At 37.8% G+C, this 72,089-nt stretch overlaps 2 long non-coding RNA genes across 2 annotated transcripts in view; one reads left to right on the forward strand and one right to left on the reverse strand.

Moving 5' to 3' along the window:
• The window catches only part of LOC139128363 (uncharacterized), a 7,337-nt gene extending 4,371 nt beyond the window's left edge, over positions 1-2,966 (reverse strand). Inside the window, exons 1-2 of the long non-coding RNA XR_011551271.1 lie at positions 2,090-2,966; positions 1,132-1,217 (exon numbers count right to left, since the gene is read on the reverse strand). This is a non-coding gene — a long non-coding RNA (uncharacterized lncRNA). The remainder of the gene's footprint in view (positions 1-1,131; positions 1,218-2,089) is intronic.
• Positions 2,967-13,410: 10,444 nt separating this feature from the next.
• Positions 13,411-43,490, forward strand: LOC139128339 (uncharacterized). Its single transcript, XR_011551260.1, has 3 exons — positions 13,411-13,724; positions 31,739-31,870; positions 43,375-43,490. It is a non-coding gene; the product is annotated as an uncharacterized lncRNA (long non-coding RNA).
• Positions 43,491-72,089: the final 28,599 nt, after the last annotated feature.

The following is a 72,089-nucleotide window of genomic DNA, read 5'->3' on the forward strand; positions in this document are numbered from 1 at the left end:
CATACTGGTATGACAGTGTGAATGTGTTTTGGCGGACACATGACAGGTACTTTCAGTGGTTACGACTTGTAAACTGAACAAAAAAGTCTTTAACTGGAATTCGAGTACCATTTTTGGATCCTAATCATTTAAAATATGTCCAAGGAAATTGTTTGAAAAAATGGCAGATGAACTAAGATTTAGTTGACTTTTTATGTTTTTCATTCATGATGTTGCAATGGTTTAATCATGGAGGTAGCTACCTCCATGGTTTGATAAATTTGTGCATTCTACGCGTAACCTAATTCATATGTGTTTAACGACCGAGAGTATTTAAAAATTTTTTGAATAAAAGAGAATTAATTTGTCATTTTGTACAATGAACACAGGGTACGTAGTTCGATCATTGTTTCAATTCTGTGACAAAACAGTGCCACGTGGGACAGCTAAAAAAATCTGAAGTTCGTACCAAACTTGATATGTATTTCACATATATCTACAAGCTTGGTACAAACTTCACAACTACCATGGTGAAAATCCCATAGTGTGTACCAAACTAGTACAAACTTGGTGCATATTTCACATGTTCAATTAAAGTGTGTATCAAATTTGTAACATATATGTACTAATATGTAGCAAGTTTTGATCTTTCGTACGGGACGGCCTCAACCCCAGTGAAATGACTTGGGAACCCCAGTAACATTTACCGGGCTTCCAGCCTTAACAAAAACACTGTGCTTGTATAATATAATAGCACACATTTACTGCTGATATTGCAGTATCCTTCGTGTAAGTGATCATTGTCTCTGTTAGTACATTAAATATAATTATGATTGCTGACTGTTTTTACTCTCTGTCACACACACACACACACACACACACACACACACACACACACACATTCATATGTACTACCAGTAGTGTCTACCGTACCTATACACATACATACTGTATAATGACACATGCATACATTCAGGATATAAACGGTGTGTGCAGGTATGCAAGCATATATACTGTGTATATATACTTACCATAGAGTATATATACTATAGGCAGTATATATACTGTGTGTGTAAGTATGCAAGTGTAAATGGATGTTTGAAATATCAATGTGTCTGTATGTATAAATTTTCAGCATGCAACATTACTTACAGGGTGCTGTGAATATACCGGTATATGGGACTTTTCCTGGAAATGTTAACAGAAGTTTAATTACCACTTTCTTTTTATCTTATGTCCTGATGAAAGAATACACATGATTAGTTTTTAATTCAACTGCCTCTGCATGTGGTCTTGCACATATGCATATTGGAAAATTTGATGGATTGCGCAAACAAAAACCCAAATTCACACATTGTGACCGTGTGACATTATGCCTTCTTTTGCATGATTCATACACTATAATACATGTGAAATATTTTCATACACCAGTGCACTGGATACATACGTGTAACGAATTATATTTGAGGCTATCATACCACCTATTTCAATACCATTGCACATTAATCGTTAATATGGACATGAATATGTCTTTCAGCATGCACACTTTCAGAATTCACATTCTCTCCGCTATGTCTGTACATACATGTAGTTATGTAGTTAAAGGCTGGTTACTTTCACTTTCACTTCAGTCAATACCTTGCAACACCTAATGTGTACAATTGAAGGTTTTCAGAAGTAAAAAGCCTATCCTCTTCAAATTATGATCTGACAAAGGGGGTTTCTCTGGTTCGTGTTGATTGTGCATTTTGGCACTGAATTTCAAACTTCATATTGAATTAGAAACTCATTTTAATATTTCCTTAGAATGTTTCACCTTGCTTTGTTGAATACATGTACAGCTTTGTACCAAGGTACATTGTAATTACACAAGTATAACTTGTTGAGGTACAATTTTTGTATAATGGTCATATCTGACAAAATAATCCATTCACAAATTGTTTCTCGATCTGTGCAAGTACCTGAGTGACAATTATCAGCAGGTCAGTATTAGCTAAACAAGTCAGAGACGAAGTGAAAGACAGAACTTAATGTAGAAATTTGTCCAGAACTCATAGCTACATTATATAAATAGAAATCTTGGCAAATGTCCAAATCTTTTACTACAAACCTTATAGTAAGTTTTTCATCCATTTCTTTGTTTGTCCTTTGCCTTGCCGTGATCCTTTAATAAATCAAAGAATAAGATTTAGATAACTCCAGCCCTATTATTGCAATATTTATTTGGGTTTACCATTAGTGAACCGTTTATCCTTGTACATGCAGAAATTACAACTAGAATGACAATTATATAAGACTACAAAATGCAAGTGAAAGGCTTTAACCCCATATAAACGATCTTCATATCAATTCATGTTCAATTTAGTATGTCTGCTGAACAGGAAAGGTTTTCCTGTAAAGCAGAATCATAGCATTTTTCAAATGTAAATGGTTTAAGTTAAGGGGCAGGACTTCAACAATGACCAACAGAAACAACCATCTCTCTAATGTGATTATTGGCACATGTAATATTACTCCACTTTGGGACAAAACCTGTGTATAATGGTATGCATATCTGACTCTGAATGACCTTGTCAACAAATTATTAGACAGAAAGCAAGAACTGATTGATTTTGATTAATTTTTAGATGCATCACAACTGTTTTTAGAAATTCAATTAATGTGTCATGATTCTCAGAGATTTTGATGTTGAATTTTATCATTGATGTTATCATTTCCTAAATTCACGACAAGGTATGCAACATACATGTACATCGAAAGTAGTACCTCACCACCCCCTATAGAAAGGCCACCTCCATATAGTGATCACTTGTGTGACCACTATACATAGATTTGAGTAGATTTTTGTTTTCTGTAAGTCGATGGCAAACTTTCATCCACTCCCTCCAACATGCAGCTAATTGACACAATATACAATAAGTAAGTGCATTGTTATTGTTGACATATGAATTGTAATCCAGACTACAATTCACTTGTCAACAATATCAGTACAGTGTATAAGGTTGAGGCTATAGTGACAAACTAAAAGACTCTGTATTTCACATGTGATTCAACGCTTTGGGCGCAAAACTATTTTTTGTTCCTTCTATGAAAATAGCGTCAATGACACTGTAGCTCCCATCCTGGACTATTTAGTGTTTGTTCTCTGGTCAGATATTTGAACATGTGTGAAAGGGATAAAGTGCATGAAGTGAAAATACTTAAATGAAATGTACTGGAGACAGTGAAATATGTTTAATGTAATTATTCAGAATATAAAATGAAAAAATACCGAATTAGATATATCGAATACTGTGATACAACCATTAACTCAACAAGTCATTTACAATGACATAGTCCCCACTTGTAATAGGAGTATTAGTCTTGATGGGGCAGGAAAATGTGGTCATTAGAAGTATCACTGGAGTGTATATGTTGAGATCTATGGGCAACATAGGTCTATGTCGTTGTTCCCAATTTGAAACACATGAGGCATGTCTAAGTTATGGTTCTAAATCTGGAAAAAAGATCAGACCTCTAGCAGTATTGGCCAGCCAAGAAATACATATGCGCATTATAAATGAGGTACAAGATGTGACATCTTAAGGTCTAATATCCTATCAAATTGGAGGGTATAGAACTTGTGGTTACTGAAATATGCATGTATATGTATAATCAAGGTCAAAGGTCATCGAGGTCACATGACATTTTGAAAAAAAAAATTATATTGCTAATTAATCCCTATATGCCAAAAATCAGATCTCTAGCTCTATTCGCTTGCCCAGAATTAGATGTGTACATAATTAATGAGGTAAAGCGTGTGTTGTCATAAGGTCTCTCCCATCCTACTAAATACAAAGGACATAGCACTTGTGGTTACTTTTTATTGACATAAACATATATTTTAGGTAAAAGGTCATCGAGGTCACATGACATTTGGTCAAAAATTTCTCTCCTATAGTTATCCCTATATACCAAAAATCAGACATCCAGCTCTATTGGCTCGCTCAGAATGAGATATGCGCATAATTATTGAGGTACAGTATGTGGCGTCATAAGGTGTCCAATCATACCAAACATGAAGGGTGTAGCACTTGTGGTTACCGAGTTATGGAAAATATGTATATTTGAGGTCAAAGGTCACCGAGGTCACGTGACATTTTGTCAAAAAAATTGTTTTGCTAAGTTATCCCTATATACCAAAAATCAGACCTCTAGCTCTATTGGCTCGCTCAAAATTAGATATGTGCATAATTAATGAGGTACAATATGTGGCGTCATAAGCTGTCCAATCATACCATACATGAAGGCTGTAGCACTTGTGGTTACTGAGTTATGGACAAATATGTATATTTGAGGTCAAAGGTCACCGAGGTCACGTGACATTTTGTCAAAAAAATTGTATTGCTAAGTTATCCCTATATACCAAAAATCAGACCTCTAGCTCTATTGGCTCGCTCAAATTAAATATGCGCATAATTAATGAGGTACAATATGTGGCGTCATAAGGTGTCCCATCATACCATACATGAAGGCTGTAGCACTTGTGGTTACTGAGTTATGGACAAATATGTATATTTGAGGTCAAAGGTCACCGAGGTCACGTGACATTTTGTCAAAAAAATTGTATTGCTAAGTTATCCCTATATACCAAAAATCAGACCTCTAGCTCTATTGGCTCGCTCAAAATTAGATATGCACATAAGTAATGAGGTACAATATGTGGCGTCATAAGGTGTCCCAGCAAACCATACATGAAGGCTGTAGCACTTGTGGTTACTGAGTTATGGACAAATATGTATATTTGAGGTCAAAGGTCACCGAGGTCAAAGGTCACCGTTGATCACGTGACATTTTGTCAAAAAAATTGTTTTGCTAAGTTATCCCTATATACCAAAAATCAGACCTCTAGCTCTATTGGCTCGCTCAAAATTAGATATGCGCATAATTAATGAGGTACAATATGTGGCGTCATAAGGTGTCCCATCATACCATACATGAAGGCTGTAGCACTTGTGGTTACTGAGTTATGGACAAATATGTATATTTGAGGTCAAAGGTCACTGAGGTCACGTGACATTTTGTCAAAAAAATTGTTTTGCTAAGTTATCCCTATATACCAAAAATCAGACCTCTAGCTCTATTGGCTCGCTCAAAATTAGATATGTGCATAAGTAATGAGGTACAATATGTGGCGTCATAAGGTGTCCCATCATACCATACATGAAGGCTGTAGCACTTGTGGTTACTGAGTTATGGACAAATATGTATATTTGAGGTCAAAGGTCACCGAGGTCACGTGACATTTTGTCAAAAAAATTGTTTTGCTAAGTTATCTCTATATACCAAAAATCAGACCTCTAGCCCTATTGGCTCGCTCAAAATTAGATATGCACATAATTAATGAGGTACAATATGTGGCGTCATAAGCTGTCCCATCATACCATATATGAAGGGTGGTAGCACTTGTGGTTACTGAGTTATGGACAAATATGTATATTTGAGATCAAAGGTCATCAAGGTCACATGACATTTTGTCAAAATATCCGAGATATCTGTGTGAACGGATGGACTCACGGATGGACGAACAGACGGACATGACCCAATCTATAAGCTCACTGGACTTCATCCGTGGGGACTAAAAATTGTGTCACTGCATCCTTTTTGCAATATGAATACGATGAGAAACTAAATTTTTATTTTTTCGTGGCCTTATACATGGGAGTCTATGGAGATCTGCCTTATACATGGGAGTCTATGGACGTGTAAACTAAAAATATGCAAATTTCACCACGATTTGCCCAAATTTGGGAAAGGTCACTCCTATGCACTTCCATACCAAGTTTCAAATCAATCGGACTTGTGGTTTCAGAGCAGGAGATTTTTTGACCAAAAATGGGAGAAAATTACAAAAAATTCATGAAAAATAGCAAGTCCAAGATACTGACCCAAGATGTGCACAATCATTTCATGTCAGCCCAAAGTACTTACATGCTAATTTTTCATGTAATCTGCTCAGTGGTTATTGAGTTTTTTCAATTTTGACTGTTTTTACATTTTTTCACTTAATTTGCATATTTTTGGCAATGACAACTTCATTTGAACAAAATCTCATCTACAGCCATCATCCATGTACACACCAAATATCAAGATGAAATGTACAGCGGTTTTGGAGTTTTTTGATGTTGACGGACAGACATACAGACATACAGACATACAGACATTTTCCTAGCCTATAAGAATAGCTTCCATTGCCATATATACATATGGCTATGGGAGCTAAATATACCCAGTCAACCTTTTCAGATTTTTGCCAAAATTTTGAGAAAAAAAAATGTAACCCACGAAATATGTCCTTTTGGTCAAAAATTATCCAAAAATGACATAAAATTCACAAAAATTGATAAAATGTAGCAAAGAATTTTGATGGGGAAAATTACAGCACTCAAATGGTTATTGTTGGTGTGGAATCAGAAGCTGTTGTTGAGATACAAAACAAAAATGCTTCAGTGTGTAAATGGGCAGTTTTACAATTCATATCATGGGGAAAGGAATGAGTCAATATCAAGGGATAATCCTGCATACAGAGTAACAGCAATTATTATCTATATTCCTTGCCATTCCGACGGCCTTTGTGGAGGGACTCTGGCATTCTAAGATGCGAAAGCAACGGAGTGTTCAACACAACAGTACAGTGTAGCTGTACAAAACACTTTTGTCAAACATGAAGTTCACATGCTTTTATCTGTTTTTGTGTGATTGGGTTTATTAATCAGAGATCAAACCACTGTGAATTATAGGAAATTGCTTCTTTGCCTCGTTGAACTTTTTAACAGATATGAAGAAGATAGACTAATAAAAGGGAATATCATGCATATCATGCTTCAAGCTTCCAACTCTGGAGGAAGCCATTGACAAAGTCCATACAGTAAAGAAGGAATTTCAATATGACAAGCAACCATGTTTATACTGGCATGCCAAATAGTGGAAGACTTATTAAGGGGACATTTCTCTGATATCATTGTTATCCTCAAGGTGTCATTTAAATAATGTCCACAGTTGACTTTCACTGATACAGAACAAAAATTAAACCCATGTGTGAAAAGTTTTTTCTCGTACTCTCAGTTTAAATATCCATGCCATCAGTTTGTAGTTTTATTTTACTTGAAATGTCAAAACAGAAAATCATTCTGTTTGAGGCATTTTAAACTTTTAGATGAATACAAACACTGTGGAAACTGAAATTTCATCTAATTAACTCTCATGAACCTGTTATAGTAACCGTCCATGCCTGCAAATAATGAGATGAACCTAAAATCACAGGCTGAAAGAGATGAGCTGACAGTTGTCTTATGAGGGCGCTCTTTGACACTGAGTGACATCAGTGTGATGAAAACACAACTTTGACAATAATATCAATATCAAAAGACTAGCAATTGCAGGAATCGAAAATGGTAATAATGCAACATCTGATATTATTTACTGTATTACTTCCTTTGTAAAATATACAGTTTGGAATATTCGAAATTCGGTTACTCTTGATGGGATTAAAGTTTCCCTTCAATCCTATGTCATGCAATTGAAATGTTATCTCTCCTCATGGATGAATACATTGTATTTCACTTATAAGATGATGAACAAAACTGAGGATTTTTTCACAAAATTTTCAAGCCTTGTAAGACTTGAAGGAGAAGAATGCATCCTGAATGCATTCATATGATGATCTTTGTAATTAAACAGCTAATTATTTGGGTTTTTTTTTCAGACAACACGCATTGTAATTTTAATGCATTCACAGTTATGTAGATTTGTTTTATTTGTGACAATGTTGAAATAAATTTATCTTTTTCAAAAAAAAGTGTGATGGGCAAGCATAAAAAGACCAACACGCCTTCTTTCAAAGGAAGATTTCTCATCAAAGATGACATGAAAATTATCAAAAGCAGAGAATCAAAAGTTCTTATGACAGCAATAGTTTACTCGAAGGGTAAAGTGGTTACATACATGTAGATGTACTTAAAGGTAAAAAAACAAAACTTGGTATCAATGAGAGCTAAAAATAAATTTAAGTCATGAACTTAAAATGCTTTAGAAAATATATCCTAGTTCTTAAATGGCAGGGGTTGAAAGAGTGTATCAAAAAAGAGATTCAAATCATGATTAGCAAAATCAAAATGATTTTTACTCAAAATGTGCGACCTTTATTGCCAAATGGAATTGTCATTTTTGTTTAATAGTATTTAACCCTTTCACCCCCAGTTCCCTGTATACAGGTCCAACTTTACCATAGAAAACAATGGATTTGGGACAAACCCATGGTGGTGAAAGGGTTTAAAGAACAAAATTTGAAAATTTCACAATATTTGACCCACCCAGAGTGAAGTTAAATGTTTTTGAAATGTTGAAAAAGGGAAATTGAATGAATTTTTGCACAAAATATGATTTTCAGCAAGGTACGCTGTGTTTTAGTATGCGTTATGCCCTAGTAATATGCGAATGGCATACTGTGTATTCCGTGACAAAGATAACATCAGACAATTTTAACAGATGTAATTCTGAGACAGTGATATAAAGATGGTACTTACCCATGCACCACATGATGAGTTGACCCAAGGAAACATTCTGTCATTCAATTTCATTTTCTCCTTCCCGTTCTCTGGCACCCTGATTCTGCATCACCACCTTCAGTATTGCAAAGAAGGATGGTGAGTATTGACATGCCCAGGACAACATAACAATAAAGCAAGTTTTACACTTAGCCTATCTGGAATATTAAAAGTTTTTGCAAAATACAAAAAAAGTGAGTTAAATGGGATACAGTTGTCAGAACTGCGCTCAAAAGTCGCATCCGGACCCATATGACCAATGTAAACACTGTATCAAAGGTATGATGGTGATTGATGAAAGTTAAAAGCATGTGTGTCATAATCAACATCGTATAATTTAAATGTTGCAGCTATGATGAGCTGCATCTAATATTGAGCACGAAATACATTTTTTTTTGTAAACAAGTAACTCACACAGGCGCAGTTTCGACCACTGTTTCCATTTAACATAATATATCTAATGTTTTATGTATATGTAGATGTTTTCTTAGCATTTTCAACTTTATTTGTCCAGTTTGCCCATAAAGTCAACACTATATAACCGTATACACATTAAAAAGAACTGACGTCGTTAATTAATGTCTACAGGTCCTCACTCAGAGCTGCAATGAATACCAGAGGCAACAACCAGGACTTGCTGGAACTGATGTAGCTGTGGAAACGCAGCTGTCTGTGGCGGGGTCGGCTGCGGGTCATCAAAAGGTCAGCCATGCAGCCACGGAGCAGATGGCAGGGCTCAAGGTCAGCCATGCAGCCACGGAGCAGATGGCAGGGCTGACCTTTTTGATGACCCACAGCCGACCCCGCCACAGACAGCTGCGTTTCCGCAGCTATGAATCCTGACACCTCTGGTTCTCCATGTCTGTGAAAAAATGGCCATGGAAATAAAAAACTTAAAAAGAGTAAAATTTATATTTGTTTACTTGTAAACTACACAAGACTCTTGAAACATTTGCCTTTATTATTATAGCCCTAGGCCCTGCGTACGATGCTGTGTGTTTCTGGCGTTATAGTACGGCCTCCCAGGCCATATAACGCCGGGAACACACAACGTCGTACGCTGGGCTAATACCTATATTACAGGTGCTTGGAAGGAGGTAGCTACCTCCATGGTAGCTGCGGGTCCATAGCTGTGGTGTTTTCAGATGGGATTCCTGCCTTTTACAGGCTAGTTTTGACTTTTACGATTTAAACGCCGCCACCACAGCTATGGGAAAATGCGTAGAATAGCGTCCACGTTACGCCCGACAGCACCCTTGTCGCAACTTTGTTCGGCGAGATTTCGAAAAGTTTCCATCCAAACTACAAATTGCCAACACTCATCGACAACTTGGTTATTAGGGACTCACCACGACCAGAATTCAGCTTAAAATTCACTGAAATATCGCCTTTTCTCTAGCTTCAACCGACATGACTACCCGGAGACCGGGCGTAATGTGGACGCTATTCTCCGCATTTTTCCGTACCTGTGGTGGCGGCGTTAAAATCGTAAAAGTCAAAACCAGCCCGTAAAAGGCAGGAATCCCGTCTTAAAACACCACAGCTATGGACCCACAACTACCTCCATGGTCGATCTAATCTGAGGCCCGGGCTCGAAGTGCGAGGCCGAAGGCCTGGTGTAACGTGGCATAAAAATGGAAAAGAATAGAGCTCATCGCAAAGCGACGTAATTTTGCTTTCATTAATATGTAAGATAATATTTGTTCGCATTTTCTGCAAGAGCGACGAAAATGAAGCCTGCTAATGTCACAATGAGTATTCAAAGTCACACAAATTTATGGCTCAGACTACAACGTACAAGCTGCAGCTGCGACAACAGCCACAATATTGCAACAATAACATTTGTCCGAATGAATGCTCACCATCAAATTTTAACCGACAGTTTCGGGCTCAAAAATCCACGCTACAGTCAAAGAAACAGGGTCGATCGATGATTTAGAAAACATACATTTTCTTTAATCACACCAGTGCCCAAGATCTCACCTTAAGACCATGAAAAAGCGAATTTTTCGAAGAGCTTCCCGCGTCCTTCCTTTCGCCAGAAAACGACCTATCACCCAAGGGTCAATGGTCATGACCGCTCGAACCGAAGTTTTTGATTGGACGACAATTTCACGTAGAGTAAATTCAAAGAGTCAGTTGCCATATCTTTTCTCAGCCCCAATCCACGGGGGATAAGGCGCTATCAGTCACAGCAATGGGATTGGCCGGCACAAACTATGTATCTAGGATAATCCCCTGAACGCGGAAAATTTCCACGTTACCGAATTAGTGGCTTATGACTCCCCAGCGTCCAGCAATTAAAAAACAAACCTCGACAGCCAAAGATAGTTGCCAATAATTAAACTTTTATATGGCTTCATTTTATCATAACTCGAATATAACGGTCACCCGAAACTGTTACATTTACGAGAGAGAGAGAGATTTACGAAGAGAGAGAGAGAGAGAGAGAGAGAGAGAGAGAGAGAGAGAGAGAGAGAGTAAACACAAAAGATTGGAAGAAAAAAACTGGTGAGGGCGTCTGTCAAGACCGGACACTAAGTGCATGACAAGGAAAGCCATTTTTCTTCACTCCTATATATAGGTATTCATTTATGCAAATTGTATAAATTAACATTGTTTGGTTATGCAAATGAGCCCATAATGAGTTCATTATCCATGGAAAATATTCATCGATCCAATATTTGAGCAATATGCATCTTCACTAACTGCAAATGCAAATAGACATAAAATAAAAAGGAATAGCAAAAAACTATCAAAATCGATTATAAAGAATACAATTCAAAGGACGAGGACGAAAAATTTTATGGATCTTCTCAAATATTGCTTGACGAGGTATAAATGGACGCTTACTACTGTACATTAGGGCAAAATATATGCAAAGACTAGAAATAAATCCAAGACTCGTCGAGAAACAGTGAGTGTTGATTGTTAGGATAGGGGTTTAAACTTATTTCGTATTCTGCGAGCCGTTTTGACACTTAAACTCAATATACATAAACAAGAACAAAATACAGTGAACTGTATTGTTGTAGCTGTTCTTTACTTCAAGTACGAATATCAACGCAGCTCATAACAACATCTGCTCAAGAACACGTGCCACTTTTTTAATCTCAATCTAGATCCAAGTTCATTTATTAATCGATTTTTTTCAGTTCTGTCTACGATATGGAGAATTTATATCCAAGACCGGGCGTCTTAACACAGCCTTTCCTATGAATGAAATATCAACGCAGCTGGTGACATCATGAGCTCAAGAAAACGTGTCCACTTTTTAAAATCTCAATCTAGATCCAAGTAAATTTATGAATATAGTTTTATTGCCCACGATATGAAGAATTTACATCCAGAAGCAGGCGTTTTCACACTACCTTTTCTGTGTAGATGTGTATTGGGGAAAAAAGCAAGGCCACTTAACCTTACCGGATGCCATGATATGAAGTCATCGAAGTATTGTGCGGAACGGAGACGCAATACTCAGTGGCTAAATCGAATGCTGTCCAAACCCAACTATGCCCAAAAATAATATTGCCCAATTTCCCATACAGGCCAAAAACATAGATGTAGTGTTCGATGTTGTAAATTATAATATACAAACCGCCATGTGGACCGAGTTCGTTGTTTCGGCCAAGTTGGTTGATTTGATCTTGACTGAGTTTGTTTGTTTGAGAAAATGGACTGCAGTTATACATATTGATAAAACCACACTCGAGATCGGATTTGATCGACTCTTCTGACGGTATAGTGTCCTTTTCAATTAGACCCAATAAGTGGTCAATAAATAAGCTTTATGCACCGTTTGAGTCTGGCTATGATCAGAGAAGGTCACGGAATACGTCTGTAAATGAAATGCAAATACGCATTCTTTATTTGTGTTAATGGGTGAATTCTAATACGCAACTACTTAGTAAGAGTGTTCGTAAAATAAATAATCAGGCCTGATGCGCTCTCACTGTCCAAATTGATCCTCCTAAGTTCTCTTCTGCTCGTATTTAGGTACATGGTTTTCACCGTCTCAGTAAGTTCTAACGCATCGAATTCAGGGGTTCAGCGTTTTACCTGGTGTTAAGATTTTACCGGCTCACAAGCGTTAGGCATACCAAATTGTGGAAGGAATTCGAATTGAAATTTATGTGCACGATGGAGGTAAACCAACTAACTAGGTGACGTTATGCGAAACGATGAGCGTGCAGTCAGAGGGCGCTATTCTGTTTGATTCTTGTACGCTGACATTGTTAGCTAAAGACCTATTCAATCTTATTAATTATTAACAATATGAAACTTATAATTTATTGGTTTTGTTTAAAATTCAAGAGTAAATTGAATGAGAAGCCGATGTTTGTAGGTGATAAAAATGATGCACTTTTCAAGGTGAAGTTATCAGCAACTGAGATGATCTCGTCATAACACCTGCCAGACATGCAAATTTCCGGCTATCTCCTCCGTGGAAAAAGGGGTTGGTCTTCTCATTATTGAAAGTGGGGAATAAGAAGGAAACAGTCATCGAAACGATGCTGTAAAAATTTGAAATCTAGACCAAGCAATTCACTTACTGCACAGGCTTACGCCAAAGAAATTTATTGTGGTATACCTTTAGTCTAATCATCTGCCCCATTTCTACCGCTGGCTGCGCTGCTCATGAAAATAGGGCAGGGGACCAGACGAGGCATACCTTGTGTGCTTTTGTGTGTCTCAGTAATCACACAATCCCACTTGTTGAATAATTACAGAAGTGGATAATCTTATTGAAGCGTTTTTTCATCCAATCACTGTTCTCGGTATTCATCGTTTTTTCATAGACCCCCTAGAGGGTCTATGCTTCTATAAACTTTTCGATCTCCTATGGTTTTGCACGGATTCAAAGTTTCAGTGACAGTTGGAGTGACCGTACAATTTGATATTGCTGCAGCTACATTTTGGAGCAAACCTACAGCTCAACATTCCGAGGATGGTCAGGCCTTTTTGGCAACTGTATCGAGCAACATTAATACAGCAAGTTTCAATGTAAACCAACCAATCATTAGGAACCCCTACAAAATAGGCACTGGGACAGAAAACGGCGATATAACCGACAGTAGTTTTTTATCAAACAATGTTTTCGAAGCGCACATATATTGTTGGGTAATGAATATGTGTCAATTAGGCCTATGGATATAAAAGGTAAGCCCTATCTTTCAAAATTTCCTGACAGCTTATTCATTGCTTCGATAATGTTTGTGTGCGATGTGTGATAGGAGTGTACGATTGTTAGTGCTTCATGAACTCTACAGCGTGTAAGGGGTCGCAGTCAGAAAAATTGTAACAGCTTCGCCCGGTTATTGGACCACTTGTTTTGTGAGTGGAGATTTTGCCGAACGGTTCTGTCTGTTGCTTCTCCGCTAGGTGACTGGATGCCGTACGTTGTGAGTCCAAACCCTATTCAAAACACGGTATTGTATTCATGTACATGTTATCGGAACTGAAAGGTTTTGAAAACTATTTGTTGGAAGGAGTTGTTTATTTCTTTCTGGCTTGAATGACACAATTAAATTCGTAATCAATTTGAATCTATCGATAATAAAGTATAAAGTTTTACATGTTTCAGTTTAATTGATGTTTTATCGATCGAACTCTTATTAAAAATATCGCCTGTGATATATGAAATGCATTACAATAAAAGTAAGACGAATGATCGAAGATGACCTTCAACAGAAAATAGGTCAAATATGTTTTCATGGCGACATTTCTAGACAAACTAAGAACGCTTCCTTGAGAGTGATGATTGATTAGTTAGCTTTTATGTTAAACAAATATGACATCATTGATTTGAATTCGAATAGTAGCTTGTCCTTGATAGGATCGACCATTTCATGGGGAATAGTGATTTTTTTAGAAGTGAGATCCATAACGTATTCCGATAATTCCATGCTTAGAAATTAAGTTTTGTTTCCGAAAGCTTGTAAAAGATATGGCCATAGCGTTAACTCTCAAAATTTCGTCGTGACAACAAACTTCATCTGTTAAACTTCTACCTTGCAAATCAAACATATCTATTGAAGTATTTGACTTTATATATATAGAGTTTGTAAGATTAAAAAATGTTGGAAGTATGACGAACTTTCCTGTGAAGATCTTAAAATAGAACTACAGGGTACCAATGAGGTATGCAAAATCTGATGAGCAAACAAGGTGAATGAAACAGTAACACCAGTCAATTGATAGTTGGTCAATGACCAGGAAAATCTGATTTGGACAGCACTGTGGGAAATACTTTTCAATTTAATCTCACCGATGCCTGCAAACTGTATGACTCAATTGTTGGGTATATGCAATCCGCATATAAACGATTATAAATGTACAATACGTCTACTGGAAGCGTCGTAAAACCCTACAGGGGGTTTATTTCCTTAAGACCAGATGACGGAGTGGCGAATAAGAGTTGACCCGTTTTCAATGACAAATTCCCGACTCTACTTCATCATTCAGGGAAAAATCTAAGCATGAACCATTTGTCGGTATCTACGTAAACAATCATTACAGACCAGATGTGCGAGAGATGACAAGGCTAACAATGAAAAAATTTGTAATCATCTATGTGCAGATTTGATACACGCAACGATTGAGTCATTTGTATGCTTCATACAGGAAAGAAATGTGACAGAGTAAATCACATGACTCTCACGAGAAATAACTTCCTGATAAACGCGTTACACTTTATACAGCCCGTCTTCAGGTATTCGTCCAAAAAGTTATGTATTCGCTGGGAAATTCCGTTTCTTCCTCTTATAATATAACAAACGGGCTTCGGAGGGAGGAATCATGTCGCCTCTGCTTGTTAATATTTATATAGATGATCTGAATAAGACTTTATCTAGCTGTGGTATTTGCTGTGAAGTGGGAGGTGTTGTAGTGAATAACTTGTCATATGTCACATGTGTTTGCTTGAATCATCAGTCAAATGTTTGAGAAAACTTGTGCAAATTTGTGAGCGGCATGTCATAGACCATAATATGTTTTACAATGTGAAGAAGACAAAATGTAAGTTCTCTAAATCTCGTGACAAACTCTATGAATTTCCTTCAGTCGTGCTTGATGGTCACACAATACAGTTTGTGAACAAATTTACTTATTTGAGTCATGTTTTAACGTATGACCAAAGAGACTATGAAGGGCATTGTGTGAAGGGCATTGTGTGATCGCTCAAATATGCTTTTCAGGAAGTTTAGCTGCTGTAGTCGCGAAGTAAAAGTTTGACTTTAAATGCATTTTGCAACAATTTCTATGATATTCAGCTGATGTACTTTTAATATTTCAATCATTCATAGTATACACGGGAAAGGCTTGTATAATGAAAAAGAGTTTACTTGAATGCATGGCATTTTTTGATCACATTCATAACTTCTAGACGAATATTGCTCGCGATACCCTATGGTGTCAATGGCGATTGTTTCTCTTTTTCATGTGTTAGCGAACGTCTTTGTACATTATTCATTCACGTGTCACCTATATTTCGATCTTGTTTTAAATCCATCGTCATGTACATCATTTACGCTAATGATTTTATAGGGAGATAATATAGAAAATATTTTGTTACAAGAAGACCTAAAAATAATTATTATCAAAAGTTATAACGTTAAACTCAATATCGCATACCAACCATATATATGTCATAGTCAAATTGTAAAGAAAATGTTGGCAGTTTCATTTATCTCTTTATAAAAGGCAAAGTCAATTTTGTCATACAGTGGTATTGCTGCACAGCTACGATTTGCAGGGGCGCAGCCATCGAAACTTGCAAAAATTACCTTAATTACAGTATGCATAGTGACTTGAATTACGCTTTTCACTCTTTCGAACAACTACACAATCATTTTAAAATTAAAAGAAATGATTCAGAGTACTTTGTCGATCTATAAAAGCATGTTTTCAAAGGGCCAATACGGGCAATAATGCAAATGGAATCTATGTGTCGAAAATAAGTGAGTAAACCTAACGAGGCATTCGAAACTTCTCAATAGCTATACATCATTAACGTATTGCTTTGAAATAGAAACAAGAGAATATACGGGCTCCAGCAGTTCTCACAATGTAACATCAGTCACGATAGCATAGTTACGAATGCGAAAGACAAAACGGTCTAATCAATTATAGCAAAGCATTAACAAATTCAGTAACCCATTTGTTACCGAGGAACGGTGACTATAAATAATAAACACTGGGAACAATTGGCCTTCGAATTTCTAATGAAATGGCAATATGAGTCAAAGAAATAAATGCTTGATCAAAATGAATGTAAAAAATGGACGCCAGCTTATAATACTTCATATTTGTAGTGGATGCATGGCCCTGTCGTAATTAATGTTTTTTTCATGCACGTAAGTTAAGGATTGGGTCACTGTAGAAACATGCCGGACTCTATTATTCCAATAGATAGTGTCAGAATTTACTGAAATTTGGTAAACTACTATACTTTGTAGAATATAAAAACTGCTGACAGAGATGGTCACGTGACTGAAAATTGACATTTTCATTAAAACATTTAAAAAAGTAAAATTTCAACTTTTTAGCTCAAAATTTTGTCTGTTTTCCTGCATATTCTGAAAGAGCAATTATCTCTGAAAGAGCAATTATCATTCAACATAGCAGACACCGTAACCTGAATGTCTGTGAAATGTAAAATATTGTGGATTTCTTTTAGGATTTTGGGTAAAAAGTTGTGAAACGTTGATAATTTTAAATTGGTCAGTGGTTATTTCATAAGTTTCCATGCTACTTTAAATCTACTAACGATTTCGTTGAATAAAATTTTGTCTTGAAGTTGAAATTTTTCATCGAAATGACTTTAAAGTTGGCAACAATATATTTCTCTGTGTGTATATAAACAAAATAAAAAAAAAATACTTGTTTCAAATCATTAGATTTTTACCAAGTCACGTGACTAACAGCCTATATTTTCCCGCCAAAATCTGATATGGGATATAATGAGAAATTCGTAAAACTTGATCCTCATTTTATACTCTAAAATATTAATGTCTCGGACGCATGCCTTAACATACGCGGGTAAACATTGATCTAATAAATAACTGATTTTCTCACGTTAACGCACCACAGCTACTATCGTGGTATGGTATAATAAGTTATTATAGTCATCATTCGAAATATCACAGTATATACTCAAATACCAAAGGCAACTTCTTTTAAATGAAGCGTAGTACTCCGCAAACCTTTCTGTAAAATGTAAACAAGGAGAAATTCTGCAAACCTCTTATAACCTCCCCCTTCATGGGGTGACACCTGGTCGCCATAGCAATATGTGCAAGTTTCATCGACATAAACATGGTGTATATTCTGAAGCACATATTCTTTGACGACTGCTGGAGGAAGTCTGCGCGAGGCTGACGACTTTCATGCGAATTCATGGTTATTTCGTTATTGGCATAAGAATATGATTCGAGAGAAAAAGAAATACATGTATAGCTGCCTTGTTAATAATTAGAATATAATATATAGACTTTCTTTTAATCATTCCAAGGCAAGCCTTTACATGTCAAAGCAATTCACTTCCCTATGGCCCAAACAAAATATAACGTACGTATTCAAATTGCCATTTTGCAAAGAATGAGGATATGACAGGGTATTAAAACTATTCAACATAAAAGAAATTTCCTGTCAACTGAAACAGACTTTGTTGTAATACCTGCTGTCAATAATTAACATGGTCGAAATATCCGCTTTGAAATATTCAATATAGTCATGGCAACAGCTGTTATTGGGAGGGGGAGAGGTGAGCAAAAACCGCACATGTGAAAAGCATTTGCAGACACCCGGCTCAAAACTAATAATAAATCTATCAGTTATGAGAGCATATAATACCTTGAGAAGTCAGAGGCAAAAGTGAATGCCTTGTTTTAACTTGGCAACATTTCTATTCAAACATCCTGGAAACAAACTCTTGACTGTTGAAGATTTGTGATGTCTTCGATTGTTTCATCTGTAAAATTTCAATTACATTTCTAAGCGTATACTTCTCTATCATTGCCTTTCTACCCTTCCAGAACGTTATTACGTCAGCATTCTACTGTAAAATGGAGATGGTGGAAGTTTGTTGAAGAGATGCTGAACGTTGTTGACTTTTGGTGATATAGTCTACAAGCAAGTTTAAGCCATCTTACGTCAAAAGTAAAATTATAATCTGACTCTTCTAGACTTTCAAGATTTTTTAGAAAAGTTCTCCGTTGGGACTTTATTAATGCGTTGCCCCTGACGTAGTTTCCAGCTCTTTTAACCTCTAGGTATGTTGGATAAATGCTTTATAAATTAATGACACGGCTTCAGAAAGGAATTTTGTTGGCTAGCTGCCTACATATTTTCCACAATTCCATTTACTCCTCAGTTCCCTGGAAAGACAATTCAGAATTGTTTTGCTTAAAGCTCGTTCGAGTGTGCTTCAAAATTATGATTATCTGACAAATTCAAAATTAAATTGAATTAAAAGCCGATATTTGGGTGCTAGAAATTACACCCTTTTCAAGATAAAGTTATCAGTAACTGATATAGTCTTATCATACACATGTCCATTTTGTAAATTTCCTTCAAGTTTGTCGTGGGCAAAAATCGATATCCTTTCTTTTGCCAACACAGGTGCTGCTTAATCCATTAGTTACCTTGAAAACATGAGTAGTCTATAAGATACATGTTGACAAAATCACAAAATTGGTATCTCCTGGTGGAAAAGGGGATAAGATCTTCTTAGTGTTCAAAGTGGGACATCAGATAGCCATGATCATCATCACAATGCTGTCCGAAGTCGGTTAATCGACAAGCTATTTTGCATAAAGAACAAATTTTCTTCAGTCATGATTCAATGACCGATTTCAGTTTGTACAAAATCAAGGAGAGTTGTTGGTAACATCCTTGCTGTAAATCATACAGGTCGAACTTTTTCATTGGCCCCGTACTCGGGACTAGTTTCGCAATTGTCAAGTCGGGCGAATCATTTCGACGTTGAGGGCAGCATTTTTGCCATGGGCTCACCATGGTCGTGAGCCTATAGCGTGGCGATTCAAGTAAGTGAGGCGCTGTAGGCAGGTTAAGACACCACAACAAAGCCTTGGAAGTTTGCAAAACAAATGGCATGAGTACATTTCTGTCTAATTTTGAGATGCTTTCACCAGATATATGTGTATAAATGCTCTTTCGCATTATTCTTCGGTTCGGATGCAATACGGTCATATTACATTATATGTAAATTATCGCACCATATCAGCCTTCCCGGTCTTTCGAAAATGTTGTGAAGTTGAGCCAAAAATGCCAGCCTTCTCGGAGCAGAGAGATTGCTTTAAGCTTGAGGAGGCCTTGATCTAACTTAGTTTATAGTGACTACTTATTCATTGGTCAATTATGTGCTTAAAATTGTACATATCGTCAATTTCGCATACAGTGAGGATCCATCTTGATTTTTTTGATCAACAAACACTGGAGACAAGTCTTTCAAATTGAGTTTCAAATGGAAATAACGGAAAAACTCTTTTAGATATCATTATTTATCACAAATATTTGTGTTAAATATTATAGTTTCGTGAGATTTTAGAGTTTCGCAGCAATATAATATCGGCACAAATCTTATGTACAATATAGGTTGCATGTCTAATCATACACAGTATCACTGTCCAGATGTAGTTATATGTATACATCACAAAGTAATGTTTTAGCCTGAAAGTCATATCCAAATGTGTCGCAAGGATACAAAACTACTCCTTAGGGACTGGTCAGTTTCTTCGGCCGGGGGGGGGGGGGGGGGCGGTGGATTATTTTTTGCCGACGTCAAAAAGTGGCTGACCCCCCCCATTCCAAATTTTGAAAACAGGGTGACCCCCCCGGCGCCGACATAGGTAAAACAAAAGGTGGACATAAATTTATATATATATATATATATATATATATATATATATATATATATATTATATATATATATATATACATTATATTATATATTATATACACATATATATATACGTATATATATAATTATATTTTACATTTTACATATATTCATATTTTAAATAGTCATTCTAATGTGTTTAATGAAATTGTTGACATGTCAGTTGTAGATAGGAATTTCAAAGTGTCAATCTTAAAGTTTGAATACAGTACATTTTGAATGAGCTGTATTTTGAATGAGCTGTGAATGTATTTCACACTTTCTATGCTTAACCAGATGTCCTGAACTGTTGTACAGAAATGGATGTCAATCATTAATATCAAAGAGGAAAAAGCAGTGAATCAAAAACTTTGATGGGTGTAAGACTTGCCAACCATCCAATTAAATCTCCTGAGGAACCATAGAGAGCTTTTTAGCCAAATCTGATGTGTACAGGTCTGAGAGGACCTTCTCTTGTAACATTGAAACCTAAAAAGCACAGCTAATAATGACAAAAACTGCCTTTTTAACTGTTATTTTGTTCATAAAAAAGCATCTTTCTACAGAAAACCTGTGTCACAAAGGAAAATAATTGCATCAATGAGAAGGAAAGATATCTTGTCATTTTTCTATCTCTAAAATAAGTCACTGTATCAAATATATATTGTGAAATATTTGTGCATGTTGCTTTCTCACACTGAATTCTCATAGAGAGAACAGAAAAGTATCAGGAATTTGTCATCCTTTTCATATGAAATGCAGATTTCATAATGGTACACTTTCACTAAGCAAACATCAAGATATCTCTGATTTATTAAAGTATTGCGCCCGAAGGGCGCGTCGAAAAATATGAAACATCCTGATATCTCTGATATATATGCCTTGTATATTAAAGTCATGCACCTGAAGGGCATGCTGAAAAATGTCTGATATATTAAAGTAATGAGCTTGAAGAGCACGCTGAAAAATATTGAACATACAGATATCTCTGATGTATGTATGCTTGATATGTTAAAGTTGGGCGTGCTGAAAAATTGACTGATTATTAAAGTTACGCGCCCGAAGGGCGCGCCGAAAAATACAACTGAATGATGAAATTTGTGGCTGACACTAGCATTTTAGGCAATGATGAGCCTGTTTCAAAATTCAAAAACACACTGACCCCCCCTATTGGGCATTTCAAAAACATGGTGACCCCCCTATCACCAAAGTCAAAAACAGGGTGACCCCCCCATGAATCCACCGCCCCCCCATGCTGAGAAACTGACCAGTCCCTTACTGAGGTTGATATGCACTATTTGAAGAAAGTCAACATGCAAACATCTATAGGCAGTCACCCTTGCAGAGGTCTCTTCCTGTATTTTGATCAAGTAGTTACACTGTATGAGCGAGTGAATGACAAGACTGCAATTTGAGAGGCCCGTTCCCGTATAGTAAATGAGCTAGCTAAAGAACATTTGCATACACATCATAGCATTGCAATGTTCAATTCAATTCAAGTATAGGAATTAAGCATGTTCGGGTTGACGTATTCCAAAGTAAATATGATGATATGTACTGAAGCATGCAGGTTGAAAAGAAGCAATTAATATCTCCAATTGTTCTTGTTGAAATGATATCATTAGAAATGAATTTAATGTGTTTGCTTTGCGCCTTGAGGTATAAGAGCTACGTATGAGAACGGGAAAGGTACATACAAACACATACACTTGGTCAATCGACAGAAGGACAACACACAGTATGGATCACTTATACATCAATTTCAAGACCACCACAGGAGCGATCATACGTGCTATGTTTACATCATATTATGATAAACATTCATCCCCAAGCTTTAGGGACACAAAGAAAGTAAGTGTAAGTTTTTAACAAATGTTTTGTGTTAGTCCAAGATGTGTCAAATCTTCATATAGTTGTTTGGGGTCCAAAACAAATACGTTCACTGTGCTTGACGCATTCAGTGCCCGGCGAAGGATTTTCGTAGTGCTGTCGTTTAGGATCACAATGAACTCACAGCAGTGTCCGAAAAACCAAGTTACCTTTGTCGTTTTGTCGTCCTCACTAAGCACTAATTACGAAACTTCATTTAATATGCAAACGAGCTGTTTATTGACTTTGCACTGCTCAATGCTTCATTTGACAATTAGATATTTTCAGATCAATATCAGCAGCATGTTTCACCAAATTTTATGCCGTAATTTGAGAGTTATATCACTAATTACAAAGTTAATTAAATATGCAAATGAACCCTTAATTCACTTCACGCTATTAAATGCCTTACAACACAGTCAATGATCTGTCTGATCAGTATCTGCAGCAGATTCAATCAAATTTGGTGCTGTTATTTCGAGTTATATGACTAATTACAAAACTTCATAAAATATGCAAATGAGCTATTATTAACTTGACACGTGAACGCTCAGTGCTTCAGGTGACAATAAGATATTTATCAGATCAATATCTTTAACAAGTTTCACCAAATTTGGTGTACTGTCTGATCAGTATCTGCAGCAGATTCAATCAAATTTGGTGCTGTTATTTCGAGTTATATGACTAATTACAAAACTTCATAAAATATGCATATGAGCTATTTATTAACTTGACACTGCTCAGTGCTTCAGCTGACAATTAGATATTTACTAGATCAATATCTGTAGCAGGTTTCACCGAATTTGGTGTCATAATTTCAGAGCTATATTACCAATTAAATATGCAAATGAATGCCCAATTAACTTCACACTACTAAGTACTTCTCAATACAGTCAGATATCTGTCGGATTAATATCTGCAGCAGATTTCATCAAATATGGTGCACTCGTTTCGGAGTTATATGACTAAATACTTCGTAAAGTATGCATATGAGCTGTTTATTAACTTTACACTGCCCAATGCTTCTCAGTACAATTATATATCTCTCGGATCAATATTTGTGGCAGGTATCATCAAATTTTGGTGTAGGAATTTGGAGTTATATCACTAATTACAGAAGTTCATAAAAGTAATGACATGACACTCACAGTATCATTATAATATTCTTAGATTATCATCTGTGAAAAGTTTCATGAAATTTTGTGCAGTATTTCTTGATATATGTCGACACTGTCATTACTGTCTCCATAGGAAACCATCAGATGAAAACAATGATGTTTCATAACTTCAATAATATGCAAGCAACACTGACCAAAATCTAATAAATAAGTCCTTGCCATTAGCACATGGTACTTATCTACCAAATCTGACTTTAACCCGGTCAGGTGTTATTTACTTATCGTGTAAACAGACAGACAGACAGACAGACAGACAAACAAACACACACACGGACAGACAGACAGGCATCGCTATGAGATTAGCTCACGTGTGTCAACACGTGAGCTAAAAACCGAAATCTGGTCATGACAACTTACATGGGAGACGGCAATTTGTTGCGCCGCTCAGAGAAATAAGTGGCCTAAACATTTAGTTTCTCCCAAGTAAACGGAGAGTACCGTATGCCAATAGGGGTAAGAAGCCTGACCATGCGTGCAGCATGCTAATCTTGTGAGAGAGTTCTTCCAACGCATATTATACAAGACAGGTAGCATCATTCGCTTACCTATTGTGACAAGACGCTTGGGCTAGTGTAAATATCGAAAGGTAAATGCTATATATAGGGCATTTAGAGTTTTTGGAACTTTGTACGACAATTCCTGACAACACGATTGGAACTAATTTGGGATAATTGGATCTTCATATTTTTCGAATTTCTCATAAGTGTTAGGTGCGATACAGCTGAATGTTGCAATGTTACAAATAACTCATAAAAACAACTGTGTAACTTAGAAAGAAAAGCAGATGAGCTTACATTTGCAGTGTGAAAACGACTTTGCTTCATTATCCAATTATCCCAAATAAGTTCCAATCTTGTTCTGACAATATTGACAATTCATTTGTCAAAGTTTTAGTGGAGCGTAGCATCGGCCTACATTCGTGATCAAATTGCAAAACAATGCCTTGATGAAATTATGAATTATTAATTAAGGAAAATAGAAAATTGACACTCACTATCAATTACTAAGAGTAATATTACAGCTATTCAATCTAAATCGAATGGCTAAATTTGACAATAATTCCACATTGCTTAAAAAAACAAAGAATTATTTTCACTATTTAACAATATATCTCTCTCGGTTCCACATTTCCTAACAAAATATTTCCTCGAAAAATTACTTTTAATCAAAACAAAGGCCAGCATGGCAAACACAATTCGTTTTCACCCTTTTGTGTGTCAATGTACAGCAGTCGTGCAGAGTTGTCGTTAGTTTTAAAAGTAGGAGGGGAAATTATAATGCTGGCGAGCGAGTGGAGCGAGCAACGAGGTTGCGCAGGGAACGAGGGAGAGAGGGAGGAGGCTCTTCCACCTCTCGCAATGCAAAATTTAAAATGTACAAGTGAAAAAGGAGTGTGTTGTGTTGTGTGGATGTGAATTTTAATCTACTCAGGTAATGAAAACGCACACGTACCTAAAGACAAACCTGATAAGGCTGCATTCACAGATAACGGATGGGGGGGGGGGTATAGAGGAATCGCAATTGAAATCCTTTTTTTTCAGATCCCCCTGAATACCGTAAAAATGTTCATGTTCGCCCTGTCTATATGCTCAGAAAATTTTCAGGTTCCCCAAATTATCATATAGCCGCATATTTATTAGGGATGCACGCGAAGAAAAAAATAAACATGGATTGGGCAGTTTTGCTCTCAGATGTTCAAACACTACCTGTTATGAACAGTGTGTAGAACTATATTCCTAAAGCAAATTCTTACATTGATTCATTTTTAATTAAACGATCAGTGAACTTTTTGATTTATCAGTCAAAGCTGACTTGAGTTAATCCAACTTGATCTGGCCAGGCCAATGGCGACCTGCTGAAGAGCACACAAAGTGATGATCATGAGAGATTATATGCAAATTGTGAATCCTTAGCTACATTAGATGCTACTTATAAATTTTACAAAGTTCACAATACTGGGAGATTAAAATATTCCATCAAATAAACGTCTTAATCTCTGAAAACTTTGGTATAACAATGGTCAATTTGGTACAACTAAAATGATTTCATTTAATCACACATTTTTATTATTTATATTGGAATCTTTACTGTACAAAGATTTTACTTTTGTGTTATTTTACGTTGAGAATGTGAAAATTTAGAAAATCAAGCATGGTGACCCCATCTTTTTTACTTTAATATTGATTATTCTCATATGCCAGAATTCAAAAATCCCTGATAACTTTTAAGTCTCCCGGTCTTCCTTGTGTTGCTTTCTGGCCTGATCTCGTGTATAGGTATGTTGCACTGTCATGGGTGTCACATGACCCGAACTCTTTTTCAGCTACTTCATAGTCAGAGCTATCTCTGTCACTGCCGGTATCAGTGACAGGCAGTAGCAGGGCAGTAGCTGTATTAACTTTGATAGTTTTGACAATAACTTTGTTCAGTTTATGTAACTGCGTTCTTGTTCTGCTTCCTACATCGCGTTGAACTGTCCAGTATTACAGTTAGCTTGCCAACACAGCCTGTGAATATATAACCCGCATTTGTATCATTGACAAATGACTTTCAGTCTGGACTCTAATTCAATTATCACCTAATTTTCATATATGCATGCTTTTGTAAAAACTGAACATTGTGTTTCAGCCATTTTGAATTTCAAATATCGCAACATGTTTGGTAATTTATTGTTGAATTGGTAAGAGAATGGTGAAAGTGTCATTCAGGAAAGTTTTGAATAAACGTTTACGTCTTTCACTTTCGAGGCGCATACTACCTTAAAACGTGACGATACAAGACACACATTCATAAAAACATGGAGCCCCGAGATCCACGATATCAGCGTTTTTGAATCAAGTACTACGGAGAAAAGCTGCCTCAATTGTCAGCTCAGTGTACTATCCTCATCATCACATATTATCATTGTACACTGACCCTTCTTTTGTTTAATCCTTAAATCAAGGTCCAATCACAGTTCATTTTCGTTTTCATCTCTACCTTTACCTGGAAGATGAACAGGAGAATGAAGGATACCCAGCACTGTGATTTGTGAACAGTTTGTGGCTGCTACAGTTACGACTTGAAGTAGATATCACATTTTCATCACAAGAGACTCTGTTACGAGTTATTAGACTTTAGCAAAGTTCGTCATTCGAAGTGAATGCTTTAACTGTTTTTCTTCAGATAACATATATGCCTTTGTATGTATCCAACGTAACTTTATCGTGTCGTGTGCAGTACTGTAACTGGGAGTAAGAGGACACAAGACCTGCGTGTACTTTCAAAGACAGGGGAAATCAGGAGGAGTGCATAGCAGAAACAAGGACAATGATTTTCACAAAAAAACAAGCATTTAAGCCATTTTGCATCCGAAGTAGGTAAACTGAACAACCGACAAATGAGTCAAGCAGAAAAAAGTGTTGTTTGCATACTTAAAACAGTAATAATAATATTTTTTTATGACAAGATGAAAGCCATTATAAACCTTCTACTATACATGCGACGTTTGCTGAAACTCTACGAGTTGAAAATGTAAATTTTAGAGGCGAAAGGACAATTTATCAGTTCAAGTCGAACTTAGCCGTCGAATCGCATTATATCTAATCCAATCAGTATGACAAATGTCATTAAAAGTCCTCACCATTGGGGACAGTCATATGGTAAGCGATACATATACTGATCATCATTCAGGATTCCAGTGCCGCAATTATAAAATTACGATTTACAAGAAATATTAAATTTTTATCAACACTCGTAATCGTAAATTTATTGAACAGGCTCTGTACTACAAGCACGTGAATTTAACACAAATAGTGATCATCATACTGATCAGAAATCACAAAGTACTTGTTAGTGTATTACGTAAAGCCAGGCAACGTCACTTTCCAAGAAGATGGAGACGTCACAGGTTTCAATATGTCATGGATAATGCGAGATGATCGTTCTACGAAGCGAAAGTCAGGATCTGTTGTACTGATAGAAAGTGAAAATGAGCCGCATATGTAACGGCCCAACGTTTACCTACGTTCTCAAATACTTGTGGATGGAAGAATTTATGGATGTTTGGAAATTTTGACAGTTTAGTGTGTCGAAAAGGTATCCTAATTAGAGGGCGCGAGACTTGCTCCAGTCGCTTCCTTTTCTTGGCAGCAGTTACTGGCTGACCAACGAGTCTGTGTGCCTTCGCGTTCACCCCGCATGCGACAGTCTACTGAAGATTATTTCTTCAATTTACTCTGTTTTGATATGTGACAACAGACATTTATACTGTTCATAATATGCCGCCCTAATTGCTTGGATTTTTCTGAGCAATATTAGTCAAGAAAATGCCAATAGTTGCGAATCAAATTTATAACATGTAGTCAATTGTCCCTGAACCAAATTTTAACCTGCGAGACGCCGAAACAAGAGGATCTAGGTTGTCACAAAATCAGTACGGGCATGTTAGAGTTCGACTAGAGACTAATAAACTACGCACAAAACGGCTCTTACCAAAGACCCCTAAAATTTCTCGAGGGTCTATGCTCTAACACAAAGGATTGGTCTTGTCTACAAAGAAGGTTATCGAACTATACGCATTGTGTTTGTTTGCTGAAATAGCTGACAGGAACAACGTATCTCTGTCTGTCAACTTAGGCGCCGTATAGGCGGGGAGTCGTGCTTGCAATTTGTAGCCTTTTGTTGATCAACAGATAAATGTTACAATCATTGAAGCACAGGTGTCCAGGAGACAGAAGTGTGTTGAAAAAATTACATATCTGTACGCGCAAATTCTGCGTCATGTTTTCACTTTGAGTAAAGGTTCACTTCTCAGATCAGTATTTAATGTCACATCATACCTTGTAGGGCTTGTGTCTTGTGTAATTTCAGCCGTGAATATGTGAAATACACACCGATGTAATGTTCATGTTCCAGATGTCAGAACAAAAGCGGCAGCGACTTCGCCTTTCGGACGTAGTTCGCTTGGTATGCATAAACTCAAGGGGCATTTTTTGTATTTGTACATGTGCACGAACTAAAGGTACGGGACAGTATAAGAAGTAAAATCAAGACCAGAGAGAGAAGATCTTCGATATCGGCCAAATACCGTTGCATGTAGAGTGGAATAAAATCAAATGGGAGGTGACGTATTAGCCCCGAACATGGTTTAAACTGTTTTAAAACAATGTCCCTTGGAGAGATATGAGCTTTTTTTTGTTTTGTCGGCTCTAAAGAGCTCACATGATATAGGTATTGAAAAAAAACGGAGAGGACAGGAATGTCGGAATGGGACGGTGTAGGTCTACCCTTCAGAGCTGCCGAGTGTGATACAACATACATTTATATTTTTGCCGTGCGTATAGCATTGACTTTTTATGTGATTTTTTTTCTTCATGAAAATACAAAATATTTCCACTGGACGAGGATAGTCTTTATCGCCACGTGATATTGAGAAACATACACGTCAAAGGTTACGTTGGGTAACAATGGGTGACGGTTTATAACAATACTAGCCAATCACGAAGAGTCACGGTTTTGCGCATTTGTTATATGTATGGGTTTTAATTTCACAATACTGCTGTTGTAGCGATATAGACGAGAATCACACATCCAGCTAGTACAGGCGGAAATATCTATTTGCGTTCTATTGCGCAATCTGGATTATTTTCCCAACTGTGGACTTTTAAGTACGGAATATTCAAAAAAAAGCCGAAGAAAAATTCTCGGACCTATACATTGAAACTTAAATTCACGATTATGGTGAGTTTTTATTTTTCAAAAAGTTTTCTCATAGAAATTGGCGAACAAACCTTCATGACAGAGGTTCGTTCTCCTAATTGTGCAAAGAACATGGCTCATTGTTTGTGTTGGTCACTAAACAGCTAATTACTTTACATCTGCCTGACAACGCGTCATTTTAATCAGTGTATGTAATACGTTTACTTTAACACGATTTCATTATTTAGTCACTTTCTTTCAGCTTTAAGCATTTTTTCCTGCAGCATTGATTTAAGGCCTTTGCGAAGTAAAATTGTATATACACTTTTTTCAGACAGAATCAATACGGTTAGGAAAAGACTGAATACGTCATTAAAAAGAGAACAGGTGAAGAAATTAATGAAACTTGTCTGAATTTAATATCTAAAAGTAGGCAATACATGAAAATTAAACAGACATTAACCAGAATAATTTTACTGATCAACTGATTCATCAAGAGAGTACAAGTGAAGTTTGACGGTGAAGTATAAAAGCAAAGCTAACAGTGGATAATATAAATATTTACAGAAAATTTCAATATAAGTGAAATGTTACACAATTACTTTTGACAGACGGCTGTATTCAACACTGTTACTATAATGCTTTAAAAGCTTCTGCATGCTAACCTTTCACTGGTGAAACTTTACTGCCATTGCTGCACCTTTGCTTGAAGGGGGCGTGGCTAGCGCGACAACATCAGAGGACGAATCACTCGGGGGCGCTGTTTGATTGGGCAATCTAAATAGTTGACCTACAACCTTATTTGACCACTGCAAATAGAAACTGCGGAGGCTGCAGCTGCACACGTACCGACCAATGCCATTAGATTATGTTCCAGTAGAGTTATATAGATATAGGGGTGTGGCATTAATAATATTAGACTGATTTGCATTTAAGCAAGAGTTTAAAAATGGCAATATTCGCTACATTTTTCAAGATAATAATGATATGGAGCTTCAGCTCTTTTTCCCGAACACCGGACTCTGTTGTGTTGAAAATTAATCATGCTGATATATCAATGATTATCACCTAATTGACGAGGCAAGATGATTTCACGACTTCGTCGTCGAAAGGTGAGAAATGTCAAAATGGTGATTTATGTCGCAAAAATCTCCAAGATAACATTTAATTCACATGCCACGAAAAACCTTTTAATATATGATACCTTGGCACTCAACTGTCATTTTGATGGACATTTGGTTGACTTTCCTGCTAGCCTTGGAAAAGGTGATTTACCAAATAGAAATTTAGACTATGGCCACTTGTAAAATTTTAGCTCTGCATTTCAATGGGATAGGGAAATATCATTGATATTTTTTATTTGATGAGTACACCCTGTACACAATCGATGGAATAATTCATAAAAATATGTAAAAGATTACTCTTAGTGACTTCCACCCATTGAATCACACACATTGTTTCTTTCAGTTCGTGTAAAAGTCTACTGGTAGTGAAGATACCCCCCTAAATAGCTCACTTCCTCCCCTTCTTCTGTTTTTGAAAATTGCGTCACTAGCAAACTGCAAGACAATTTCGGTAAAGCAGAGACATTAAGTTCTCGTACAAAAAGCACGGTACAAATGGATCTACAACGCAGGAACTCAATTTGAATACAAGGCAAACAGTTGACAATGGCAACACATACCCTCATGGGTTTCGCTGCTATGTGAGCAGTTGATTTATGGAGATTAATGCACTGCTTGGCAGCCTGAAACAGGGCGAAGTCTTAAAATGCCATTCACCAGATGAGCACTAAACTCCTGTGGCATTTTAAGAAGTGAGACGTATAACATGATAAAAAGTTTAACAACCCCGGTTAACAGACGGAACTTTGTTTGCACCGTGACTTGGCCGGCGTCCAGCTCAGCCATTTCTATATAGCGATTGAGCCTGATATCGATAACCTTTTATTTTCGAACGTTAAACTGGGGTCATTGGGGGTAAATAATGCCACCGTTGCTATAGACACCCGATTATTATTCACCTTTATACACATACTCCATAGTCACTGTGCTTCGGTACAATACTTGCCTTCAACCTTAGTGAAGCAATTCAGATAGAGGTTGTTTGGGGCTGCGCTGAATATCTTCTATAGTGTGTGACCATGAGCGTAATTTGCGCGGTATGTTCATATCATGATGTCTTAAGTTGGTCATGCTAACCATCTGCTGGTTATAGATACTAATGTGATTGACATTACTTACATTACAGTAAAAACTTTTCCTAACAAGCCTTGAAGCAATCGGGGCCAGGTGAAAATTTATCTTAAAGAAATTTATCCACTCTTGTCCATGTACTATTGATGTTCTGGCGCACATGTACAGTTGAATATTATGTCGTTGCGGGCGACATTCTAAGTAACAAGTTTACTTGTTATTAGTAAGTGAAGCGCGAATCAGTCAAACACTAATTATGTGATTTTCCGTCAAGAAAGTATCACTTCAAACGCTAATTAAAATTGTAACCAATGTTGTGTTTCTGTGAATAATCGCTATGTATTGTTATTGCAGATGATGGACAACAGACGAGACCATATCTGCACAGAAATATCGCTCAGGAGAGATGAAAATGCAGAACTTTCCAGTGATCTGCAAAGTCTTCGGTATGGTAACAACTTTATAACCAAGAAGTCGATCAAAAAGGTAAAACATGCATCTGTTGTCTATGTGTGCTTAATTTAAGTCATTATATCTTTTTAGCTTCTGCTGCTATAATTATTTATGACATCCTCAATCAAGAACACATCCAAGCTGTTTTTTTCATGACCATGTTATAACGACCATTCAACTTGTACAAGATCTCAAGATTCTAGCAGAATTGACGATTCACGATCGAATGTGCACTCAATTTCAGCGATATTGAATTTTCACACTTTACGACAAACCTTCTTAGCGAATAGCGGAAACGACGTTATTGTCAGCAAAAAATGTTCATTGCGTACGAAAACACTGATAAAATATTAAAGATTTTATTCGATATTTTGATTAATTATGCAAACTTAGAAGAAATTTCGCTACGTGTTTGACAAAAGCATCCGCGGTAGGCCAATATCCACTGTTATGGAAACACATATTTCGGCCTGTTGTGTGTGACGCAGAATATAATTTGACAGAAATTAATTTAAATAAATGTTTCAAGTCGTTTTTATTTGCGATCTTAGTGGTGCAAAAATTAACGGCTACTTAAAATTACCTATTTCAGCAATTCCGTTGCGGGTTGCGTTGACAGGTCCTTATGGTATTATGTTTTGGTTTAACGGCCAAAATAACATCAACCAATGTAGGTTGGCGGCGCTATAACCTATCCTGGATAATCACAGATGAAATTTTGGCTGACCCCTGAACAGGGAAGCGATCGCGGCCATATTGCTTTTCTTCTATTTTTTCAATGCGCCAAAGGGCGACGCGACAACGACTTATCAACTCAGCGATGTAAAATACTGGTCTTTACTGTCTGATAAGACACATTCAGTCGTAAACACCGAATTTTTGAGGAAAGAGAGCTCAATAAGCCACAGACGTCTGCGCAGTCGACATAAACACTTCATATTGGAACTAGCAATCGCTTCGATTCGTAGTCTAACCAGGTAAGGTCTACTGTGATAGCACACGAAGGGTTATGGATTGAACTGTAAATAAATGTAATCTCAGTAAAACAACAAATGCATTAAATGTTTACACATACATGTACATTTTTATTGATATCCGAATCATTAGTTGTCAAGAAAATTCAAAGATACATAACGGAACAATGGGAGGTCATATCAAAAGGGTCGGGACAACGAAATCAATAAAATTTCGGGCAAATACTTCTTATATTTGTCCTCAAAATTATCTGTGAATTATCTGCTATGTACATTTGCATGTTACCATTCAGGGGTATATTTTAAAAACTGTTTTTATGTCCACAAACTATCTTTCTATAGGTATGATGTCGTTCGGGCTAGTCGGTACTACTTTATTTGAAGAAACCCTTGAACTTCCAGTTCTGAATTACACATTACTAACTAAATGTCTTTCACTCGTGCAGCTGGTGCCATTATGGGGTGCTGTCGGTCGTGCCATCGTCCCCCCTATGAAATAATGTTAAACACAGATGATGAAAATTACAATCTTAGAACAATATAATAACGGAAGATGTGGCCACTTCGTCTTACTACAAACCGGGCAAATATTAATAAAGGTTAGTTTTTATTTCGTCGTGGAACTTTCATTTCGATGTGAGACTGGTAACATACCTGCACTTGTTTGATTTTTTCTTGAGTCTGATTATACACATGTATGTATGTATGTATGTATGTATGTATGTATGTATGTATGTATGTATGTATGCATGCATGCATGCATGCATGCATGCATGCATGTATGTATGTATGTATGTATGTATGTATGTATCAATCAATCTATCTATCTATCTATCCATCCGTCTGTCTATCTATCTATCTATCTACCTATCTATCTATCTATCTATCTATCTGTATATGCATCTGTGCATCTTTGTATGTACGTATGTGTGTACAAGTATGTGTGTGTTGTTGTTATCGTGTTTTGTGTATGTGTGTCTCTATGCATGCATGCATTTTCTCTCTTCCTTTACATTTTGGCCCATACTCATAGACGTGCATAGAATACATCTCGACACGTATGGCCAATCATCGTTCATGTTTGATCTTGACGTTCTACATGCACATTCCTTTTCGTAACATGCCTTTCGTAATCCACGCGTTACTTTTTTCTTACAGGTTCATGTTGAGGATTCACCTTTAGAATACCCGCAACCTAACGCGACAATTTTCTTCTTTTACGGCCAGGTAAGATACATTTTGTCGTCTTTCATAATCCTGTTTAAATCACATTGAACATTATCCTGATGGAAAATCAACTTAGGGTAAAATTATACGCCCTTGAATTTCTGGGGGCATGGAAGTGTAAAGGAAACAGAATAGTTATTAATTTTTTCAGAACAGGTACACCCACTTTTCAATACGTGTGGCAAAAGACTATAAATATGAAGTATCGTTTAATAAGTGTTATAAGAGAAAGCGTACGCATACTCTTGGTTTTAACTTAAAATGATCAGTTTGAAAATAAATGTTTGTATACTTTTTATTCCACATTATAATTTTATACGCATACTTCTTCTTCTCATGGAAAGGCTCAAAAATAACGTAGATGTATAGAACTGGTTTTACGTCTTTGCCTTCGTATTTTGTCTGCGGCAGGAGAGTTCATCTGCGCCAAGAAGTATGGATTTGTTGAGAGACCAGTTAAGTGCAAGAACAGAAGAAGTTGCCAGTCCTGCCTTTTAATAAATCCGGAACCAGCCACGGGACTGCAATGAATGTGGATATTTTTCGAAGATCTTTTAAAACAGTAACCATTGACTCCTTTATATTCAACCATCAGTCAATAGCATTACATTGTGTTTTTGACTAACTTATTCCATCAGCTCAGCTTGTATAATAAGAAACAAGACTTCTGATAAAATGTTGGTCACTGTGCATGCCTGGTACATATCAAACTGCAATAAAATAATTAAAATGTGCACATGCAGAGCACAGACACTTTCAAAACTTGAAAAAGTTCAACAAAAATTGTCATCGAATTTTTTGTTATCGATTGTAAATTCACCGATTTAGTCCTGTCCCTGATACTTCTGAGCCGTGTGATTATGAGCAACTCTCACTCAATGTATGTCGAAGGAAACCTGATATCTATAAATGTCGCCGAACTTGTTCTTCAGAGTACATACAACATAAAATTTGCAATTTTCCTCAAAACATCACGAAAAATCTTTTTACAGAGACCTGCTTGACAAATTTTAAGACGATGTAAAACCTGCTTGAAGAAGTTATGACAAAAGTTATAACAATGATATCAAATACCACCAAATACCAAAGTCGGTGTCTTTGAATACTGGATAAATGCAAAAAGTCATAGAAGAATTTTTGAGTATCTACGAGAAGTGTTATTATAAAGAGAGGCATGTTTCAGTATACTAAAACGTTGTCACATAAACATGGCTGGGTATGCTTGTCTCTCTCATTGTAAATCAGTTTTATTTCAATTTACTTTGAATGAAGCTGATTACTAAATTGACGAACAACTACGTTTCAAGGTAACTTGGATGCTGTAAATATAATGTTTATTGAGCAGTATTTGTCCCAAAACTTTTGTTTATCTGACATGATAAACGTTGTACTCAGCCGGCTTCCTGCAAGTGAGTTTATATCGGAATCATCTAAAAAGGTTAAAAGAACATTTCACATTCATTCGTAAAAACGTTTCTTGATCAGCAACATATGAACTTAAAAGATATTTTTCTTGGGGGCTCCAGCTAAGAAACCCTTTTCCAAATTTTGTAGTTAACGAGTCTAGGTTACAAGTAATTACCTTGAAAACAACTGTTCACCAATCTCTACTTTGACCACCAATTCAGCATAGGATAAAATATCAGAAAGTAATATTTTTGTATGTATGTTATTTTCTCTTTTGGCTTTCTTGAAAGTTTAACACTAGTTATGTGTATTTTCAGACATATTTAAGTTTTTAGTATACTTATATTGTACTGTAGACTAAGCCTAAAATGATGCATATATTCTTAATGTGCTTTTTTTATATTTGTGCAAGTTCTGTTACTTTGAGGACACAAATTATTCTTCTTTCCACATTCATCTATCAAGCTGAAGTAAAATAATGAAAACCATATTTTAGAAATCCTTGGCATTTCATGGTTGTTTATTGAATGCTAAAATGACGCAAGAATTGGTAATGACTTCAGCGTGAACTATTATATGAACAATGTATCCAACTCTTTCATGGAGGTCAAACAATTATCATATAAAGGAGAGTAAGATGCCCCTACGCCTATTTCCTTGTTTATGAGACATTTTGTTTTTTGATTGACACTGTAACAAATGAAAGTAATTAACAGCCAGCTCATGAAGGATCTTTTAAAGGACATTTTGCCATTAATGTAAAGAAGGCAAAATGACTCTCCTCAATGGAGACTGCAAGTGACTGAAATCTTACGGTAATAGTAGATGTATTCATGGAAAAAGGGATCACAAAATGTTATTGACATACATGTGGCAGTGCCATTTGTTTTAATCTAACAATACCATTGCAATATGAAGTCCAAACCAACCATTGTTTCATCAAGGATGGCATCAACGGTTGGGGGGGATTTCCCTCTTTACAAGAAAATTAGGAGTGATTTCACAAGTTCATGTAGATATGGGTTCTACTTGTATCTCTAAGGTGTGACTCGCACCATTTGGGGGGGGGGGGCTGGTTACCCTCAAATTACTAGGGGCTGCGAACATGTCAATAGATGGGGAATCCACTTATCCCCTCTCTAGATGAAACACTGCAACACCCCAGTTGATTTTACTGAGCTATCTGATTTTCTTTAGTAGCATTTCAACACCGACAAACATATTTTCCACAGTAACATTTGATGGTAACAGTGCTTTGCAGGTGCGGAACGCTACACATTTTATGTTACCCTGTGTAATATTGACGCGACTCCACAGAAACTGAATACACTAAAAAAGGATATCTTTCTTGCATCTTGGTTTTTCATTGGATTGGATTTTTCGGCTTTTAATGACTCGACACAAAATGTCATTTATTTGAGATCATACTGTTTGGTTATTTCAATCTGCCAAGCGCTGCAAAAAAGCTGAAATCGCGTCTGTCAGAGATACTTGAATCTGCAGCCAGCAGATATGTTATAGCCCCAACATATTATGTGCACATATCTGCATTTGTGAACTACCACAGCTCTGAAACCAATTTGTGACAGCTATGTGGCGATCTGCAGGCTGACATGAAGTACATGTATATATGTGAAAATGAAGATAAAACACACTGATTTGATTTTAATCATGATCTTGGTATTTATGAATGTCAGATGAGAAGGGATTAATGCAGGAATCGTTTTCTAAAGAAATCTTTGTTTATACTGTAGTTGACCTTTGAAACTAGTTTACATGTACTGGAAACTATTTGCAGGCGTCGAAATGGGGACAAGCTTTCTTGTTGTGATATACATTCACAGTATTTCCTTAAAAAGTTGTGTCAATTTCCAGCTTACAAACATATCTTTTCTTGTCAAGAACATTTGTCAATATGGCTGACAATTTAACCATGTTAGGCAATTAGCAAAGTCTGCGTGTTCTATTTCGTATTATGGGTTTGATGCTATATAAACAATTATCACTTTCTGTACTCCATACTGAATGGATGTACAAAAAATTGGAGAAGTTAGCTTCATTGTTGCATGAAAAGGTACTTTCTGGAAACAACATATTGCATTAGAAACCAAAGGCCAGAGGTCATACATAAAAAACGAATGCCACACAGTCAAGCAGAAGTTGAATAATTTAATTTCAAATCAACTTATCGTCATCATACTCACTAACATTTTTATTTCCTGATTATTGCTCAAGTACTAAAATGATAGTAGAAAATGCGTGTCTAAATACATGTAACCTTTTAGTTATTTACTCCTGAACATATTGCAAGTACTGGTAATGTTCATTCACGTCTTCACAGTAATTTAGCCGCTGTGTTGCAAATAGATTTTAAACTGACACTTCTGTATTCTTTGGCAGCCTCTGCAATAAGATATATACTGTACATGGATAACAACATGCCGCTGTCACAGTTGCCATCCAACGTAATTTGCTCCTCTGTGAGATTTTATCTGACATTTTCTTTGTTTTTATCATGTGAATGTTTGATGATCATTTTTTCTGTTTGTCGTTGTCCTGACATTTTTTTCCATTTTGATGTATGGTGTTCGACACCTGTTGTCTCTACCATTTACTGGCTTCTGTTTTAGTCTTAACGTTGTATGCATTGCTCAACTATGGTGCACAGGGGTTTCTCTTGTAGTCTAGTTGTTTTATTATTTTGGGTGTTTATTTTTAGTCTTGTAATCTTCGAATGCCAGTGAGGAAGTATAATAGACAAATAAAAATAAATATATGTTGAAAAGGAGGTTAGTGACCTATTCTGATATGGAAAGGTGAAGACTCAATACCGATGTAGCTTATGGTGCAATGTAAACGGCTTTTCTTGCTTTTATTGTATAATATATAATTTGAAGCAAGGGTTAAAATACATCATATTTGATGATTAAATTTCATGATATGGATAAGAGGGAACACATTTCGCTGCTTCAGCTTTACATGCCACTGTACTTGACTTAGATCATACCTCTGCAAAGTCAAGGTCATCATTGTGAAGTCTCAATATTGTACGAGTTTGTCTTTCCTCAATACGTTTTTGACAAACTTCAGCAAATACCTTCTATTCATTCTACCATCTTCAAGAAAACCAAACGCTTTTTTGGCGAAAGCTACCATTGTTCTTCTACATGATGTAGGATAGTAAGCTGATATTTTCTAGTTTTCTTAGTCTAACATAAGGAACAATCTTTGTTTCCAAAATGGAAAATAACAGAAAACACAAGTGGTAAGACTTGACTAATCTAAGAATTACTTTCAACTAGTATATTTTTGTAAATGCAAAAAAATTAAAATGCTTATCTGAACAATGTTTCGACTTCTGTACATTTAAACCGCTATGGTTGTATGCAGCGAATTCAATGTAGCAGTTTTTAATTTTCAAACATCACGGTAATGGCATCTCTGTGACTAATAGTAGTATGTTATTGGATCGATCTATAAAGTGAATCTTGGACTTTGAGCTCTGAGGAACATAACAGTAATCTCTATCTGTGTATTATTCACGATGTAGTGTAGAATCTGCACATAAATATTATTTGTAACTGAAAGAGTGTCATCAAGTCATACAGCTAAAACTCCGCAATGACATGCAAATATCCAACTCTGTTACTCATTTAGTAATCACTAAAAGTGACAAGGTAAACCTGATCGATTAATTCAAAGGAAAAAAAAACTAATGTGATGCTAATCAAAAAAGGAGCTTCAAATAAAAATGTCACAATTAGCAAGGGAAAGCTGATGAAAGATACCTAACAGCATTCGCTGCACACCTACATCAGATAAAGTTAGGGATAAATTTGATCCCACATTGTAATCTGTAAATGGTATCTCACAACACATTGTCAACAACATTTTCGTGTCTAGTAGTATACAATCAAATAGATGCCCACCTGAAAGAGTTAAAAAGATGGTATATTGCCAGGCCTAAAGTCATGATGCAGGGATAAAGTGTTAACAGTGGAGGAAGTTGTGACAGCAGAGTAATGATAGGTCCCTTATTGTTGCCTTTCTTACTTTGCCTTTCTGAAAGCAAAAACATTATTAATATTGGTCGCTTGTTGTACTTATATAGCATGTATGTATGCATTTATGTAATTAACAAGTACTAATGATAAAACGTTTAAAGGTATGTAATCTATGTGACCAATGCCCTTGTCTGTGTGTGGTAAAAAACAAACCTTTTGACAAAATGTGTAGGCCCTTAATTCAGTTCAGCCATCGGAAAGCATGCACGTGTAGAATTTCAAACATAGATGCAGACGACAACATGTTGAACAGCAGTATATTGTATTAAGCTGACCATGACCTGAAACAAATTTACAGTGACATCCATGCTCTTGACTGTAGTGGACTTTTCACTGTATCATGACATACTGATTACTGTACGGTGTGTATTGCTACACCGGATGCTACAGCATACTGAACATATGGTATACATTCATGTGGTGAGCAAAGGAATGTGGCCTTGTTAAATGTCTAAAACTATATGCTGTTTCCATTGTAGTGTTTATGCACGTTTACATTCATATACTCACATGACTCTATACTATGGTTAGCTCTCATGATCTTTATTTGAAGCTTTCATGTATTATAGGTATTTGATGCTCCTACCAGGCCAGCAGGTAAAGTTTCTTTCTCATTCAGGGAAGGCAGTGGAGGGTCATGGTGGCCTGAGTGGCTGATGCAATATCTGTAATTACAATGCAATCCTGTCACTCCTTATGCACAAACATGTACGGACATGCACAATGTACACGATGTTTACTTTGCTATTAGAATCAGATGCAGTGATTAAAATGCATTTTTCTAAAAAGTGTCATGGTCAAGTTCGCATTGGACTTTACAAAGTACACCTTATTTCACTTACTGTCAAGACTGAAAGGAATATTCAAATCCACGTGATCCACCTGTCAAGTGCAATGTGTAATTACCTAAATAAAGACAAATAAATTTCAAATGGAATCTGTCCTCTTCCATTGAGCAGCTTGTATGTCCAACCATAATTCATGGACGGTTGCTCAGTTTTTAAGTTTGGTCTTATGAAATTTGATCACATCATAGTTTCTTCTTTAGGCCGCAATAATTGATGACTCTAACGTAGTTCACCATTTATATGCTAATATCATATGACCAGTGAAGTGTTTTCTCTACTTACAGTAAGATTGAATACTGTATTGCGTGTACCACACGCAAGCTCTTATTCAAACAGATGAGCACATTATACGTGTATGAGGGTGCCATGGCCACGGATTTTTTGTTTAATTCCTTGAAATACAGAATCACTCGTGGAAGGGACGGTCTGTAAGAAATGTATATCTCGGTCTCTCATGTAAAGTCTACAATGATCTCTTTTGTGTTACATCTAGTGAGTTATGATTATATTATTTTTTGTAAGGGAGCGTTCAGTTATTATGGCCGGGGGTGGGCCGGCAAAATCCAGGGGGTCACCTCAAATTTGAAAACTGCAAAGGGGGGGGGGGTCATGTATTTTTCAAACAGCTCAGAGGGGGGGGTCACTTAATTTTCATAAGTATCTGTCCCGTCAAAAAGCAGTTTCAGTGTTCAGAAATATTTTGTGAGATAAAAATGATTCGTTGCATGATTCATTCTCTGAAGTTATTCACCTGTAAATCTAAACAAAAGTATAATTATCTGTCACATGAACATCTTGACTTGACAACTCTGAGGCTTGTCTTATTGTAAATCAAGCTCACTGCACTGAGGGCAATGAACAATTCCTATTACTTACATATTAGAGATATAGCAAGTTTGTCAGGGAAATTATTTAACAGTTACCTGTACTGAGACTACTAGTACCATGAAAAGTTAAATAATACTTTTAGGTGAAATTCCAATATCATAATTGTTGTCCACATCTGAGCTTTTAAATACCCTATTTGAATCAAGTACATTTGTATCAATTATCAAACACCTATAAAAGCACAAATTAATTTAGTTTAGCATTGTTAAAAAAATTATTCTTAGTTTTCTCATAGACTCCAGTGTATAGTGAATCAGCATTTCGGTGAAATTCCAAAATCTAATTTCTTGCACACATATCAACCTTTAACCATCCTAGGCTAAGTATTTTAAAATGAATTATCAAATGTCTATAAATACACAGATTTAGATAGTTTTTTATTGGAAAAAAATTATTCATATTTTCCTCATGGACTGCCATGTACAGTGAATCTACATTTTGGTATAATTCCAAAATCCAATTTCTGGCGAACACATCCATTTGTTACCACCCTAATCTAATCAAGTACATTAATATCAATAATCGAGAGTACATAAATACATGGGTTTACCTATTTTTGTATTGGAAAAAAAATTATTCATACTTTCCTCATAGACTCCCATGTATAGTGGATGAACATTTTCAGTGAAATTCCATAATCAGATTTCTTGTACACATAATATGCACCTTTAACCATCATATTCTAATTAAGTACAATTATGTTAATTATGTAACGTCTGTATATGCACAAGTATACCAAGTTTTTCATTGGAAAAAAATTATTCACAATTTTATCATTGACTCCCATTGTATAGTGGATGAACATTTTTGGTGAAATTCTAAGGTCAAACTTTTTGTCCACATGCAAGTTGTAACATTCCTATTTCATTTAAGTACATTTATGTAAAGTATCAAATATCTATAAATGCATAGATAAGTTTTGCATTGAGAAAGTATTACATAGGTTCCTCATACATGTATGAGAAAATATATGTATACCATGTATAGTGAATCAACATTATCAACAGCTGATTTTTAATTAAATCCAAATATCAAATATGTACACACACGCTTGGACAAAAATATTGTGATCCACCAGTAATTTCTGTCCAACCTCTTTGAGGGGTAATTTCAAAATTATAGCAAGTCAGAATGGGAAATCTGAGCATTAACACCTTTTGAGTTTGTAAGGAAGGTCATTTGAAAAAATCTAAGCTCTTTTTGGGGGGATTCTATCACTCCATACCCCTGAGGTGTTTGTGTGTGCAGCTAATTACTCAAGCAATGTGGGGGGGGGGGGGGTCATGAAATTTTTGTCATCTTGAAAGGGGGGGGTCAATATTTTTTGCTACAATGGGTTTGGGGTTCACTTATATTGACTTATGCGCAGGAAGAATTTGCCGGCCCACCCCCGTCATGATAACTTAACTCTCCCTAAAATGTGAAGTGCTCGGACAAAAGAGGGTCACTACAATATGATACTTTCAAACAGTAACAGCGAGGTCTTAGTTGATTGCTTGATATCCCCTTGTCTTAAAAAACCACAAACACACATTCCTGTACCAGTACAAGTATCACGGTGCGTACACTTCATGCTGGATGTACTGGTTTTTTGTATGTCAGCCGATCAAAATTAGCATACTCAAAGACACTGCCTGGGCAAACTTTACCATTGTCTGCCTGTATGTTTTCACCTTGAAGTCTAAATAGTACAGCAGATCAACATTAGGCACAGTAGTTCACAGTAGTTCAATCAGTGGATACAAAAACACTTGTAAGTTTTGTTTCTTTCTCATGTATTGTACTATGCCATTTCCGTGAGGTCATCACTATAGGTGGAAAACATACAGCTGTCCTACAATCGCGGTACAGGTGTAATAATTTGTTTAGTTTCTATACCTTTTCAACATGCCTGCAAAACTTTGCCATATATATATGGCTCAGCTGCGTTAAGCAACACGTACACGTTTCACATGTTAAACACCAACAACAGTGACATGATCACGTATAAAGAAGATTTTCCAACACCTGTAATACCCTAGTGTTCAGTAGTTACATTATAGCCATAAAATTTATAGCATGAAAGGAGATATTTTCTCAATGTATAATTGCACTGATTATACATGCAATTTATCTGCTTTCATCCACAGGTTGTACAGTCATCATAGTCATAACCAGTAAAGGTACTGTCAAGGTGGTGCAACTGTCGCTGGTTCCCTGGAGCTACCATCAGGAATACATTACTTAATTTAAGAATGTTTACCAAGTATGTGTTTCTCACCAAATATCCGTTTTACTTTGCTAAGTATCCTATCGCACTTTTAGGGGCTTTCAAACTATTGGCATGTTCGATAATGTGGCTGACTACAGATGAATGTACTTTCCAGTGGTTTTATATCTTTATTCTCATAAATGTTTGCATGTCATTATCTCGTCACTGCGTCATCATCTGATCACTGCATATCTGCATTACCACTTGTTATCATATAACCATGTAAAATTCAAATCATCATTAAAAATTTCTCACACATGGCTTTCATCAATACGGCACTACCATGTCAAAGTTTAAAATCAAAATGCTAATAGTGGGACATTATTTCATAATCAAACTGCGAAATAGTAAAATCAAATTACAGTGTCTTACCATATCAACATGTAATGATGATATTTTGTGACTGACATATGATAGTTAAGCATAAGTATGTATTTTATTTTGAATCTGCGATATACTTTGCATTTCAATACCTCATATTTTAATTTTGACAGGCAATATTTGCCATGTATCGTACCCTTTGGCAGTATTCATTTGTCAGTAAGCATAATCTTGTCTTCCGTCCACAGCTGCAGGGATATCCAGTGTTATTTCAACTCTCCCGAATGGTCCAGCCTCATCAAGGCATTAACTCAATTCGCTGAAGCAATGTAAATCAATCGAACAAGCAATCATTCGAGTCAAATAAACAAGGAAAGGCCTCTGTAAAAATGCAAACATATCAGATTCAGTAAGAAACACAAGTATCCCCATTAAACGTACATTTTGTCATATGTATTGCATTTCTTTGTTGGTCGAATTTATAATTAAAGATACGAATCGAAAACGTATATACATTCTGAAGAGAATTTGTATTAAGTCATTAGATTACATCCAATAAAGCAGGCATCCCTGTGACTGATTATTATCATAATATAAAGACACTATTAATGCAACAAGAAAGTGCTTAAATACCAAGTAGTAGAAGATGTAGATGTGTTATTGTGAGAAAGATTCTATAATGATTCTATCTTTCATATTACCGAAAGTGTCGCTACAGCCAAGAAATGCAAGGATGCATAATAACCTTTGTCTCTGGCTCTAATTCAAACATAAGCTTATAGTTCTGTACAAACTCATCTAATCCAATGAATAACACTCGGATATGGCATTTTTGTGAAATCGTGTATAAAGGCAAACACTTTGACTGAAATCTTCATCATCGATCAGAGTCATCGGATGAACTGTTATGGACCAGATGTCCTTCTCCAATGAAATAAACCATTAATCGCTTTTCTGAAAATGCAAGAATTTGTCGATGGGGGCGCTCTTTCAAACCAAACCTGACAGCAGATGTTGGAACATGCACCAAGGGCTCAATGATGCTGTGTAATAAAAACAGAAAACTTCAAAGTCATTGCAGTGACGTCGAACCAATACCCTTCTTCCACCTACTAGAGCTTAAAGGTGGTTTTCTGAGTAGGAACCATAGGTTAAGAGCTTCAACTAGCTAGAAAAATACTGAAATGAAGGCACAAAGCTGAAACAGTTGAGAACTTAGAATGTAAAACAGCGATTGGGTATGGGTATGACACTGGATATCTGACTAACTAATATCCGTTATGAATCAGAGGCTCGTGGTCTGAAAACAATGGCAACTACTTACTTGCATGAGATAATTTGCAGATTCTATTCTTCCTGCTGAACATGTGAGTGACTTGTCTTATGCTGGCAGGAGATGATTTCGAATGTCTGTAAAGGTATAACTGGAGCTTCCGTTAGATATACCAAATGCTTACACTGTAAGCCTGCATGTATCAATAGTGAAGTGTAGCTGTCTGCCGTCTGTAACAATTTCACTGTGATTTAGTATCACTGTTTAAGATTACCCCTGACGTGTTTTCTGATCAATCCAAATGATTGCCAATAATGAATGAATTTCTACGAACCAAGCAGTGACAAACTAGTTGGCCAAGAGTTTTATTGATGTAAATGCAGTTTTTGGCAAGACACACTCCGGCTACTTCTAGTAGCTGCAGAACTCTAGTAGTCTTTTTGGTTTGGTGCACGGCAGGTGGCCCCTCTGAATGAAGGATCGGGCTGTCCGCCTTAAACCTATCCTATAATCAACTTTGAACTTTAGTACTTGTAGTTGAGGTATATCCAGGGGATTGTCGGTTAGTGCGCAAAGCTAACTTTGCTCTGGCAAACGTTGAGCTGCAATTCTGCAAATAGTCTGTGTATTAAATTATATCTCAATAGGCGTTAAGTTCACATACATATATATCCTACTCGCCATAGTACTTAGAAAAGACTGTATTCAAGCTCTGCATGCTGGTATTTTTTGCTACTTGGCTACATCCATGTGAATATGATGGGTACAACTTCAACAGTGTCAAAGCATCATTTTCCACATTAACAGTAAATAACAACGAAGAAATCTTTAAAGCTGGTGACATGTACAGAAGTAAATGCATCACCGTCAAAAAGATGGTACGCTTAATTTCCAAGGATACTGTATCTTCAGCATCACATAAAGCGTGTTTGGTTGTAGGCGTAGTCATTGCGTAACAATTCACATACACACATGCACAGACCTGCATCGCTTACTCCTCCATGCCCGCATGCACGCAGAGCTACGAGTGTGATCGTAACCCTGGGGTCAGTAAAATACTGTGACCTGGTTTTGCAAAACCTCGGCCAACAGTATCCAGTATGTAGAAAATTGAAGGAAGCTACATCGGACCTACTTGACCTAGCTGCAATGCTGTAGCGCGAGATTTTGCCTGGCCCACACACCTTAGCAAAACCTCGATCTACAACAGCGTACAGCATACATCCGACACAGGGACATTCACTGCCTCAATCATTTCGCCTTGCATCAAAAATTGAGGTGCATTGATGCTAGAAGAGTTCAAATGAATAATGGGCACACCATTTCGCTCACCGTGCATCACATACTCTTACACTATCGGTTCACGATCGTGACTTACAGCATTGGTGTAAAGGGGACTGAACCTCCACCTGGAACAAGTCTTTGTGTACTTTGATTGTTCGCGGAGAACTCATCCCTTCACAGAATGCCATCTGGACAAGGCTAAAGGTAAAAGATCGACGGGAATTGGGGTACTGATCTTTTGCGCTTTACACATGTGTACTCAAAGCCCTTGTGGCTATAACTCTTGAAATTTGTCGACCTGAAATAGGCTTTCTTTTTTCTCTGGTTTTCTTTAGATTCTACAGATTTAAAAGATATAGTCTTTTACCACAGAAAAGTTGGACAAGAAAATTTAAATTATAACCGTTATTTTGATTTCCCACCTTTTTTAAAAATTGGTAATATTACAAAGAAAGCATAGCATATGGTGTCCCAGTGGAAAACATTCAGCACTATGCATTATATTGGACTACTCTGTTTTTTTTCTCTTTTATTATAAACAAAAATCAAGTGATTGCCAGAGTTACATTAATGTATTACGGTAGAAGGTCACATAAAGAATTTACAAAAGGTTGTGAATTCTCTCGTAAATTTTCATTACATCAGGTCTAGTACTCATTGTCTTTTCTATATTGTAACGTACAGTAAATTCTTTTTTAAGTAAAATTCCAATTGGAATATTTGTTTCTGATATCCAGTATTTATGTATGCACCATTTTCCTAATAAAATTAGAAGTTGCATAACCGTATTACAATGTCTGGGGATGACCATGTTTTCAATGGGGTCACCAAAAATTTTCATTGATGGTGTGATTTTCACCCTTTCTCCAATAAATCTACAAATTACATTTTCAATCTTTTCCCAACATCTTTCAGCAATGTTACAATATAAAAACTATGTTCTAAGGAGTCAACTTGATGACAAAGAGGACAATACATAGAGTCTTCACTTTCCAAAAATATAAATATTTGTTGCATGGCAATACACGTAGAAGAAGTTTCCATTGAAATTCTCTCAGTTTTGTCTCATTGGTTACACTGTAAACTTGTTTCCAGATGCTGCTATGACTGTTACTGTTTCTGGCTGTGTCATTTAAATTGTTACACCATTTTTGAAGACTCCTTGAGGTTTTACATAAGTGTTGCTGAATAAGATTCAAATAAAGTGTCTTGCCTTTCAAATTATGAAGAGTAATTTTTGACTTGCCAGTGACTACAGCATAGTCATATTCAATCGTCTGTATTGCATAAAAGCATCTATATCTCTCTGACCACCCGAGCTGTAAATAATTAACTGTCTTATTCTTACAATTAATTTTGTACCATGCATCTATAACATTAACATAAAACTCTGGTAGCAGTGACTTGATGTGATCTGGAACAGCTCTCCACAAAGTAAATTGTTGTAACAAATCTGTTGTCTGATCTAATTGAAAAAGTGACCAGGGCAGAATGGTCCAGATCTCCCCTTTGCTTTCAACAAGCCTCTTTACCCATATTGCAGAAATCGCCTGCATTTGAAGCTTGACATTTACATGTTTGAGACCACCAGAATGGTAATCTTTTTCAAGAACTCTATTTGATATTTTCTTTTTACGTTTTAAAAAATTATCGACAAGAGTCTAAACTGTACAGCAAATATCATCTGGAATACCAATTACTGCAGATAAATAAGCCATTTTTGACAGTGCTAAGGACTTAGTGATCAGAACTCTTCCATAAATGAAAGTTGTCGTCGACCCCAGGACTGAAACACTTTTTCAAGAGAAGTAATTTTATCGTTCCAATTAAGACATTTACAACGCTCAGAATCATACCCAAAGAAAACACCTAAAGTTTTCACAGGCTCTTGGGTCCAGTTAATATCACCAACATTTTTACCATTGTTCTTAAATTACCCAGCCACACTGCTTTTGTCTTATTTTTGTTGACTTTTAGCCCACTACACTTATGAAATTGTTTCCATAACAAATAGCACATTTAAAACAGATGCTTGATCTTGTACAAAAATAGTTGTGTCGTCTGCAAGAAGTGAAATCTTTGCTTCATACACTCTGCTGTTATATTTCGGTAACTTGAAACCCTTTTATGTCATTATCATGTCTTATTTTTACAGGCAAGCATCTCAATCGCTAGTACAAATAGCAAAGCTAGTAGTAAAGAAAGCGTGGACAACTGGGATGAAGTAAGAATTTTACACCCATTTTATTCATTTATCTACATGAAGCGAAGGAAAAATTAACCATCCATGTAACTAAAGTATGACCCTGACCTATATATGAACTCACGCACGCGCAACAGTGCATTGTCCTGAACTAAGCGGGGAAATTCCCTGCTGAGCATGTTTATACACGTTCCGAAGGTGTAGGTGGGAAATTCCGTGTGAGTCATCACCATCAAACTAGCCTATATAAAGGAGCTGTGTTTTCAGTCCGACCGGCCGGTCGCGGAGTCTAGCTGATGTTGAACACGAAGTTCCTATCGGTGCGAACTAAATTTCATATCCATTCAATCCATAATGTCGTAGATATCGCTCCAGAGGTGGACTAAATCCTTCTTGTTTTTGAATTTCTAGCGCCTGATGAAATATGTCCTGAATAAGTTCTGACCCCGGAGCCTCCTCGTTCCGAAGGGTTGCGCCTTTTTCTTGTATTTGTGTAAGCAGCTGTTTATATTGAACATAATAATGTTTATATTTCTCTCGTCTCTTTGCTACACCAGTTTTCCCTTGTATCACATCAATAACAACACCTGGTATAGGAGTTAAGGCTAACAGTACCGGAACTGTCGGAATTGCTGCTATGACAGCAGAGCTTACAAGAATTCCCTTAGTAATATTGAGAGCCATATCAATTCGACCCATTAATTTGTAACTTCGTCGATATGCAGCACTTGTTCTTTCTATGTAATCAGCCAATTGTTCAACGCTTTCAACAACTGAGATGTGCATTTTTTTTACTGTATATGTAAGGGTGATAAAAAATAATTGTAGTAATATAGAATACAATATGGCAGAAGGAGGAGAAGAATATACCACTCCAGGGTTTAGATGATGCAAATGTAATGACGATGATGATGCTACTGCTGAAACAACTTTTTCCTATGATGATGATACCTTTGCAGAAGCCGATTCTTCCCAGGCCGTCTCAAGCGCGCGGAGCCCGCAGGTAGATCCTACGACTAGATATAAAGTAGAACTTAGAATACAAATGGCTAAAGAATTCTTAGATGAGAATAATATTACTGATGAAGCAGCACGAAACGAATTATTTTTGAATGCAAAGATTAGGTATGGAAAGCTGTATTATAAAGAACTCAGGCTATCAAAAACTACAGGACGTGGATTTAGATCACTCGAGACAGTAAAAAGACAAGAAGGAGGATCTGAATTTGTAAGGAAAGTATATAATATAGTGAGCCCGAATTTGTGGGACGTGTATTGCATTCTAAAGATGTGGAAAATGATAAAATACCAGCTGAGAAGATGACGCCAGAAGACATGGGTGTATACAAAGATGAACTGACAGAGTTACGGCAAGATGCTTCTGGTAATGCAGATAAAATACAAGCTTTTGAAAATAAAATCGAACAATGGAACAATCTAAACCCAGAATATAGAGCTATTAATGATGAATTAAGGATTGCGAATATGCGTATTAGCGACCTTAACAACGAAAAAGTTAAAATAAGGCTATTGAAAAGAGAAGCTGAAAAACAGTTAAAGGAAATTCCTGAAGATCACACCCAAGGAAAAGAAAAAGCCAAGAAACTACTAGCTGAACTTATAACAAGAGAAGCTAAAGTTGACAATCGAATTGAATACGAAAATGGTAAGATCAGTGAGGCACGTGAAAGTCTGGCTACGACTAGGTCTCTTCGTGATGTAATTTCCGATCCAGAATTGTCACTCAGGCTGAAGCTGACAGAGTTATTTAAACGAAATGGTATAACAATCGCTGCAATACTGACTGCCCTTGGAATGACAATATCAACAATTGCCCTGGCTGTGACTAGAGGAGGAGGAGGGAGCGGGAGCAGGAACTGGAGCAAACGCAGGAGGTTCAGGTCGCCCAAAGTATATACAAAAGCGAAAGAATTGTAAAGCAATTTGGTGAATGGTTAAAAACATTGGCCGCAAAAAGTGCTGCTGCAATACCAGGTTTAATCGGCTCCCTTGTCAGTTTTCTTTTAAAAACAGCAGGATCGGTGGTCGGATTTGTCGGAGAACAGCTATGGATATTTTTAACTGGATTAACATTAGTCATTATAAATAAAATTATGTATTAATATATGACCCCCCTACGGCATCAACATGTTTGGTGAAAAGAATATTGCAAAGTTTCTTTCTAAAAATAAAGACCTGTTGGTTTCTCTGTCGAATTGGAATGGTGCAAACTCCGACGAGTAAATCGACATATACTTCGAGCAAATCCAGGTGTCCGACTCAAAGATGATAATCTATATCATAACATATTAGCTTTCGTGAAGGAATGTCAAAAGACTAACTTCTTTAAGCGACTAGAATTCATAGCTGTATTCCAGGATACTGAGGATGACCAAGAGGCTCATCATCTCCAAGAATATTGGGTTCTTCGATTGATTCGCGACACAGGCAATCGATTTATCTTTCAGGCAGACGAAATATTTACGTAAAGATGTGATTATTTTCTTTTTTTCTTCTACTATATACATTACACGAAAATGGGGTACGATAGAACATTATCACCGACTTTCACCAACCGAATACCGAATGGAACGAAGTCAGAAAGAACTCATCACGTGATTGCTCATAATCCAAGTGAGGCAGATCCAGGCCAGACACTTATCATACGATGTCCGAAGTTAGAAAGCGGAGTACTCTTAGTTCCAGATACTTTCGACCTGGTTTTGATCTCGAAGTAATGGGAGATGAATAACCGAGTAGTACAAAATGTTGCAAAAATTTGGTGGAGCGTATGAAACTCACATTTGAGGGTCAGACACTTTTCGATTTGAATAAATATAACCTTATTGAATGTTATCGCGATCTCTTCAAACATAAAAAGGAGAGAACGAACATGACACTGTACGGAATTCAGAACGAAAATCTAAGAAAATTGAGAAGTGTTGCGAAAGATGCAGATGCCGCCGTCGTGGGTGATATTTTACTTCTCAACACATATAGAACAAAATATGCTATTCGTCTCACTCATCCCCTAATAACAGGTCATGGAGTTGCATATCCAAAAGCGTTAGGGAGTCATATTGAATGGGAAATTACGTTAGCACCCCCCCCCAATTACTTGTCAGTAATCAGGTTGTTACAGCCAATTATAAATTAAAAAACATTCAAATGGAATACGAAACAATTTCTGACCTCGATCTCGCGAGGTCAACTGCTGGTTATTACAACGGTGGAAAAAGTTACCTTTACGAGCATATACATTATTTTAGAACAATCCCATTCAAAGAATCGGACACGGTTATCAATGAAAATATAAATGTACCACGACGTAGCATTAGAGGTATCGCTATACTCTTCACTAAAATCAGAATCAGTCAGAACTGAACAGTGAACTTTTCTTTAACCCCTCCATTGAATCTGTGTCTGTATCAATCGAAGGCATTGCAAATAAAGTGTACGCTCAGAAGATGATACCAAGACAATTTTGGCGAGAGGTGCGACGGTATTTTGCTGAAGATAAAGATTGGTGTGAAATTGATATAGATGAGGTCGATTATTTGAAGAATAAATTCTGTCTGTTTTCGATCTGCGTAGTTTTAAAGATATTGAGTTTCATGGAAATGGTTTAAAGTAATGAACACAAAGGACGGAATTCAACTTGAAATTCTGAAGAAAGATACCGAGTGGGGTGGCGATGACGCTCACAATGATAATATATTTGCCCACATTTATGTTATCAGTGATGCCCAGGTCACTGTTGAAAATAGTAGATTAAAGTCTTTACAATATTAACCATGACCCGTCCGTCCTATCGGCCATGTTTCTGCCAGCCATTCGCCCGTGTCTGGATTATATAACTGCACACGTTGATATCATTTGGCGCCATCATGATTTTACTACGCTTTTCACTACGGATTTCTCCAGCCTTTTTCCGTACAAACTGTACAAACTGTGCCGGCTCCGGCTTCTTCCCAGTTTCAAATAGATCTTTATAATCTTCAAAGTTCAAATGTTTTCTAACACAAACATCTTTCACCCCTTTATTTTTTTTTCGTCTCCGAAGTTGGAGTTCGAAAAGCATACACTTTCGAGCGTATGCCGACAAAATCAAGAATAGGTTCACCATTCAACTCATCTTTAAATTTACCTATCACTTTTTTATTAATCTTCGGAAAGTTGGGGGCCACGGACCTCATCCCACTAGTATCATATATAGACTTCTCACCATTCTTTTCAACATCTTCTCGGACTATATCATTGAAAGTGCTGACGCGTGAGCCGTCCGGGTTCGGATCGGTACACTGTAAACAAAACTGTCAGTATCCATGTAGGCTAATCGTATTCCAGGGAACTTGACCCGAAAGTAATTGTAATGCGTCTCATACATAAGCAGCTTAGAAAGTTCCAGTACTGCGGCGCCGATGAAAACTGGTTTTACATATCTATGCTCATCCGTTTTCAGTTCCAGTAGGGCACTGTCGCAGGAATCACCATCCTCTTCGGAAGTTATGAAAGTTATATGTTTCATCTTTGGATTATACTTCTGAATCTTTTTACGTCCACTATCCGTGCCGTTCCAGTCCGAAACAATTTAAAGTCTCTGTACTTTCGAACATCTTCTATTGTCTTACCGAACATTGCATTATTCATCAGCTTATAGAAATTCTTTTCAAATCTGTCTTCCCGTTTGCCCTCATTTTAGTGTTAAAGTCATATATTTTCGCGAGACATGGAGCTTCATCGAAAGCAAGCACCCGATAAATCTTTTTCAATCTCATTCCCATCCGAAGATAGAATTCCAGCAACTTGTAGTGTAAGACATAGGACTCTCTATCCATCACACTTGTAATCAGTCGACCGCCCTGCCTCGGAAATTCATAGTGATGCGGTGCTAATGGCAAATCGCTGTGTTCTTCATGTAATTCAGCCGGATATTCTAAGTCTACTTCTAGAAAACTTGGTGGAAAGGTGGAACCAGGTCCCCACGCTCCGCCGGCTCCGCCCCCCGCTCCCCCCTCGGCGGCCCATTCCTCCCACTCTTCCATCGTCATCCAATGAAGTCCGCCCGTAGGCATTGCCTGACTCATTGCCCAGCCGTAGAGATTGTTTGCATCGAGATATTTTATTTCGGTCACCGGCTTCTCTGGATCGTAACTAACGTAAGTATTCCCGCCGGCGGGGCCAGCGTAAGCAGGATGATTTGTCTGTAAATAATGAATATTACACTGGCTGATACCGCCTCGAATCCCCCTCTGTACGAAATTCATCTGCTCAGCATCTTGAATGAGCCCAAATTTATTACCTGTGTAAAGTAACATAGCATCCCATGTCAAGCCAGGCGCTGACATATAGTGGGCTGGATCTAACTTGTACGCTTCTAAACATGTGTCACGGAAATTTTCGAATATATTTGCAAGAAGGAACGTCCGTCTCACAATAGAATTCCATATAATCACGAATCGTCTTACATCCAACTTCGTCCCATACTCTTAATGCATGTTCGTAATCAGACTCTGAAATCCCCTCTTCCGTCAATTCGCTATAAAATTCCCCCCTCTCCGGGAGCTCCTCCTCTTCTAATCTGTCAACCGAGTCTAAATATTCGTAGGGGAAGAAACCTTTCGCCCTTTGAATGTCCGGGTACGTAAGTGGTACTGCCGTCCATCCGTGGTCCGGCACAGTTTTTGCCAACTTCGCCAATGACCCCATCATCAGCTGAGCACTGTCCATAAACTTTATAGAAAAGAAACGTCTCTTTATCTCCCTCTTCCCTCCGGCAACAACAATTGAGGCGTGAAAAATAAATGTTTTCGAGAGACCCATAATTCCTCCATTGCTCGTCTTAGCTATGATTTTAGGCTCTGGTCCCCCTCCGGCGTCGATTTCATGTAATTCTTTCAAAATAAAAGAACCATCGTATCCCTTGAGGTTGTGAAAGTAGATAGGAATGGTTCTCGACGGCCGGCATCCTTCGCAATAGAAGGTCGCCTCCTCCTTCACTACTCGGTATCCTGCCGGCTCTCCACATGCAATACAGACTGGATCACATCCGTCGCGCCGGTAATTAGAAGGATCCCTCATCGGTATTATTTTCCAATAATACGATTTAGAATAATACTCGGCCCGTTCTTTCATATCCTTTAGAAAGTCTGTAACACAGGAGAGACCTGTGAATGTTCTTTTACCATAAACAGTGGGTCGGCCCGGGCCTCGTTCCGAAGGAGCCCCCCACCCCCGTTCCACCATAACATACGAAAGACAAATTGGAATGTGTCGACCGGTCCCCTTCTCAATAATTGCCTCAGTATCTGCATAGACGACGTAGGGAGAAGGAACCTTCTTCCGATGTCCTTCAAATTGACACACTTCCTTAGGAAAATCTGGCTGGGCAGTGTCTGTTCCACAGTATACCTGATGTTTTTCTAATTCTTCTGTTGACTTAAAACCTCTTTTACAAACCATACAAATACACTTCCGTCTGCGCTCATTCTTTCGATTAGTACGAGAATTACGAAGGCGATTTTCCGCAGTAATTGGTACGAAGTGAGAACGGCCGCCGTCTTCGCCAACTATCAGTAAGATATTTGCTATTTGATTCCTATCGGCTCCGCCTTCGGAACGGGCTCCGCCTTCGGAACGGGCTTCACCTTCCCTTATCGGAACGGTTCCGTCAGGGGCTCCGCCAGGGGCACTATATAACACAGTTATGTCGGACGGGGGAGCGGGATCATTTTCATAGATCTGAAATACTTGAAGTTTGATGCCTGGATTTTGCTGCTCGAAGCGCTTGAATATAGTCAGATCGGCGGGCGTAGGAAAGGGAATACCTTCCCAACAGTAGTCAGCCATAAATGGGGCGTACGTATTCCATTTTCTCCTTACCTGACCACATTTCTTTTCACGAAACTCGGGGTCGGCCAACTTTAAACTTGCTACGATGGCGTATTGAAAACAGTTCTCGCTGCCCGAAGGTAGCACCAGATCGCTAACACAATGCTTATTTTTTAACCATCTGGGAAGTTGGACTCGTTCCGTTCCCGTAGGAGCCCCAGCCCCGAGTAAAACTTCTACTAGAATTACTTCAAAATAAGTATCTCCTCGAGAACGAGACCAGAACCCTCAACATTTTCAATTGTATCAAGCATACGATCGTAGCGATCTATTAATTGTTGCCCCACATCCGATCCTGATCCTCTTACATCTTTTGTGTATGTATCATTTAATTTAACATACAATGAACGCGGTTGTGTATTACCAGTTTTCGGATCCGATAATTTGACTTCCATTTCGGTATAAACAGAGTACATCTTTCGTTCCGTTTCTTTGACCATACCTTCAATATCCACCAGCTCCCCGATATCCTTGACTCGCTTGACTTCAGGAAATTCTTTTCGTAAAACTGCTCCCTTGAATGCTGTATGTAATCGACGGGCCATCTTTATGATATATACTATCCTAAAAATTTTTTAAAATGAAAAATAATTATTCTATGATAGGTCATCAAAATCCACTATAATATTTTTGTCAGCATTTATTTGTTTATATATCTCACCTAATCTTTCTAAGTCGACTAGTTCTTCCACATCTTGAATTTCTGGTTTATTAGGCGCAGCACAAAATATTAATCTCTCAACAGTGAAAGAAAGGCCACGCTTACTTAAGCGCGGTTTAAATGCTAAGAATTCTATCTTACTACCTTTTCGGATATTACGAGGTACAATAGCAGGATTTTCTCGGACTGGTAGTAACGGACTCACTGTTTTAAAACCGCAGTCAATTTCTTGAACCATATCAATACATGTAGCGAAATCGTGAACCCCTCTCCCTCTCCCTCTCCCTCTTTTAAACTGAAATTTAAAATACCTCATGCCCGGCTGTGCCTCGCTCCCTCGCTTCGGATACACTTTAGATGGATTGTAAAATCTGCAGGTCGTTCCGATAGGATTCCCTTCGGTGACGGTTCCGATAGTATTCTTGGAGTGAGCGGCCAGGCTTAGAGCATAACTTTTAGCAGTAGATGCATCGAAACTTTCACCTAGGGTACGGAATATTATTAAATCAGTAAACTTTTGAAGACTAAGTTGCCAACTGACACACACCCCATCACATGTAGCTGGATCTCTAGAACCGTACTTAGGTCCGATGTTGAAAACTACTTCTCTACTGCTCACGTCATATGAAAGGATCTACATATTCACCAAATACTAATTTGCCTCCATCATCAATTTTGATGTTTTCTCCGGTTTCAAGTATTTTTATTGCATCTGAAATAGAAAGGATTGTCATTGTCTTATAGTATTATCTTAATAAAAAAAAATTAAAAAATTTCTATGATATAGTATCCCAAAATGTCATACATATTCATAAATGGACCAACTGGAAGTGGTAAGAGTTACGATGCAATAAATTTGGCGGAGGGACCGGAGGTGTATCACGTACCAGAATTTGACACTAGTTTTTCCAGCAACATTGCCGACTTTTATAATGGGCGTGTCACCCCCGTTTCGATTGCTGATTTTCAGAATCAGTTTATAGAACATACTCTTAGTTTACAATGTCAGGCTGGGAGGGCCTCTCTTCGGAACGCTACATTATTTGTGACTCTTCCATAATTCAACATCTAACTTTTTCTAGAATCCGGGGTGTTTCCACGGAGTCGGAAGAAAAAAAGATTGTTTCTAGAGCATTTGACCATTTACCCAGTTTCATTATCATATTCAAAGATATGCCTTGGGATTATTGCAGGCGGAATGTGTTGACTCGAGCCAGGTCGTACGAAATCACCGGTACCGCCTTAGAAGAACTAGAAGAGATTCACAACAAGTTCAAACAGACTTTCTTAGAAATTTGCCACGACTACAGACTTCCATGTTTGGTAATTCGGAACACTCTTACCCCCCTCGTTCTCAAGAATATACTTAATCCAACAATTGATACCGAGACAGTCGGACCAGTAGAATATCCACGAGCTTTTGACTTTGGAATTGCATGGGGCAGCCCTTCGGCACGCGATAGCGGCAGCCAGGGATTTTTAATAGACGGTTTTTCCGAAGGTGAACTTGAAAAAGCGTACTTCCCACCTGGTCAAGAACAACTAGAACAACCTCGAGTCTCACTAAAGAACCTACACAAACTTCTTAACGCTTGTGAATCTGTGTGTGCTTATAATGCTTCGTTTGACCTACGAGCACTTGATATGATGCCGAAGGAACCCTACGGTTCTGTAACACCGGACTTTGAAGTTACTTGTCTATGGCTCATGTCAGTTGTGTACATTATACTTCAACCAGAACTTATAGATAAAGCTGAAAAAGGGGGACTCGAAAGAACGGACTGTGGTAACATGAGAAGTCGTTTTGAAGATCTTGCAAACTTAATATGTGCCTCCGGAGGAACTGAGGGGCCCCCACCTCATCCACATACGGCCGAAAAAGATGCAGTAAGTGAACATTACTTACGACAGTACATGATAAATACTTGGCCAGGTGGGGGGTGGAAGTGGGGTGGTAAACTGACACTTTCGGCTTTCAAGAAATTAAGACTTTTTCCATGGTACTTATTGAATAACTTTCGTAAATACTTACGTTAGTACTTACGTAGTACTTGACAAGTACCATGGACAGGAACTTACGTAGTACTTGACAAGTACCAGCACAGGAACTTACGAAGTTCTAATAACATTTTCCTCTGGCTCCCAACTATTGAAACTTTCTGGATAACCTTTCCATTTTATCAGATAATATTTCTTTCCTCTAATTTTTTTCGTCTTCAAAATTCGTTCTACTCTGTACAGCTCGTCGGCTCCCCGGGCGCTCTGAAGTTCATCAGAATAGAAAGTGCCGAGTATTTCCTCTCCATTCAGATCTTTTATTTTGTAAACTGGTGGTGTTCCAAGCCAGCTGCGTACACAACTTTTGAAACTACGAAAATCTCCTCTGTCCAATTTGGCAAATATCCTTTCTTAAAAGTGGTCTTGTATTTTGTAATTCGGACCCGTTCTCCCGGCTTGAATTCAGGGTTGGCTCCCCCGGCTGCCAACTCAGGACCGAATAGTGTATAAAATGCCTGCCAATCGTTCTCCTCTGTTACGTCCCTGGGTTTCATTTTGATACTTCCGTGTACGGTGTTATTGTAATTCTCAAGAAGGTGGGGTAGAATAGAAAGCCATTCACGTGTCTGTCTGTATGTAAAGTATTTCCACATCATCGTCTTAAGGTCCGATTAAAACGTTCAACGACGCTAGCTTTTTGTCACTGTAGGTGTGAAACCAGTGAATTCCCACCTCCTGGAGCCACCCCTGCATTTTTCGGTTAGTAAATTCCCGCCCCTCATCTGTCTGAAGTTTGTCGGGCCTTCTCCCAGATTTCTTAATCACGTCTTGTAGCGCCTGTAACGTATCATCAGCCGTTTTTGACTGTATGGCCTGGCCCATGCGTATTTACTGAGTACATCGATTACTGTTAGCATGTATCGAATGTTTTTATTCTCTTTTGCGAATGATGAAGGGAATTCCACGAGATCAGCTTCCCACTGAGCGTCTATCGATGTTACGAAAACGCGCCGGCCCCTTCGGAACGCGCCACGAGTACGAGGGACCGGTTTATGTAGATTATAAGTTAGCTGAGTTTTTAACCAGTCCTGTACCTCTTTCTTAGTAACGTGGAGTCCGCTGGCGCGTGCTGCGTCATACAATTTTTGTACACCTCCAAAACCAGTTTTCGGGTTGTAATATAATTCTCAAGAGTACCTTCGGTAGAACCTTCGGCGCAGCCATAATTGCTATATTATACGAAAAATTTATGTCGTACGGATGCCGTAAATGAAATACTAGTTTACTGAATGGCCTACTTTTCAATTGTCTGACCAGGCCCACGGCTTCCCGTTCTGACACCTCCATTCCATATTCTTTTATATAGTTTGTTGTCTATCTTGTTCGGTGTGTAAAATAGTACTAACATCTGTATGTTTTCCCTAAATGGTTTACTAATACTAGTATATTGTGAGTCAGAACCCAGACAGATAATCCGTCATGTCTTGCGCTGAAACCAAGTTGGACTAAAATGTTACTGCGCTTCTTCATATCTTTGGACGAGGCGCAGTCATCGAGGATTATTAAAGTGTTTGTACCGACCCATTCGTTCCGTACGAAGGCTAGTGTATCATCCACAGCATCGAGTCCGACTGGAAACACAAACACATTGTCATCGGTGAAAATGAATCTTTTATTATACGTTTTATTGTTCATGAATGTCGGACAAATGAAAACTATATATTCGAATTTTCCTAGGTACGGACCGGTGAGGAGATCCATTACATATTCCGTTTTGCCAGAATTTGTCGGTCCAGTTACAATCATGTTGAATGGTACAGTTGCATACATCGGATCTATATACTGTACATTAATGTAATGAATATTGCTAAAGATAACAAACCAATTTTACCATATTCATGAATAGGGTCTGCGCCGGTCACTGCTGCTGCCCGTTCCGAAGCGTTCCGAAGGGCCTTCGGGGACCGAGTCGTGTCATTGTGAGGTGGTGGTGACTCTCCGGGCTCGTCCTGCCACTTCACAGGATCTCCCCCCTCCTCCCCTCCTTCCATCTCGTGTACAGCACTTTCTCGAACTTCCGTGTTTATATCACCGTTCACCCCGAAGGACATAGATTCTGTTGCGTATTGCAATTCATTATTAAACCTGAGATTGCCGGGCCCGAAAGGAATGACCATCTCAGACGGTAAGAGAAGTAAATTTGGTGAGACTGCCATATCAAGTTTGACACCAGTATTCATTATTGTGTCTTGATATCGCCGATAACTGATTACTTTGTCGGTATTACGAATTTCATCTTCGAGGAGAACGCCGAATTCTTTTCGGACTTGCTCTGCACTGCCAGTATCCCCCACAATGGTACTGCGAATATTTGCTTGTGCGCCGAGTATACAATATACGTAGGCTTCAAGACTTTCGTTGAGGCGAGCTAGACCGGCCTTTGTTAGTCCCGAGTCTCCCTTCAGAGGGATGAAACTATTGTATTGACCCTCCGATCCATCATTTCGGAAGAAATAATAGTGTGGTCGGTCTTTGTCGGGCAGTACATGTTTTTTCTTTCCAAAAATTGTATGTGTATAGAAAACGCCTCCGTCGGCGGAGAGGAAAAAGTCATGACCGTTGTATATCGCTTTTGGCTGTCTAACGGGCCCACGATTAGTGTAATATTCATAACCATAACCAAGACCTTTATTTTGACCTTTTCGATAACGAAAGTCGGACTTCGTTGGACTTATATTTCCAAATTCTGTACATAGAAGTTCATATTGGACGAGATTGTACGGATTGTCGCCCGCTTTGAAGGTGGGGGTATCGTCTGGAAGTGCAACGCCCATTTCATGAAGGATCCGACGTATTGTAAAGTATACATGAAAACGACAGAATGATCGTATTTGCGGAGGAAATTTCTTATCAAAGAGATGGGCGAATGATATACCGCAACCAGTAGTGCTGCACCATACGGCGAAATTTAATTGCTGGTCCCAGTATTTCATGTTTGGACTGCCCAACCAGACATTACTTTCTTTAGCTGTTCGATGAGTGATTACGTTATCTTTGAACACATCCCGTGGATGAAAAGTAAATTTATCTGTCGGCGTTACATATATTTCTAAGTCCATGAGAATAGGTTTTATTCCCCCGTCCGGTTTGGAAGGGGGGGTATCAGCATGCTGTACTGTCGGTACGCTCGTCTTATTCAATTGAAAAGCAACTGGGAATAAGTCTGTACTCATGATTCGTGTTTCTATATACAGATAGATTTTAATGGAGGAGAATTTTCCATACTTCAGAATCCCTATCGGAACGTACTAACATTCCAGACCATGTTAATATTATATTTCGGATTCAGGTTTAAACGAATTTTTTATTTTTACTAAGAATAGATAACATACTGCAAACAATGGAGAATTTAATAAAGTCATCGGCAGCGGCAAATACGCGTTCCGAAGGGTCTTCGGAACTACCTTCAGACGCTCGATCCATAATAGAAACAAAGCGTGAAAAATACTCTGTGTCATCGCAAGTGGTCAAAGCAAGTTATTTTTTGGTAAGGAGATTTCAGTTGCTGATGTAGAAAAATGGGGAGATGAAACGGTGAATAAAGCATTTAAAGTCTATGAAGCGAAATACAGTTCTCTTATAAGTGATAACATCACTCAAAGTTTCATAGATCTAGGAGCCCGTGCAATAAGTCAGGTAGTTCCATCGATGATCGAGATAACTATGCCACTGATCTTAAAAAGGATTTTATTCTAAACAGTGAAATAAAACGATTATCAGGACGGATAGCCTACACATGGGGCCCCTGATTGCTCTAATTTCCACCGGTTTAATTACGGGTAAACATTAAATTTTAAAAAAATCGGTTTAATATAGTACCTGAAATAAATGGATTCAACTTCGCCGACTCAGCAAACGCTTCCGCCAGGGACTCCGTCAGAAGCCCCGCCGACGGAGCCCACACCGCAAACGGAAACAACGACTCTACCACCGACACAGCGCAACATAGAGAAAGTGACGTTACCGACGAAGCATCCAGGGAGAGTTGCTGCGGGCAAGCGACTAGCGGAATGGAACAGGCAAAACAAGGAGAAGAAACGCAAAAGCAATGAAGGGGGAGGGAGGGGAGGGAGTGATGCGGTAGCGACAAACTGTATAAGCCTACCGCCTACAATGAAAGAACAGTGTGATAATAATTCACGCTGGTATAATAAATGTTATCTTGTTTTAGGAATTGTGGGAGTTTCATTGACTGCATTAGGACTATATTGGGGGCGTGCTCGACATACCCCCTGTTCCGTCCGGAAAGATCCTCCACAGAAAGCGAAAAAAACAGAGCACGTAGCAGCTCCATCCAGAACAGTTCCGACGGGAGGGGAGGGGGAGGGAGAGGGGGGGTTTCCCAGCTCCTCTACATTGTATGAGATGGATTAACTCCCCATATTTTTTATTTTTATTTTTTATTTTATATACTAGTCAGCAATCATGGATATTAAAACAGTTGTAAACACAATGTACGATGGTATTGTAATCGCAGGACTTGCGATGGGATATCTTATGATCTCCAGCAAATTTCTGAAAATAGAGGTTGGCGATCCAAGTCGTCCAATTTGACTCGATTGGCAAAATTAGGCGGTGCGACTGCTGCCGCGGTAGCAACCAAAGATCTCCTTGAACAGAAAATATTATTCCTGCAGAACCTTATACTGTGTAATGGGCACCTTCGGAATAATATTCATCGAACATTTATACTTAGTAATATATACATACAACGTACAACAATGATCATTTGGATTGAAAGCCAAACAGGTGAACCAGTCACTGTTAATTTTTACCCTTGCATTGACACGACACAGTTTACGAAGATAAGACTGCTAGAGTGCGGACTATATAATTCATGGCATAACATAACATCGACGAATAATGTAATAAAATATCAAGAAGGTGACCAACCGAAGAAGACTAAATCAATACGTCCAGGTAACTACAATATCGATACGTTAAACAAAGCAATCGGGTTGAAGCAAAAAATTAATTTTGAAAAACATCTGCCGACAAACCACGTTCTTCTAACTTTGGCTAAAGATGTTAAAGTTTATTTCAATGCTACAGGTAGCTTTGCCAACGTAGTTGGTTTTTCAGATAAACCTGAGGACAACCCAGTTATAAAAAGTACTATGAGTCCGAAGAAAGTGGATTTTAACAGTCACTAAATATATAGTTCATTCAGATGTAGTCGATGTTACTGGAAATTATGTTTCATTTGGTTCGGGTGCCTCGGAGGATACATACAGGGGAAAGTATCGAACTGTTTACAAATACTTCCCATCCGGGATACGAGAGAAATAAGTGAAAAGGTTACTTACGATTTTAAAAACGGAGCAATTTCTATGCCATTGAGAAAAGGGGGAGATTACATGAATTCAATGCGTATCTGGATAACAGATCAGGATGGGAACATGATCGATTTCAATAACTGGCCAATTAGCTTTTGTATTGAATTGCTGTAGTCGTTCCGAAGCGGGCCCCTACCGGTGTAACCCTATCGGAAGATAAACCATCCCACGACTAATCCTCCAGCAATATAGATCATCTCATATTTCTTTTGCTCAGGACTGGGTTGATAATAATCTGAGAATTGAACTGCTTCGCCTTCGGAACGGCTTTGCGCCGCTGCTTCTTCAAGGATTTCTGCATCTGTATCTCTTAATTCTGCCGCAGCATGTGCGTCCTTTGCTTGATTTTCTCTTTCCCAATCAGCCTGTAGTAATCTTTTTTCTGACCAGACGTTGCGATCATGTTCAAATTTTTCTAATGCTTTATCATGTCTAATTTTCTCTTCAATAAGAGCCTCACCATTCCCCGAAAGCTTTTGTCCGATAATATTTCCTCCTGTGAATGCCGTTGCATTTAATACAGCACCGAGAACTGTCATTCCTATTGCTGAAGCCATGACTGTGTATTGTATATTACAAGGTATTATTTTAATTTTCACTGTATATAGGTCCCTACGGAGTATGTCTGATCCAAGTGGCTTCGGTCTAGGTACAATTCGTATGCAAAATCTTGAGCTTGAAGATCTGAGTGATGTTAAAGTTAACAATAATACTAAGATGGCTGCTAATCATAATAAGGATTACGTCCTTCGTTATAAAGACCGCGAAAAATATTTCGTTTTAGCCAATGCCGCGGCGCCACCCCACGACATGCTGTAGAATTTTCCGAACTTAAAGACATTGATGAAACTGTAATTGACGCCACAAAGGCTTCGAATGATCCTACTCCTTTTGCTCTGACATGGGATGGGGATAGTCAGAAATTCATGCCTTATAATGTGCCGCGTAACATCTTAGATATATTGGATAGTGAAATTGCAGGAGGTTTTGCTGAACCACCAGGAACTCCGAATGTGATTTATTTTGATAGCAATGTAAACAAATATAAATTGTTAGATTTTCGTAGTTGGCTTACTCCTACAAATCCATACATTGCACTTCTTGGTATACCAATTCACCTTAAAATTAGTCCTCTTAATACAATAATGAAGGCAGATAATACACTAAGAAGGTGGATAAACGAGGGGGAGAATTATTGCTCGTATACAGCTAGCGAGTTCCAGTAAGATTATTTTGGGACACAACTTTAAAGAAACTGGGTCTTAAAAGTGTCGGTGATGAGGCAGCTGTTCTCACTTTACAGACAGTAAATCAACAGATGACTGATAATATGAAAATACTTCAACATGGTACAGTTCTCATTAGATGTGTAAAGTTAGCTACTGGAGACGAATTTGACGATTTGGTTGGATATTATGCTATGAAAACAGATAACAGAACAACTTGTGATATTATCATAAGTATCGATAAAGATCGGGGAGGGGAAATGAGTATTGAATGTTTTGTTGGTGGGAATAGAATAGAGAACGACTTAGGAACTACATTTGTACGTAGAGATAAAAGAGTGAACACTTTAGATATCAGTACCATTCATCTGAAACGTCTCATATTATTTGAAGTAATGGTCTTCCGTCACATTTTAAGTTCAGAGGAAATTACTAAAATTTTATCTATCAGGTGAACAAGTTCGCACCGATAGGAACTTCGTGTTCAACATCAGCTAGACTCCGCGACCGGCCGGCCGGACTGAAAACACAGCGTCCTTTATATAGGCTAGTTTGATGGTGATGACTCACACGGAATTTCCCACCTTCCCACCTTCGGAACGTGTATAAACATGCTCAGCAGGCCCGCTTAGTTCAGGACAATGCACTGTTGCGCATGCGTGAGTTCATATATAGGTCAGGGTCATACTTTAGTTACATGGATGGTTAATTTTTCCTTCGCTTCATGTAGATAAATGAATAAAATGGGTGTAAAATTCTTACTTCATCCCAGTTGTCCACGCTTTCTTTACTACTAAAGCTGAAAGAGAGCAGCCTTGCCTAACACCTCTATGTATATTAAATTAGCTAGAACACCAGCCTTTATAGAGAATACAACTTTGAATGTCAGTATAAAAGTTCTTACCCACTGACGAAACGAAAGACCGAACTGAAATTTTTGTAACGCTTCATCGATATAAGACCAATTAACGCTGTCAAAAGCTTTTTCGTAGTCAACGAAAATGGTGGCACCACTTACATTACGTTTCTTTGAAAAATGAAAAATGTCAGAAATCAAACGAATGTTCTCACCAATATAACGTCCTTTTATATAACCTGTTTGGTCTCTATGGATTATTGACGGAAGGACATGTTTCAATCGATTAGACAGAGCTTTAGTGGCAATCTTGTAATCAGTGTTAAGGAGTGAAATTGGACGCCAGTTATTAAGATCTCCCCTGCACCTTTTTGAACAGAAGGGTGATGACTCCACGTCTCTGAGAAACAGACATGGAACCACTTCTGTACGCTTCATTCAAAGATGAAAGAACAAGATCTGAAATTTCTGGCCAAAAGTGTTGATAGAACTCGGCAGTGAGTCCATCAGAACCAGGGGACTTATTATGAACCATGCTACTAAGCGCTGCGAAACATTCCCTTTCTAATAATTCTCCTTCGCACTCTCTCTCTGTTCATTTGTCAATTGAGGCACAGGTGTATCACCTAAAAACTCATTCAAGTCAATCTCTCTATCCCTTGATTCATACAAATTATAATAAAATTGCTTTTGCCCTTCAAGAATATGCTCTGTATCAGTGATGTGCTCCCCGTGTGGGTGTAAAGTACCTTCATCTCTGTTTTAATCGCTCTCGACTTCTCTAATCCCAAAAAATACTTTGTACTTTTTTCACCCTTTTCAACCCATGCAGCTTTGGAGCGTATTTGTGCTCCTTCAGCTTGCAACATATACAGCTCTTCTAGTTGTTTCTTAGTTGTACCATAACATTCAATATTGGTATCTGAAGGCTCATGAATCATGTTCTTTTCTGCTATCAACAACTGTTTTTCTAGTTGCGGGATGACCTGACTGTTATTTTTACTCACATTATAAGTATAATTAATGGTGTACTCTCTGATATCTTTTTTAGTCAGATCCCACCTGGCTTTAGCACTGATACTGTTATACTTATCTCTACAAAGTGTAATGACATTTCGAATGCCATCGACATATTTCTGCCTTTTCAAAAGTTGCTTATTGAATTTCCATGGTCCTGGACCTCTCTCTTTTACCTCAAGAAGAATTTCAAGATACACTGACATATGGTCTGTTTTCAAGGCAGGCCGTATATCGGCTTTTCGTATACACTTAACCAGATTCTTTGAAAGAAAAATATAATCTAATCTACTGTGGATTGGATTTGGTTGCAGCCTCCTCCAGGTAAACTGGCGAGCTGAGGGATTACAAATTCTCCAGACATCAACTAGGTTGAAGTGATTTAACACTCTCTGTAGTGAACGAGAGGATTTGTCACGACGAGCAGAACGAGGCATTCTATCAACGTTCTCATTGAGAGCACAATTAAAATCGCCAGCAAGTATAATATTGTCGTACATACAATTCTCTTCAATAACATTCAACAAGCTTAAAAAGAAATCGTTCCTATGAACGCAATCATTTGGTGCATAAATACTGTAGCTATCCCACTGGAAATTTTTTATTGAAGTTTTACAGGGATCAGACAACTTCTTCTGGAAGTGTGGTCCAAAAGTACTGGGATCTGAAAAAAGAAAGCATTTTGAGGCATAATGAGTGAGAAACGCTGATTTAAAATGTGGTATTTGGGCTGAACATTCTGACAAATTTCCAAAATGGCTGTCTTTTGATATGCAAATGAGCGTGTAAAAATTTACATATTAGGAAGTATTCATTACCACCTATCAAGTCTTGTTCAGGGTCAAATTTGTAACTGTGAAGGTGCTTAACCTGGTGAAGTACAAAAATAACACTTTTGAAGAATGAAATTGTGTTTTAAACCTAAAAAATCATAAAAAAACATTTCTACACCTACCACTTCATACTTATGACACAAAACCTTTGTCCTATAACTATTACATTATTTTACTGTGTTTTAAAAAGAAAATGCTTTTGTTAGTTGGGTTGTGTGTCTCTGTAAGAGTGTGTGTGTAACGTACAATACAACACTCACCAGTGCACACGCATACATGTAGCTGTCTTCATATAATGTGAGAAAACAATTTCTGCATCATTGTATTTATCATGACTTCATTTGCATATCATTTGCAAATATTAACATAAAATTTGGTGCCAATACTTCACACCTGCTTGCACAGCTTTAATTTTTTGGGTACATCTATACAACTTTCCACGCTGTACTTCAGATGGCATTGTCATTTAAATCAGAAAGTTCTGCCTGCCCTACCGATGTTCTTTGTTCGCAAAGTGTTCCATCGCCGGAAATTTGACTGGCGCTGAAATGCGCAATCACCGATAGCGCTTTTTTTTGATGTCAATGGAAGGGGAATAACCTAATTTGTCCTTTACATAGCGTCTGACGTTCGTCTACGGTTACATATCGATAGATAAATGAGTCACTATATCATCATTTGCAGACTTACCTAAAAAACTACGGCAATTTGGCTCCGTTGGGCGAAATTCCGCTTCCATCGCTTGCGGGAGATCAAATGACGTCGTTTACTTGCTGTCACGCACCTCCACTGGTCATTCCAAATCTCGCGCGATTTCTTTCAGAGATGTCGTAATTTCCAATATGGCAGCTTCCATGTACGATTGGTGCGTTTTGCCGTTCGATATTTACTGACCAAGCTTTCTGTACAAGCGCATTTTACTATACAGGTTTTCATCCAGTGGATGTTGGTATGTTTAAGGAACTATTTCTAAGTTGGATTTACGTTTTTGGGACAAAGACACCGAGGATTGCATACAACTATTTCACTTATGTTTACATTGCTCCAGAATAGGCGCCCTCAGTGACTGGGCTCGCAAATACTGCATACTGAGAAACCAGTATCATTATGCATGCCGTTTACAATCACGATCCTACCATCGGGATCACTGAAAACACTATTAATACGAAAGCTGAAGTTACGAGAAATTAAAATGGCGACTCCCTTGCTATTGCTATACCTTCAGCAAAAACAATTTCTCCGCCCCATTCTTTTTCCCATAGAGAAATTTTATCACTTTCTGCATAAACCTGTTGTAAAATTCCAATAGACGCTTTCTGACATTTTATCCAATGAAAAATATTTCTGCGTTTTACCTGATTATTCAGGCCACGCACGTTCAGAGTGACAATACTCAGTTTCATAGTCACTTTTTCTTCTGTTTCCTCTTTCTCTTCCTGTTTTTCCTTTCGTTGTCATTTACGTGCTTGTCTTTCGGAAGAATGGGTGGTGACTCTGGCGCGAGATCTGACATTTCTTCTCTTGTAGTGTCGCAGTCGACAAAGCTGTCGTCTTCGCTTACACTCACTTTGGTTGACGATTCACATTTCGCGGTTTCTTCTTCCTTGTCCGATGTTTGTAGCACAGGGGATGATCCGCGCCCGGCTTGAAACTCGGTAAAATACGACGTAATTGGTCGCTGAGTAGCAGATGTAGCCAACGATGACACTCCTGCAGGTGGTTTGCTCTGATCACTCAGAGGAATGCTCAGATTTCTCTCCCCTTCAAGATTTCCAGTAGTTTTTGACAAAGGCTCAGATTTGGGCCCTTCACCCTGTTGGTTGTTTACAGCTTCTATGCGTGACTTTGGTGCATTTTTGTGACTTGATGAAACATCTGTTGACTGAGAGTTGCTGGAATTCGTGGACTGGGTTGTATCGAGTGCCGTTCCCAATGAGTGATTATCACCTATTGGGTCTTTGCCAGTTTGAATGGAATATTTGGCAGATGTGCAGTCTCTTGCAAAGTGTCCAGTCTCGTTACATAATCTGCATCTAACTTTATTTGGACATTGCCTTTGAAATGGCCTTCTTGTAAACAATTGCTGCACCACGTCTTTTGAATTTAGTTATCATTTTTGGATGCTGTAAACAGTCTCGCTTGGAACATGCCTACTTTAATAAACTTCGGCAGCTCCTCTTTTGTCTTCTCCATATACATAAAGCGGTCTCCGTTACAAATATCTGTTAGCTTACCATTAATTCGCCACCGTTGTCTGATCAATCTCGTCTTTGGTTGAACGCCAATGCTTGATAATGCAGCTCTGATGACGCTGTCATCTAGTGACAGAGGCAGGTCTTTCACTGTAATTTTAATCCAGTCTTCGTGAAGTTCCCTTCTAAATGGGTTTCTGTCCCAGAGTTCAATTGCTTTGCCACGCAAAGATAGACCATGTTGAAGAAGGATTAGTTTGTCCTCATTGTCTTTTGGGTATATTCTCCACAATCCTTTTATACGCTGTAAGCCTTTGATGTTTTCTATCGGCACTACCTCAGCCATCGCTGCCAAAATTTCCTCACCTTTCAGCCATGATTTTGATTCAGGATTCACGACGTCTGATTGCTTTAAGAACAGAACAGTCTTATCTTCATTGCTGTCAACAGGTTTATCGACAAAAGAATCACTTTGCTGCACAACCTGTGCGTAGCTCAACGTTGCACTTGTGGCCATGATGGATGTTCTCTTCCTTGTCCAAACCAGTTATTGACAATGGACTACTCTGTTGTTTCTGTGAAGATTCAAATGCATAATGCACTGCGTACTGTGTTTTTGCTTTATTTTCATGAGGGCGCCATTTTATGTTTGTGCAAACATTTATTAGGCCAAAGTAAGTAATTCTTTGTTTTGCGTCCGCGCGCGCCTAGGTTTTTGGAGATTTTTCGGAAAAAAAACACAACCTTTCCTTTCAGAATTCCGCCGTTGGTGGCGCTATTTTGTCGCAAAAACAAGTCGTGGCTTTTGACTTTGCGACGAAACACTCCTTTACGGCAGTCAGATTTCACTAATGGACCATGCGGTGACGTAAAACAGTACTCTCTACACATTTACCCCTGTCGATACTCTCAGCCTCACGCCCGGGCCTCACGTTCTCGCTGTCTGTTGTGGCTTTGCCTGTTGTGGTTTTGTCGTCACGATAAAAAATGGATGAAAGCAGGGAAAGAATCGAAGTTAAAAAACAGGAAACCTTTGCACAGCAATATGAAGGCATGGTCACTGCAAGCAATCAGGACTTGAACAGAGATAGATTCAGTCGGCGGATTGGACTTGGGTACCACGACTCAGAAGTATGGCAGACGGGAAATATCGGAAAGTGTTGATGTGTATCCTTGTAAATTGGTCTTTTAGTATTGCCAAAAATTTGGTTATTTCGTCCATTTTAACTTGAAACAAAAAATAAACCAGTGATCAGTCCTGTAAACGAAAGGCCTTACGTACTTTTTTGTTCAGTTTGGGTATGGGAAAGTATATTAGAATCCCTCTGTGAAAGTTCAAACTTAGTAGGCGGTCGTAGCTGCTCTTGAAGGAGGTCACACTTTCTTCATTAATGACATCGACTGGCTGGTAATTTATTCCAGGTGTCTGCAACTCTTTCTGAAAAAAGTACTTTCTTGTGTTAAGTCGAACGGTTAGTTTATGAAGTTTGGGACAGTGTCCGCGAGTTTTCAAGTCGGCTGCTAACTCAAGTGAAAGGTTACAGTGGTCATGGCCTTTGATAACTAATTATAGAGTTGAATCATGTCGTCGCGAATTCTTCTTTTTTCAAGTGTGATAATTGTAGTGTTGGGGTTTAGGTATTATTTGCCGGGCTAAGATTTTTATGTCCTTTTGTAGCCATGGTGACCAAGCTTGTACTGCATGTTCGAGCTATGTTTTCACAAGTTGCTTGTAAAGACGAAGAATGACATCTTTTTATTTGATCGACAATGATCGTTTGATGAGATCAACATTCTGTTTGCTTTTTTGCAAACTTATCACATTTGCTTGAAGGTTTCAAGGTAGAATGAAGTAGATCGCCCAATTCATTTTCTTCAGTTGTACGTCCCAGTGAAATATGTTCATTTAGTATTTATTGAAGGGATTGTTGTAGCCATATGCGTCCGCCAGTGTTCACTCATTGTTTGTAGCTTGTGAGAATCAGCTTGTAGAATTTCAGGATGAATACAATTTCGCAAGGGATGATATGTCTTGGTATTGTCAGTAAATTTTTGAGTTCAGAACTAATTTCACCGCCAGTATGATTGATGTAGATTAGAAAGAGTACTGGTCCAAGAACTGAATCCTTTGGGACACCACTTGTGACGTATTCTCCATTCAAATGATGCTCCATTTATGACTACTCGCTGTTTTGTATTTGTCAATCATGCTTTGACCCACTGTAGAATATTTCCATTTATGCCATGATACTACATCTTTTCAATCGATCTGGGGTGTGGTACTTTGAAAGTGCAAGGAATATAGATGTGAAGCTTCCACCTATATTTGGGTCTGATGAGTCTGTGTGTGGAGACTGACAATTGCGAAATGCTTTCTTTTATTTGATGGTAATGAAAGGTGCTGGTTTCACGGATGGTCCTGAGGAAGCTACAGGGAATACT

The sequence above is a fragment of the Ptychodera flava genome, unplaced genomic scaffold, assembly GCF_041260155.1.
Source record: "Ptychodera flava strain L36383 unplaced genomic scaffold, AS_Pfla_20210202 Scaffold_50__1_contigs__length_938362_pilon, whole genome shotgun sequence".
Taxonomy (NCBI): domain Eukaryota; kingdom Metazoa; phylum Hemichordata; class Enteropneusta; family Ptychoderidae; genus Ptychodera; species Ptychodera flava.